At 41.7% G+C, this 72,089-nt stretch overlaps 1 protein-coding gene across 2 annotated transcripts; it reads left to right on the top strand.

The window, feature by feature from the left end:
- The first annotated feature begins 32,934 nt into the window (after window positions 1-32,934).
- LOC127230164 (TSC22 domain family protein 1) lies at window positions 32,935-59,247 on the top strand. Of its 2 annotated transcripts, XM_051195354.1 has the most exons (5): window positions 32,935-33,071; window positions 33,266-36,341; window positions 55,225-55,378; window positions 56,473-56,636; window positions 57,522-59,247. In XM_051195354.1, the coding sequence occupies exons 2-3, from the start codon at window positions 33,430-33,432 to the stop codon at window positions 55,283-55,285; spliced, it is 2,973 nt and encodes a 990-aa protein (XP_051051311.1). In that variant the 5' UTR covers window positions 32,935-33,071; window positions 33,266-33,429; the 3' UTR covers window positions 55,286-55,378; window positions 56,473-56,636; window positions 57,522-59,247. The 2 variants fall into 2 exon arrangements, with proteins under 2 accessions (XP_051051311.1, XP_051051312.1); XM_051195355.1 differs by lacking the exon at window positions 55,225-55,378 and having other exon boundaries at window positions 57,475-59,247.
- The last annotated feature ends 12,842 nt before the right edge of the window (window positions 59,248-72,089 follow it).

Genomic DNA, 72,089 nt, shown 5'->3' with positions numbered 1-72,089 from the left:
GCCAGAGGAACACTTCAAGCTGCTGTCAGGACAGTTAACTGCAAGAAGCAGGGTGCTCTAGTGTCCCTGAAACCTGAGGAACCCCAGGTTCAGCTCTGTCTTTTAAACACAGTCTACATTGACCCATATCTGTTGGATGGGTTTCAAGTTCAGCCCCTGACTCTGCCAGGGCACTCCCCGCCTCGCCTCACACTTCCCATCTCCTTTTAACTTGAGAGGCAAGCCAAGGGAGGGATTGTTTGCTGTCTCCTGGAAGAGAAACTCTAGAAGGCCAGTGGTGTGGGCCTCTTCTGCAGGCACAATGACTACTTGATGGCTCCCAGACTTCCTAACAGAGTCAGCTCAGTATGCGATGACACCGAAGTGTTTTAGACAAACCCCAGGTTTAGAGTATTTCCAGTTTAATTTTAGGACCCATCAAGGGACATGTAACAATTCTGTTCTAGGTAGTGTCAGATATTTTCCTCAGTGACCTCACTTGTAAAAGGTTAACAGCTCACTCACCATCTCCCCAGTCTCAACCTGTTCTGGATGTAGCAACAGTATTTCCCTTCATCCAGAGGTGATTTATTCTGCATTCTCTATTAGACAATGGCATGAGTCAACTGGACAAAGATGTGTGAAGTATGTTAAAGACTCCAAATGATGCCAGTGATAAGCTTTACCCTCACTCACACTGTGTAATTATAATTTTATTAGGGAATTCCATTTGAGTAGCACATAATGTATTACTGTTTTCTAGGAATGCTCCCTACCTCCAAGGAACCATTCCCTTGTCTTCCCCTTGACGATAGGGGTTGAGGGAACCACAAAAGGAAAAGAAAACTGAAGAGAAAGGTCTTTGATTGCTCAGGCAGATGACTGACTGCCTCTGCAGAGCAGCTCCGGGGGCCATGAAAGCTATGGCTCAATTTAAGACATTCCTGGGTTCTTCCTCTACTGCTGTAATTTCATCTTTGTTTTGTAGGCATACAGTGGTATCCTGGTAACTTTATTTGACTGCAGTTATTCCTTTATATTCAAGATCATATAAGCAGGTAGTATTTCCCGATGTCTCTCCAAGCTGGTGTTTTTTGTATATCAAGAAGGAGAGACACAATGGCTAAGGAGAGGCAAGCCGGATGCAGCATCTGGGAGCTGACGCAGTGGATGCCATCTTTTGTGGCCATTCATTTACTTTGGACTCACATAGATCACAGTACAAAGATAATTTCCTGGTAGACCAAATATAACTGATTTTTCTATAAACTGGGTTGTTTTCCTAATGATACATCTATAGGAATGTGTGTCCCAGAATAGCATGAATGTGACCTAACACTTTTGCAGTTGGCAACATCATGTCACAATGTCAAAAGATTGGAAAGTCTTATTAGAATCCTTATCAGTATCAAATATTGCATAAGTTAAATGAACATGGAAAAAATCAATGGTTTTTGAAATAACACTGTAGTCATTAAAGTAAGATTAATAAAATAACAAATGATGATTCTGAAAATAGCACACTTTTAGTTAGATCCATTCCAGAGGGCTCCCTGGTGGCAGAGACTGAGGAGGGATTTGTGCTACGCTGGACATTAAGATCAGAAAAGAGTTGAGCATCTTCGGTCCACCAACAGACTTTCAGGGGGATCTCTGAGCCTCACGGCAGGTCATGATTACATGGAGGTGAACGAACATCTTTTCTTCCCTTTCCCTCCTCACTTGATGTCTGAGGACAGGTACTACAGTTTGTAGAAGCACAACACTCTACTGGCTTTTGCCTTGATGTGCACTTCCTCTGAAATCTTTTCCAGAGTTGTCCTGAACCAAGCTGACACTTGTAAGAATCCAAGGAAAAGGGTAATAGCATCCACTGCCTGACTATTCCAGGACACTGGCATCCCATCTCAGCATGTCAGGTGATCAGAATCCAAACATCAAAGCCCATCTTTGCAGAGTAACTACTGTGTGACCTGTGGGGCATTTTCTGAACATCTGCCATTCTTCAAGGCTCAGTTTCTTCACCTGAATAATGGGAGGATGACAGGGTTGAGGCAGGGTTATGATGATGCTGTTAATAGGAAAAGCTTTTCATCCTCTGTGTCTGTGTTTGCAGGGAGGTTGGCACTGGATTTAACTGACAGTGGACAGAGTAACAGTAGAGACCAGTCTCATTTGTGTGGGTATGTGTGCCCAAGGACCTTTAGATGTAATAGCTCCCCATACAGCCAGGGAAAAGGGTTTGCAACTACATGGGGGAAGAAGAGAGTGGCAGAAAAGGCTTCTACAGGAGGATGGAAAGCTAGGAGTTTCAGATGGCTTAAGCAATTACTCATTGTGGTGCTCATGGTTCATCTCCATCAAGATGTAAAGCTACTGTAAAGAAGTTTATGATAATTGTAATTTTTGGAAGGTGCAACTTAAATCAGTAAAAGAAGTTTTCTTTTGTTTTGATTTTTGGATTTTTGTTGGTGGGTTGGTTGGTTGGTTGGTTTTTCAAGGCAAGGTTTTACTGTGTAGCCCTGGCTGCCCAGGAATTCACCATGTAGACCAGGCTGTCCTTAAACTCACAAGAGATCCTCCTGCCTCTGCCTCCGGAGTGCTTGGATTAAAGGCATGTACCACCACTGCCTGGCAGTAAAATAAGTTTAAATAAAGTATTTTTTAAGCTGTCGATTCTTTGGAATTTTTAGTTTAAAGTAACTATTGGGCTGCTAAGGTGTATTTCAGCTCAGATTTATCATGCAGTGCTACCTAGGGGTTACTGTGTAGCTGGCATTTCCCCCACTCTTGTTACAGACCAGGTAAATCTTTCATAGATTCAGAGGCATTACCTGTCCTGGCTAGTTTTATGTCAACTTGAGGAAAGCTAGAGTTATCTGAAAGGAGAGAGCCTCAATTTGAGAAAATGCCTCCATAAAATCTGGCTGTAAAGCATTTTCTTAATTCGTGATCAATGGAGGAGGAGACAGCTCATTGTAGACAGTGCCAACCCTGGGCTGGGGACCCTGAGTTCTATGAAAACAGCACGCGGAGCAAGCCATGGGGAGCAACTCAGTAAGCAGCACCCCTTCATGGCCTCTGCCTCCAGGATCCTGCCCTGTTGGAGTTCCTGTCCTGACTTCCTTCTGTGATGAACAGTGATACAGAAGTGTAAACCAAATAAACCCTTTCCTCCCTGATGTGCCTTGTAGCCATGGTGACCCATCATAGCAATAGGAACCCTAACTAAGGCATTACCAAACAGTAGCACCACCACCTTGAGGGACAACACTTCCCTTTCAGACATTGAGAAGTAGACTATGCCATGGAAATGACAGCCCCTTGTGCCCCTCTCTCTCCACTCTCTCTTGCCAAAAGTGCAAATAAATGGGTTTTGTCTTTTCCTGTCATCGCCCCTTTAACTCACAGTACAAAAAAAAAGTACATGGAGCTAAGGGCTGGGGCAATGGCTCCATGGGTAAAGTGCCTGCTGTGTATGAGGACTTCAGTTTTACCCCTGACATGCGTCCATATAAAGAGCAGGGTGCCTGAAGTCCCACTGCTGGGAGGGCAGAGACAGCAGGGTCCCTGCAACTTGCTGGCCATGCAACCTACATCAATTGATGTGCTCCAGGTTCAGCAGAAGACTCTGTCTCAAAAGAGGAGGAGGACCAAGGAAGGCCCCCAATGTTAACTCCACATGCATGCATATACAAATGCACCTGCACACAGTTGTGCTGGCACAGACAACCAGGCACATACCTATGCAAACAGACATATACACTTATGAACCACAGTAACACCCAACATGGCACAATAACCCCAAGAGCACAGTAGTGGCATGCATCCTCATGCAGTAATAAACAGCTTTCTAATTGGAGTTAAAGCCTGCTCAACAAGAGGGAAAACATGCCTGGTCTGGAAACCTAGCCAACTACAGGGATAGTGACATCATGGATCTTGGAGAACCTACAACCACTACTTTAATAAACCAGGATAATTCCTAACTACATTCTAATTATTTGTCCTTATAATGCAGATAAGTGTGGTACTCAGTGCTCATCAAGGAAGTTTCCCTTTGCTATAGATGGCCACCATTACAGACAACCACAACCAATCAAAATGTATTGTGGAGCCTATCCTCGGTGTAAATCATCTACAAAACATTCCCGAACCTGAGGCTCAGGGAACATTGCAGAAGAGGGGCAGAAAGATTGTAGTAGTCAAAGGATCAGAGAGTCTGCTGTGAGATTGTGACTCCTAGTAACATCAGAAACTATATCCATAAAGTCTCCACAACATGACTGCTTAAACATTGGTTGAACAAAGACAACATCAATAGACCTGTTAAGGTGGGCAGGCAAAAGCCCAAATAAGCTCAGCCCTACACAAAGAACTACAGGTGTGCTAGCTAGTTTTATGACAACCTGGCACAAGCTAGAGTCTTGTCCGGACTGCAGGCAGGCTTCAAGGCATTTTCTTAATTAGTGATGGATGTGGGAGGGGCCGGCCCATTGTAGGTTACCCCCCAGGGGGCTGGTGGTCCTGGGTGCTATAAGAAACAATGAGGAGCGAGCCAGTTAGCAGCACCCTCCATGGCTTCCTCGTCAGCACTTGCCTCCAGGTTCATGCCCTGCTTCAGTGTCTGCCTTGACTTCCCTCAGTGGACTGTGGTTCAGAATGTGCAAGCTGAATAAACCCTTTCCTCCCAAGTTACTTTTGGTTGTAGTTGTTTCATTACAGCAATGGTAACCCTAAGTAAGACAGCAGGTAACTCTGCAATGCTGAGATGGGGGAAAATGGACTTCCATAAGGAAGAGCACACTCTGCTTACCCGATACCAGCGTTATTGGTACTGAAACTCACATACAACATTATACAGACTGGGTAGATTGTATTGTGTATTGTATTTAGAAATATATATATATATATGTACATATATATATACAGTTATGCTTATGCGTGTAACAACAATTAATAAAAAATAGGCCGTGGATTTGTAAGAGAGCAAGGAGGAATATATGGGAGGGTTTAGAGGAGGAAAGGGAAAGGGGGAAATCATGCATTCATAATCTCAAAAAACAATAAAATTTTTATTTAAAAAAATAAAAAACCCAAATGCATATGCACTAAATATGAAACTGAATAAAAATCATTTGATTGGTGAAGGTTTCGCTCTGAGAGTCTATGGAGATGGAATGTGGCAGACAGATTCTAGAGTTCAGGAAACCATTACAGTCACCCAGCCTGGAGTATGATGACTCATGCCTAAAATCCCAGCACTTGGGTGGCTGAGGGAGAGGGACCATTGTCAATCTGAGGCTTGTCTGGGCTATGTGGTTAATTCAAGGCCAGTCTAGGTTGTGTTTAAAGACCCTGCCTCAAAAAGAAAGTCAGGAAAGAAGCGAGGAGGAGGCTGGGCGGTGGTGACGTAAGTATTTAATTGCAGCCCTTGGGAGGCAGAGGCAGATGGATCTCTAGGTTAGCAGCCAGCCTGGTCTACATAGTGAGTTCCATGATAGCCAGAACTACACAGAGAGACCCTGTTTCAAAACAAAGAAAAAAATAGGAAGGGGCCAGGGGGATGGAGAAGAAAGGAAGGGGAGAGGGAGGGAAAGCAAAAACATAATAAAGACACTCATGAAAACAAGGTGTATTTTATTTACTTATTTTGACATCTGGGGGCTGAACCCAGGGCCTTGAACATGCTTGGCAATGTCTCTATTACTGTTCACATTCCCAAGTTTTTCCTATTTTAAAAGTCCTGCCACAAAAAGAGACTCAAATGAATAGCTCTATGTAACAGGGTCATCTAGTTTGACGGTATTTTAAATTTAAAAGAAAAATCTTTAAGATATAAATCTTTATTTTGCTTATTATAGATAAAAATGACAGAACAAATGCACCACATTTCATGGATTTTTCTGTTTTATTATATTTGCCAGGAAATCACATTCCTCATTCTATTTGTGGTATAGTTTATAACCGGGGGTGAGGGCACATTGAAAAATACTGTATTATGTAATTGCATCTAGTAGAGTTATTGTACCAAAATAAACTGACTTTCAAATAAGAAATTTGATTTAATTTTGCTACTTATGATTTTGTTAAGCAGTGAAAAAGGCATTGATCCAGGTCTGTTATTTCATAGTCATGCAAATAAATACTTTTTGTACATGGAGAACTGTAAAATCATACTTTATTATTATTATTATTATAGCCATTGTTATATAATATATAATATAATAATATCATTACAGCCATTGTTATTAATATTACAATACTGGGGACTGAACCCAAAACATTTCATGTCCTAGGCATGTACTCATCCTCTGATCTATAACCCAGGTGTCACTTTTCTGGGAGTGATTTAGCTACTTATGTCCAAGATTCTCAGTCAATCCAGTAGCAGAATTGTATTTGAGGAGGTGAACACTCTTTGTGGAGTGGTGGTGGTTTTCTCAGTCCAAGAAACATCATAGGTTTATCTTCTCTTCCTCTAGCAGTTGCTTATGAGAAGTAATGAAAACTGCTAAACTGGTCTACTTCCTTTAAAGCATCCCTTTGCATACTGTCAGCATTTTCTCTATGTAATTAATTGTTTTGGATTATAAAATTCTTAAAGCAGTAGCTTTTAGCTCTAATTTCATGAGCCACAGGTGTGCTGTTACTTGTGTGAGAGGGGACACAGTCATTATTTGGGATGAATTAAGATCATGTCATTCTGGATGACTCTACCATCATGGAATACAACATGAGCATCTGATAAAGATGCCTGAAGCAGTGATGATGATGGTGAACATCACAATGATGATGAAGGTGGTGGTGATGGGAACGTACCTTTGCTCTTGGATAGCTCCTAATTTTCTCTGTTTAGCCTCCTATTATAGCTGGGATGTGTACTGAGTGCACCCCAAGAGTTCTAGTTTTGAAAGATGATTCCCCCATCCCTTATGAAAGGAATTTCTTTTTGTAGCAGAAGGAGACCATTACAGAAAGCCACCACCAGTCAAAATGCAGAGAACAACTGACCATGAGGGGCCCGTTTACAATGCAACCCCTACACTTAAGGCCCAAGGAAGGGGCTACAAGAGCTGGAGGACCAGAACATCTGCTGTGAGGTAGTGTCTTTTGTATACAACAGAGAACTTGCACCCGTGAAATCTCAACCATACAGTCCTAAAATAATCTGAAAAATAATGACACCAAATGACATGCCAGTGTGGATGGGAAAATCTTATAAGGCCACACCTCTAGATGAAGAGTTACAGGCAACCAGTTGCTGCTAAGAGAAGAATAAATCTTTCCAAGGTAAAGCCTCCTGATAGGTTATCTAATCCCAAGCTGTCAGCCCTAAACACACGCACATATAACCAATACTAAACAGACTCTACAGGGTGTATTTAAAAAATAATAAAGTTATATTAATCAGGGTTCTCTAGAGGAAAGAACTTATATAATAAGCAGAGAGGCTTGTGATTTATTAGAATGGCTTACAGGATGTGGTCCTACAATGGCTGACTACCAATGGAAGTTCCAAGAGTCCAGTAGTTGTTCAGTCCATGAGGTTATATGTCTAACCTAATCTTCAGTATACAACAGAATCCTGAAGAAGTAGGCTCTAATGCCAGTGAAGGAATGGACTTAGCACACACGCACACACACACACACATGCACGCACGCACACGCACACGCACACGCACACACACACACACACACACACACAGAGAGAGAGAGAGAGAGAGAGAGAGAGAGAGAGAGAGAGAGAGAGAGAGCAGGCAAAGAGAGCAAGCTTCCTTCTTCCATCTCCTTAAATAGGCTTCTAGTAGAAAGTGTGGCCCAGATTAAAGATGGATCTCAGGTTTTAGTTAATTCCAGATTTAGTCAAATTGACAACCAAGAATAGTCATCACATATATTTTCTTTCCTAAGAAAAAGAGATGTAATCTCCACTAAGAATTAAAAGCATGCCTATTTAAATATGGCAATAGTGTTTAGAGGCTGGACCTTTGAAAAGTGAACCCCCATGATTACATCCTGGTAACCTTGTAAGAGAGAAAGGGACTAGAAGACACCACACATACACTAACTTTCAATAAACTCACTCTCCATCTCTTGCCACGTGATACCCTATAGTCTTATGACTACCAGCAAGAAGGCCATCACTAAACATAATGTCTTGACCTTCGACCTCCAGGATGTTGAGCCAGCCTCAAGTATCTCAAGTATTTCAGTGCACTTTGAAAGGTGGGTGGTAAAAACCAAATATTACTTCCTCATAGGAAGACAAATTCAAGGTGGCATGACATATATAGGCCTTAGTAAAGGTAAAAACTATCTTCCCCTATTGGAAATTCTTTTCATGCTTATCAACATGAGATCTGAGTTCAGTACAGGAAGAAAAGAATACCAAGTCTTACTCTTTCCAGCAAGATGATGATGATAATGACTGGGGATCTTTTTAAGATGAACTTTTGAGCTTCCTGAATTCTGGAATTATGGGTATATACAACCACACCCTGCTCAGGCAAGATTACTCACTTCCTGCTGAAGAACGAGTCCCAACCTCAACCTCTCTGGATCCATGTACTCAGAAGAGACAGCCATCAGCAAAGGACAACACTGTAGTCTATTTTTTGGGGGGAGGGGGGCAGGGACAAGCTTAGTTATTGACACCCTGACCAAGTCCTAAAGGTACATTTTTGGAGGTCACTTCTGGGAAAGCTTTTTATTGTTAACTAAAAACAGAAAGATACATATAGGAACACATTTCTCTCTCTTCTTTGCCATCTTCATACTCACAGGTGGTACCTGCTGCAACCTCTGGAAGCTAGGAGAGGGGATATTGTTGACTGCACATATAGGATGTTGAGTTACAGAGCTAGACATAGGAAAGCACTTTGTTCTTGGCGGTAGGATACTTCAGCCAGGATTAGACCCCTGACATTGGTTTCCTCCATTTTCTTTGTTCTCTTTCTAGAAATCTCTCTGTCTGTCCATCCGCCCATCTGTCCCTCTGCCTTCCCTTCCCCCTCTTTTCCTCTTCCCCTGCATCCCTTCCACCCTCCTCCCTCTCTTTCCCCAGGCTCTTGTTTTGTAACCTAGGGGGCCTTGAACTCACCTAGATGGCTATAACAAAGATGATTTAACAGGTAAAAGTGTTTGCCTCTGGGCTGAAAATAATAATAGGGATAGACAGAGGACTATGCTTTGTATAATTGTTTGGCCTTTTGTACTAAATTTTGAGAAATATAAAAAACAAGAAAAACCAAAAGCAAATTCCCAAACTAGTAGGATAAAACCCAAACTCCTAGTTGCCTAGGGACTTAGTTTGTGGAGTCAGGATGACCTTATTCTAAGACTAGATTTACAATTTACAAGCTGTGTAGCCTTGGGCAGGTTAGCCAAGCTCTCCAAACTCTGAAAAGGGGATGATTCTCATAGACTCCTCAACAGCCCTGTTTGAGAAGAACAAATCAAACAATGCAAGTGTACTAAGTATTGCACCTGACACACAGTGTGGCTTCAACTTTCACCAGAGTTTGTTGTTGTTATCAGACTAACATTAAGGCTCTTTATAGTCTCTCTCCAATCTGTTCTAACCTCGTGTCTTATAATTCTACCAGACCAAGTCCATGCTTGGTCCATGCACGCCTGAGACTTTCTGAAACGTACTTGTGTCTCTCCAGAATTGTTTGCTCAATGGCTGGCTTTCCTACTGACAAAACTGTCCAATTGAAAATGGTAGTGGGAAAGAAAGGGGTTATATTAAGACAGTGTGGTTCTGGTTTGAGATGTTTTGTTGATGCTCTTGGGACTTAAGCTTTACACCTCCACATCTGAGCATATGGAGACAGGGAAGCAGGAAGGGTAGGATTCTTGCAAGACATATAGTGCTGGAACTAAAATATCAGCCAGGAGTTTTGCAATGGGGGCACAAACTACTCCTTGCTACCCTGCATAGCCCCATCTCACCGCCATCCCCACCCTTGATGACTGGGGAGCAATCTGTTTCATGAACCAGAGGAAGTTTCTTTATATTTCTGTTGTTAGCACAATTTAAATGGGGGAAGGGAGAGCAACCATCTCTTTGTAGTCTCTTGAAATAAAGGTTTTAATTTTGTCACTAAACTCTTAGGGTGCCGTTATTTCATTAGATAGGGAGTGATATCACTGAAATATGAAGTAATTTGACCCCTGGTAGGTGAGCCACACTTCCAAAAGTAACACAAACTGGACTGGATGGGAAGGGAGAATAAGGTTCAGAGTCACGTGGGTAGGGAGTCGAGGGTGGAGAGAATGGATATGGGGGAGTTGGGTGCATGTGTGAATATAATCAAAATACATTGTATGAAATTCTCAAAGATAAAGTGATTTTTATATGAAATAAAATATAAAAGTTACACTGGTAAAATTATGCTAATTTTCACAATGTATGCTGTCAATTTTATAATCTCTTTAATTCCATAATTATATATATAGATGTATTTTTAGGAAAAGTACTCATATGTCTTTTTTTTGCCTCAATCCTAAAATATTTTTGGGGCCTGCCAGGAAGTAGTGGTGCACGCCTTTAATCCCAGCACTCTGGAGGCAGAGGCAGGCGGATCTCTGATTTCAAGGCCAGCCTGGTCTACAAAGTGAGTTCCAGGACAGCCAGGTTACACAGAGAAATCCTGTCTCAAAAACAAACAAATGAACAACAACAAAAAAGGTTTGGTTTATTGTGTAATATAGTAAGTACATAGTAATTTTGGCTAGTGTTAATTATCCCTGATTGCTTTAAATAATGATAAGATGTCATCATTTTATGAATTTAATAGTTTGATTTTTTTCCAGACTTAAAGAAGATATTACTTTCTTTCTTCTGCCATCTTTAGCTGCATTCAGATAGACTCTCCAGGGTCTTGTACAAATTCACTATTGTGACTTCATTCATTATCCTTGCCATTGGCATTTGGTTGGTATTTGTTGAAGCTCTGAACAACCTTAAGCCGTTGTTGTAAGCTGTACATTTATAAGTTTGGAAAGTTTCCAAATAGGGTAAATAATTGATGAAGAGCTTTGCCATTTGAGCTCAACTGGTTTTTAAGATAGCAACAATAAAATGAGGGATGAGAATATTATAATACAAAATAGAAAATCTGGCACACCTCCAATGACAGGAAATTCATTTGACCCCCTTCTATGACTGAGTAAGAGAGATGTGAACCTCTTGGGCATACTTTGGTGCTCGCCTTTTCCCCCTTGACTTTAAAGATTGTTCAAGAAAAAGATATTTATATGGACAAACAGTCTCTAAAACTAAAGCTTTGGTCTCAACTGCTAGGTCTTGCTCCTGTGATCTCCTTACCGAGCCAAATCCTACTGCTCTAGCTTCATCTTTGGGAAAGATTCATCTTCAGGAAAAGCACATTCTCTATTTTACATTATTTCTTATAATCCACAACTGGCCTTTATTTCTAGCTACTTGTTTTGTTGTTTATTTTTCTCTTAGTTAATTTGAACCAGTTTGACTTCTTCAATCTCATGGTAAGAAGTCTTGGATGGTAGACAAGGACATGTTGCTAATGAAATATTGCCAACTTCAGGTTGGGACTGTTCTTAAAATAAGAAGGTCATATGCAAGTACAACCAATAGACCAAGTTCCCAGGACCCCTGGGCACACACAGGATACCACTGATTACAAATAGAAGTACCTTTGGTCTCCTCTCTGACTCGTGGCTTTTGTGCTTGTCTTTTCTCCTTGCTCTGTCAGGACCAAGAAACTTCTGGTTAAGAAACAGAAGCAAAACCATTCAGCTTTTTAATGAAAACATGATAAAAACAGGAATAGCAGGCCATGGTGGTACAAACCAGTATCCTAGCATCCAGGAGACGGAGGATGATCTGTAGTTTAAGGTCAGCCTGGACTATATGTCTAAAAAACAAAGCAAAGACACCTAAAACAAAATAAAAAACAGACAAAAGTCAGTTATAATTCGAATAAGTGAATGAGAACCAATTGTATGACAGGCACCCAGATTTGTGCCACATTAAGGTCATCATATAAAGCTGAAAATGCCACCTCTGAACATTGGTTGTGTTGAATTGGGAATCTTGTTTTTCTTATCTGTGATACTACAAGGTTGGCTCAGTAATAAATACATGAAAAATCTTTAAAAACCAAAAATAATAGCAATATTTAGAGTTCAGAAATTCTCCCTGATGATAGCACCTTCTGTGGGTTCAGGACCACAGTGACATCAAGCTGATGGCAGAGAGTTTGATGACATATTCCTCCCTGAGGGGTGGGGGGCATTGGGATGGGAGGGGTCAGGGGGCATGCGAGAGAGGAAGAGGGAACTGGGGTTGATATGTAAAATAAGAAAAAACAATAAATATATATAAAGAAACACTGAACAGTTCCCAAGCAGCAATCCCAGCAACAGTCTGTCTAATAAATTAATACTAAGCTCCTAAGTTATAAGGAGTGTGGAAAACAATCAGAAAATAAGAATAAATAAATAAAAGTCAGAAGATCTGAGAACAAGATACATCCTGTCCCATAAGTAGCCTTCAAACTCCTTCACAGAGGAGGGTGAGGAGAAACTGATGTGGGTGGAGACAGATGACTCCATCAGTTCACCTCTAGTGTCTGATTGGCACAGAACGCTGTCTTGCACTGAACCACATATACAACTTCAGCACCAAGCCTCTTGTTCATGAGAGAGAACGTCACTGTTCTCTATGGAAGACTTAATGAAAGATGATGACCACATTCCCCCTCCTCAGGCAGAGCCTACAGGACTTTCATTTGGATGTCTCAACATAACAGTGAGAGGACCATCAGGGACCTAAATTGTTTTCCCCCAAGAGGTAGCCAGGGACTACAATTCATACCAGGCCGGTAGGTTTAACATTTCCATACTTTCTTTTTTCTCGGTTTTTATTCTTATCCAACTACTGGTTTTATTAGTTGAGTGAACTGTTTTTCACTGACCCTCAACACTTTCTGGTTTAACATTCCTCAATTTCAATGTGCTTTTTTAAACCTAGTGTCCCTGCAGGTGAACAAGAGTGTTCCTCTGCTTTCAAGAAGGAAAAGACGAACATGGAACAACAAACACAGGTTGCAAAAGTGAAAGGGACAATAAGGAATTGTCACCGCATGAAGAGCTGAATTTGGAAGGTTTTCTACCTTTCCTCAGACCCAAATTCACGCCCCTGAGCCTTATAGAAAGGTCTATTATCTTAAGTAGGTAAACCGGAATTGTATTTCATCTGAAAATGCTAGAAAAGAAATGAATGAATTCCATGTAGGTACAACATTATATAGAGAGTAAAATACATAAAAAAAAATTACTTTCAGTTGATTTGCTCAGATAAAATTATTATCATTAAAGTGATCTCCATAAGCTTTCCTCTAAACATACATTTAAGTAATAACAATGTTTCAAAATAAGTCATTTACTTTTGAAAAAGTTATTACTATTATTATGTTTTTTAAGATAAGGTTTCTTTGTGTAGCCTTGGCTCTCCTGGAACTTGTTTTGTAGACCAGCCTGGCTTCAAACTCACAGAGATCCAACTGCCTCTGCCTCCTAAGTGCTGGGATTAAAGCATGTGCCGCTGCCACCCAGCTGATTCATGAACTCATAAAAGTATTAAAACTGGTTTATTAAGGGGTGCAATGAAAAAGGACAGACTCACAGATACAGAGTATAGACAGCTGAAGCCACCACTGATCCCGCACTGCCTCTCTGCCCCTTGGGTCTCCTACCACATTAAGCACAAACCAGAGCAAGAGAGAGAGGGCATGCGCTCTCATCCAACTTTTCTGTTCTCACACAGCACCAGGCCATGCCCTAAGGCCAGTACCCCAAAGCTATTGGAAGAAAGAATTCCCACGACATGCCCCCTTTTTGTAGGTTCTAAACCTAATACAAAACTATATACAATAAGAATATGGAGGGGGAATTTGTGGAAGCCCACAGTGACCCTTTTCCATCTTGACTCAAGGTCAGAGAGTTCAAACTTATTCTTGCTCCTCAAGGCTAAATAACAAGATGTTTGGCCAAAGACGTGGCTACTTGATGCCTTGCTCTTCAAGACCAAATAATGGGATGTTTGACTTAGGACATGGTTACGGTATGTTCTGAGAATTAAGGAGATAATTGTGCTTGTTTGTTCCTTGTATCATGGTAAGGAAGTCTTCTGCCTTCCCCTTCTATTTTGGTTATAAAAAGACTATGAGAAATAAATTCAAGGTATCTACAGTATTCACCGAGAGCCCTCCCGACTCTGTCTTCTCTCTTTTGTTTCTTCCTTTTCTCAATTCTCACATCCGACGGGTCAGCTGGTCCCGACATAACCAGCAACAAAAATTATTTGTATTAAATAATGCATTCCAATTTTTAAATCAAATCAATCATAATTAGATAAAAGCAATTATAATCTGACCATTTGGTTTTTAAGTCACATAATATGACGATCAAAGAATAATTTGTTGGGGCAATGTAAAGCATAGTTACTTTGTCATTAAGAATCCACATGTAAGTGGACATGAAAGAGTTAAAGGATGAAACCTCAGTGAGGCCACCCCTGGACAATATTAGCCAGATTAATAAAGGCCAAAGAGTTCGTTGACCCAAGGAAAACAATGTAACCACAAATACTTTTCAATATGCTAATAAAGCTGCTTCTTGAGATGGCGTTCATCTTTTCCTCAAAAAGTCACAGCAAGGCAAAAAGAATCTTACTTAAATAGAGTTTTGGGTTGCTAACTGGTTTTTGCTCTGTAGCCTGGGCTGGGCTTGAGCTTGCTTCTCTTGGCCTTTTGAGTACCCCCACTTGAAAGAATTTATGTGTGTGTAATCTTTCTTGCCTGGTTACAATGTACAATCCTCAGAAAAATTCTTTAAATATTTACATGATAATTACTTTATGTCACTTAATTTTGCTCTTTCCATATCTGTACATTTTGTTTCTTGGAAGCACTGTATTATCAGGTTTTGCTTTATTATCCATTCCTCAAAATCTCGAAAAGTTTACTTTTATTTTATGTGTACGCATGTTTTACCTATGTGCATGTATACTCACTACATGCATGTGTGGTCCTCCAACATCTCCAATGCACCCTCCCTTTCAAGTTTATGATCTTTTCCTCTAATTGTTATTATTACACACACACACACACACACACACACACACACACACACACACACAGAGAGATGCACAAATACTTAACTATAACCCGTGACTCCATTTTTGTGGTTTGTGTGATCATTTTATATTAGATATCCAGCAAAGGGGTTCATTCCTGGGATAAGCTGATTCTCCATCTCATCCAGTCATTAGTTGCTTAGTGTAATCCTTTGTCTAGGGATGGGATCCGGTGACATTCTTCCCCTTCTGCATTACCATGTCCATTGATACTGTCATTGCTCAGGTCTTGTTTAGGCAACCGTTTCTAATAAACAGTTTCACAGCTGACTTCCTATTCTTCTGGCTCAGAGAACCCTTTCTCCCTCCTCATCAGTGATCCTCCCTAAGCCTTAGGTACTGGATTTGGGGCTGTGCTTCCCATGGTCCGCTGATCTCTGTACTGTGTCCAGCTATGGTTTCCTGTATTGGTTTCCATTTTCCGTAAAGTAAGCTTTTCTGATGAGGGGTGTTTCCAAGTGTGGTTAGGAATTATATTGATCTAGTAAAGGGGCAGTGTTATGTTCTCTTTTAAGACCCATGACCTCACTATCCTGAGGTTATTGACTAGGTTTTTAAGGGGCCTTAAGTGGCTGCCAAAATATGAGTGCCACTGCTGTACCTTTAGGGATATCTTGCCATGTTGGTCATTGCTGGGGTTCATAGGCATCACAGCTGGACAAGACTACTGATTGCTTCCCTCCCTTAGCAGCTTGCAGGGTGAATTCTGGTACTAGGGAAGACTGCAGGAAGGAGGCTTTCAGGTCAGTCAGCTCAAGTTGTCCAAATCCTGTGTCCCAAGTGTGTAAGGTCATCAGCAATAGGGACTTAATGTTTAACCTCTGAGAGGCAACCATGGGACACAGCAATAGCCTTTATTATTTGGGGACTCATTACCTAGACCAACAACTTGAAAGGAGGTTTCTCATGCCTAACTGTATGTGAACTTTTCTGTCCCACTAGCGGCTCCCCAAAATAGCCATATAGGGTCTTAAGATTAATTATGAATGCTTGGCTGGTGCTTAGGCTTGTTTTTAGCTGACTCATAAATTAAATCAACCCATTTCTATTAATCAAAGTGCTGCCTCAGGCTGTTTTACCTCAGGTGCGCACTTCCCATACTGCTTGCTCGGAGACTCATGGCATCTCTCTGACTCTACCTTTCTTCTTCCCAGCATCCTCCTAGTCTGGCTCTCCCGCCAAATCTATTCCTGCCCAGCTATAGTCCAGTCCGCTCTTTATTAACCAATGAGAGTAATATATATTTACAGTGTACAAAGAGTGTCCCATACCTGATACTAGGATTTTTGTTAGTTTATGGCTCTTATGGGGAGCATTATTAGCCCAAGTGTCATAATTTAGTATGATCAGAATCTCAAATACTACTCACAGCACCTAAACCATTCACATGTATTATTTCAATCTGCCAAAGATCTTTCACGTAAAACTATATACAATTAAATCTTTCCACCAGACTCGTTAGATGGCTCAGTGGGTAAATGTGCTTATAATGCAACTTGACAATTTGAGCTCAGTCCTCAGAACCCATGTAAGTGTAGAGGGGGTACCTACTCCACAAAGTCGTACTCTGACTTCCATGCATGTGTGGTGACATGCATGCCTGCACACATACATCATACACACGTGTGTGCATGCACACACACAGTTGGTCACCAAGCAGAACCATGTTTCTTTTCCTTATACAAGCATAGAACCATGACCTCTTCAATAAAATCCTCTTCAGCTATGTGTCAGGTGCTGTCTTCTGGAGTCATTTGTATGGGGCTGCTGCTCTTGGACTCACCGTACGAGATAGAAATGAGTTGCCTCATCTCCTTTCCCAGTGTTGGTCCTTCATCTTCTCTTCAATCTCTTGCACTTCTTTCATTTGCCCAATAAGTGTCCTTGCTCAAGTTTACCAGCTATCACTGCTTACAACCTAAAAGTTAACTGATATATCTAAGGAAAATAACTTGGGATGAATACAAAATAAGGCTTGGGATGAGATCCATTGAGAATATATTTTCAGTTCCAAAGACAGTCACTGAGAACAAACAATTCCAGTTTAACCCTGAATCAAAATGCAAATTAGCAGTCAATCATCTCAGCACATATCTAGGAGTAAAAATAATCGTGCCATAAGGCAACAGAGGCCTTCCAAAGATAAGGGAAATATTCCTTTTCAAGAAGAACTTGCTGGAATTGGTAGTTCAAACCTGTAATCTCAGCACTAGAGTCTGAGGCAGAAAGGTTGCTAACAGTTCATGGCAAGGCTGGGTAATAGAGCAAGGCAGTCTCAGAAAAATAAAATAAAATAAAAGCTTTCTGCAGGATTTATATTACATATTTAGGTTGTGAGAAAAAAATCTGTTTCCTACAACGCAGAGCTTTTGCTCTGTTTTTACAACGTAAATGCCCCGTTTCTTAAATAATTATACATCTTTGGCATGGCTAAAGGACTTTCAGTTTGAATTAAATCCCTCCAACTTGTCTAGTTTCTCTCCCTTCCCTACTGATTTGACCCTTTGGGATTCTTTCTTTTCATTGCCAAGGATTAAATTCTCTTTGAAAGCCTTGAAGGCAATAGACATCTGTCCAGAAAATGAGATACAAAACTGTCCAAATGGAGAAAAGCAATGTCAAATCTTACATGAGAAAATAATTGAACTCTCATTCACACTGGGAAAAAGTCTGGTTTCAAACTGAGTTTCTTATTGACTTTTTTGGCCATAAAAAGAATCATCATTTATGTCTAACAAGAAACTGTTTCTCTTCCTTTGAGAGAAGATCCCAAAGTTTGGCATGTTTAAGTACCAAACAAACATCTCCATAGTGAATGGCTTTCTGCCAATATCTGGTACGTCCAGGAATCCTAAATGATGTCATATCCAAGGCTCAACCAAACATGCCAGACTTTCCATATATTTGAGCAATAAACATGATTTAATCAGTTGTCTAGATGTTTTTAAAAGGCAAAGCACCTGTGATTTCACCAAATTAAAATGTGGAATGGGATGGCTGTTGGTTCTTACATTCACTGCAAAGTCAAGATCTTTCCCTGTGAGCCTGCCCCCATCACAAACAAGAAATAGTCTGTATGGAATGACCCATCTGTAGGTGCTGCTGATTGGTTTGACAGTTGATGCTGGTAAGTGATTTCAGGCATTATTATTATTTCTGGTTAGAGTTCAGTCTTAATTCTGTCTGTGGTTTTGGTTTTGTTGACTTCTATCTTGAGTTAACTCCATGTTCTCTCCTCAAACCACACATCAGTGACACCACTGTTAGGGTTGTGAGAACACGAGATGTGTTGAGTTTAAAGAGGATCAGTCCACAGGGTAAGTTACCCTTACTCTGCAGACGTGAACTAGTTCTCAGATTTTATTTACTCACAGTTGGTGTGTGGCGTTGTAAGTTGTACCAGTGGAAACTGATGGCCCATTTAGGCTTCATGACAAAGAAGGTCATGCTGAGGTGCTCCAATTGTTTCATTTCTACTTTAATCAGCTGTTTGGTCCAAAAGCTTGTGAGAAGCCAGACACTGGATTTGGGGCAGAAGATGGTTTGATGGACAGGAACTGAACCCTGGCAGTTAGCTCTTGTAAAAATGGCTGCTTGAAGATATCCTTTATGTATATTCATTTGCCACATGAAATAACATCAGATTTTTCTGGTCAAGGAAATGTAGCTTGAGGGAAAATCATCTTGCGTCAAAGCTCCCTTCAGTGAGAAAACCTGAGGGACTTTTGCTTGGGCCTCCATTCTACAACCCAATTATAAACATCACTTTATGAAATGGCTCATTAATATTTGATGAATGACTCCATTTTATGAACCAATATGGTCACATCCATGTTTCTCAGCCATGACAGCTTGTATTCATAAAGAATAAGCATGAAACAAACTTTGAAAGATGATAGTTCATTTCTTCTGTCTTGCTTACAAGAAAGAATAGCAATAAATGCGTTCAGAGGAAAAGCTAAAACAAAAAGGCTATGTGAGACACACACACAAACATGCACACATGCATGCACGAATGCATGCACACATGCACACAGATTTAAGAAAGACAACATAACTTAAGTAAAAAAGCCACATTTAAATGGCAAAATGAGCAGCAGTCATATATTCTCAGTCCTCACATTTCCATGAGCCTGCGGAGAGCACTGTTATCAGGTCCTTAATACATAGTGAGCAAAGGGAAGCTGAAAAAAAAAATTGTACTAGCAGTCTAACTAAGCCAAAGATCTGAATTTAGCTGGGCAGTGGTGGTGGTGCACACCTCTAATTCCAGCCCTTGGGAGGCAGAGGCGGTGTGTGTAGTGGGGAGGTCTCTGAGTTTGAGGCCAACCTGTTCTAGAGACTGAGTTCTAGGACAGCCAGGACTACACAGAGAAACCCTGTCTGGAAAAACAAACAGATTGTAGAAATCAAACAGGAAGTCAAAAAAGGGAGGTAAGCCAGTCTAAACACTGAAGATGGAAGAATGGCAATCCCAGTTATCAATTTTCAAATCCTCATGGTCATGGGTATGAATGCACAAATGAAAAATTAAGTACTAGGCTGTAGGCAGTATTCTTCCTACTACCCAGCTTGCTAGTACAAGACCAAAGAGGTTACTTTGACACATTTGTGAAATGATGAAAACTGGCTGTCAGCGAGGGTGCAATATAAAATATTTAAATATTGTCATTGTACAGCACCAAACCATATTGGAAAGATTAACATAGTTTTATTAAATAATAGAAACCCCCAGCCTTTTCAATGATGCCTAGAGAAAACAGACACAGAGACACTCAGATATTGCATAACAGGGTTTTTTTGTTTGTTTGTTTTTATTTGTTATTTTTTTTCTTATTTTTACATATTGATCCCAGTTCCATCTTCCTCCCAACCTCCCATGCTCCCCATCCCCTCCCATCCCATTCCCCACCCACTCCACAGGGAGGGTGAGGCCTTCCAGGAGAGATCATCAAAAATCTGTCAAGTCATTTGGAGCAGGGTCTAGGCCCTCCCTCCTGCTTCTGGGCTTATTATCTCCCATAAGCAATGGCTTCCAGCATTTCAGGAACTGTCTGTCCTTGAGCAAGGGGCTTGCAGATCAGAGGCATCTTTGTTTCATGGATCTCTTAGGCATTGTAATTAAAACTTAAAAATGTAACTTTGGCTCTCATCCTTTCCTGCAGTGTCCCCATTTTCAGTGACACAATCATTTCTAATATTCCTATGCGCTTTCTCAGTTTAATCATGGGGTCACAGGTCGTTTTAGTCTGGTTATAGTTCCTCCTCCTTGCTCATTTCATTACTATCAGTAATCCATTTGTATTAAGAAAACAGATTCTTCCATCATAGGGTTTCTGTCTGATGGTTAATCAATTGCACTCTGTAGACATTCGTGAAACAAATTCCTTCAATTTATTTATTTTTGATACAGCACCTTGTCACATAGCCTTGGTATTCACTGTTTAATAGGCTGGCCTATAACTCGGTCTCCTGAGTGCTGGATTATGGGCATTTTCTACAATGGCTAATAATTGTTTTCACTTGAAAGACTAGTAGTGTTATGGAGTTTGTGGCTTCTGGGAGAAGGCCACAGACTCATTGGGACTTAACTTGTTAACTTTATTGATACTACTAGCAGGACACCCATCTCCGAACAAAGCTAGAGATTGCTGTGTGAAGTGGGGGAGGGGTTGAGAGATGTGAAAGCCTCAAGAAGACCTTGTGCCTCAACACTTCTGCTCTGACAAGATTAGGTAGTCAAGGTGACACCAATACCGTCCTTCAGTGTTGGTGTAAGCACTTTACAGAAGCCAAAAGGCAGTCAGTCATAGCATAACAAGCAGACAGTCATAGCTACACATTTCTGGGTGAGAGGTCACTGGGTCAGAGTTACTGGGAATTTATCTTCTAGGGACTAGAGTCAAAGACAAATGGCCAGTGGGTGCCAAGCTAAATGCCCAGCAGTATTTACCATCATAGTTTATGCTACATGCTAGAAGTGATATCTAGGAATTAATACGTCCTGATCCATAAGAAAGTCAAAGAGAACGTGTTTTTGGAATATTAGTTGAAGATGTGTTACATTTGTTTATGCTGTGGAACATTTGTTTTAATGATGCAAAGATGAGCTGCATTCTTTTATGTTGTTGCATTTTTTAAAAACTCCATAAAGCTCTGTTACTTTGCCTGGCTAAAACACTTAAGTGTTCTAGTAAAGAGCTGAACAGCCGATAGCTAGGCAGGGTAAGGTACAGGTGAGGCTGGCGGGCAGAGAGAACAAACAGGAGGAGAAATCTGGGGAGAGAAGATGGGGGAGTGAGAAAAGGAAAAGGAGAGGGGAATGCCAGGGACCAGCCAGGGACCAGACATGGGATAAGAAGGAAAGAAACATATACAGAAATAGGAAAAGATAAAAGACCAGAGGCAAAAGGTGGATGGGATCATTAAGAAAAGCTGTCTAGAAACAAGCCAAGTCAAGGCCAGGAATTCATAAGAAAGAATCAGCCTCTGTGTATTTATTTGGAGCTGGGGGGTAGGCCCCCTCAAAGAGTAAAGAGCGAAAACAACCAACTACAAGGAAGTTGTCCCAAGATACCCTGAGAAAGGCTTAGGAATGTTCAGTGGGTTGAAGACAATGGCAGCTGGACTTCAGAAGTCTCCACGTTAGGGAAAAGATATAAACTAAGCAAGAGGAACATCACAAGTGGAAGTGTAATTGGAAGAGTTTATATTTTCAAGTCATGTGTTATATACAAAATTTTGAGCAAGAATTTGGTTTCTTTACCTGTAAAATAGAACACTGGGTTCTCAAACCAACACAGAAAAACCTCATACAGATTTCACATACTCGAGAGAAAAATTGTAACAAAAATTATAAACTACTTTACTTGTGCATTATATAAAAACTTGTAGGTTTATAAGTGAGTGTGTGGGTGAGGCAGGAGGACTGCCACAAGTTTAAGTTTAGCGCAGGCTACATAGTGAGTTCTGGACCAGTCTGAGCTTCAAAATGGGACTCTATCTCAGGAAGCCAACAAAAGTCCCATAAAATATAACTAGTAGGCACTGTGTATGATGATGCACAAAAGCAGGAGAACCACTGTTTGAGGCCAGCCTGGGCAATAGTGAGTTCCAGGCAAGCCGAGACCCTGTCTCAAAAACAGAAGAAAACTAAGCAAACCCCACAACCAAGAAACAAAACTGATAGAAAAGGGAAATTATGGAATTTCTAGTGGGGATTAAGGAAACAGAAAGAAAAACATACTAGAAACATAGGTAATCAACAAACCCAAAGCAGGCTTTTGAAAACAATCCAGACATAGGAAATTCTAGAAAGAAGATTATGAACTAATTTTGATCATGGATTTTGAGATACGGTTTTAAGTTTAAGTTTAAGATACCATGTAGTTTGGCTACATCTGTCATTCAAATCACCCAATGGTACTTGAGGTCACAATTATAGGAAGACAGCTTGGGCCTCCATGGAAGACAACAAGATTGCATTTAGGAGTCCAAGTGTACCTAGGCTTTAGTTTTAGTTTATGAACACACAGTGTGTTTCCCTGAATTAAAACAACAACAACAACTAGTCAAACCAGAGACCTCTAACTATGAAGGGGTTTGTTTGACCAGAGGTAGGTCTTCTTCCATTTCCATAGACTTGAGGGCACTCTCCACCACCTGCAAGGGAGTGCGTGTGAGTTGTTTAATCTTCAATACTGTTCCTATGGCAGCATTTCCTGAACGTGGTACTCGGTCCACAACTGACCCTATTGGCTTAGTCTAGTTGTCTTCTGGTTACATAAGCAAAGCATGACATAATAAAGTGTATGGCTCTAGTCATTCTATAATGATCTCCAAGTATGCAGATACAAATAGTTTTCTGTTACACATCAAAAATGAACTATATTTCGTCAAGTCCTTAGTAAAAGTTTGATGGCAGAGAAGCCTAGGGACAATGGCAATCAATTCTTTGTTAACTTTACGTACGATTAGAATAAAATGCTCATGGAGTTTTACTAAAATGGGGTTAAACTATAACAGAATTTGAATTAAATTTAATGGATTTCTTCTTACTCAATGGGTTTTCTTGCCTAAACTCTTTTCTTGGAATGATTTCACCTTCTCTGTGTGCACACAGCATGTGACCGGGGTGGGGGATGGTGGGACCCTACTGGCACTGAGTGAGAGTTTCAACATGTTTGGTGTGAACTTCCCATGGGGAATTCATATTCAGAGAATGAGGTGGTGGTCTGTGCTGGTTAGTTTGTAAGTCAACACAAACTTAGACATATCTGGCAGGAAGGAATCTCAGTTGAACAATTGTCTTAATCAAATTATTTTGTGGGCAAGCCTGAGCACTTTGTTGGTTAATATTAATTAGGATGTGGGAGGGCTTGGCCCACCTTGAGTGGTGCCATGGTGGGCTGGTAGTCCTGAGTGTTATGAGAAAACAAGCTGAATAAGCCATGGAGAGTAAGGCAGTAAGCTGTGCTCCTCCTTGGCCTCTGCTTATTTGCAGGTTCTTACCTGCAGGTTCCTGTTTGAGCTGCTACCCTAAATTCCAGCGTGGATGGCTTATGATAGGGAAATCTAGTCAAACAAATCCGTTTTCCCTAAGTTGGTCTTGGTCAGTGCTTTATCACATCAGTAGAAAGCAAACTAGGAGGACATTGTTGTCTCCAAAATGCTGATGAAAATGCAGTTGAGTTTGTTCAAATGCTCTGATATCTTTGTTCTGGGCTGCCATGATGAGCCCAGTCAATGTCATGGGGCTTTATTTAAGAGGGCAAATAGCTCTGAACATCTCAGATGGTCCCTGTCCCTGTTGAGAATGGAAGAATACTTCAATACCGTACTTTAAAAGTACAGTTGATAACTTACAGTAACTTGTAAACGTATCACATTTTCTCCTTATGGAATAGTCTCTCATTACATAAACAATACTTTGTCATGGGATAAAATTGGTGACAGCCAATACAAAAAGGATATTATTTTATTCTCTGCACAGTTGTATGCTGTCATGACATTTAATAGCCTCAACAGTGTGTGTCCTTCAGTGTCTCAGTGACAGTTTCTTACTAAGTGTTGTGTACTTTCCTGGTGATACAATATTGTTAAATTTAGTTACATCACAAACAGAATCTTCCTTTGGGATTTTTCTCCTCCCAAGTCATCAACAAGCAAGAGTAAAAGTGGAACAGCACATTGAGACAGCTAGCAAACTCATCCACTTGCTCAGGATAGCTAGTTCTACTAGGATGTGTGGTAGATTTTCCATTTGTATCAGACTCTACTCATATGCTCACTCCCTAGCAGACCTATGGACCAATGAGGTTTCAGCATCATGGGCTTGGACAGTGTTGCGCTATTATTTCACATTAAAACTAACCTTATCTAATTTCCAAAGATCTGTATTGTACTTGTGAGCAATTAGCAACTTTAGGGTTTGTGGTGGCTTGATGGTCTCCGATCACTTGAAAGAGGAAAAATGTCTTTGGTGCAATTTGAACCAAATCGTTCTGTTGTTTTCTATTTGCCTTCTGTTTACAACAAGTTCATGCAGACTTTGGGGTGGACCAGGAAGGCTGCTTCCTCTTGTGCTTCCACTGTACATATATTAAGACAAAAAAAATCCAACAAACCACCAACACACACACTCCAAACCTGTCAGCAGATACTGAATTACTGACATAAAAATTCAATCCATGTTATCAGTCCCCTTCCTAAGATTCCGAATGCTACATTCCCATCTTCTAGTCCTTACTGATGTAGCAGCACACGGGTAACTATATATTCCTGGCTAGTTCAACTGACTTTGTGTTGGGGTGGGGGACATGCCTTAACCTAACGGAGTAGGGAAGGTCCTGCAATCTGATTCAGATGGGACCAGCCATGGCTGTCAACATGTGTTCGTGAGATGTTTAATGTTCTTTTCAATAACAGCTGTACTTTCGTTTTTTTTTCCTCCCCTATGCTTCTATAGGAGTAACCATTCATGAAATACAAGTGTCATTTATGGGGCACAACTTACCACACACCTGGGATGAGCAACCTGGCAAACAGTGTTAGCAGCTGACTGCTGTGGCACAATTACCATTACCACAAGGCAGAAAACAAAATATTACTGTTCTGCGGTTTTGTCAACATGAAAATTGTTGTAATTTCAAAATTGGAGCTAGAGTGAGGGAAATTACAGAGAAGCCAGTGGTGGGTACAGCAGTCAACGGGAAGGGAGGGGCCTGAACTGTTGTCTCTCCTAAGATCTTAAAAACTTAACATCCAGAGGACTACATCTAAGCCAGTGGTCCTCAACCTTCCTAATGCTGCAGCCCTTTAATATAGTTCCTTATGTTGCGATGACCCCCAACCGTACAATTATTTTGTTACTATTTCACAACCAATTTTGCTGATATGACTTGTAGTGTAAATATCTTATATGCAGGATATTCTGTATGTGACACCCACCCCCCAAAGGGGTCACAGCCCCTTTGAGAACAGCTGAATTCTAAGCTATTTGAAAGCATGCTAGCAGTTAGGTGTTAAATGAATTACTAATTCAGTGCAAGTAGTAAGGCAAATGCTGAATCAATGTGTTCCTAGAACAGAGTCCTGATAACAGGGCCAAAGGCTACCCTCTTTTGCTGTTCTAGTGATTTGGAGCAGGGCAGAAATAGTGACTTGCTTCCTCTGGATAGTCTACAGATCTAGGAGACAGTTTTTGTATTCTAACTTTAGTTATATGATAGAAAGTAGTTTAAAAGATTTTCTTTAAAATTTACATTTATGGTGTGTGTGTGTGTGTGTGTGTGTGTGTGCAGGGCAGAGGAGAACCTTTAGGGGACAGGTGTCTAATTCCATCATGTAGGTTTGGGAACTGAACTCAGGTCATCAGGCTTGGTGGCGAGTGCCTTCACCTGCTAAGCCACCCTGCTGGCCCCGAAGTGGTTTTTATTGCATTGTTCATAAATGAGATATAAAATAGTTCACCTGTGAAAATGAAAATAGCAGAAATTTCATTTGGCAATACCACCAAACGGGACTTTTGACCCGCAAACATGTTGTAAATGTTTTAGATGTACTGACTTCTTTAGTGAAGCCACCCACCTGTGATTACTGTTTCTTGTGGGCATCTTGTGAGAGGTACTAAGACACCAAGGAAGTGTCTTAGAAGACATGCTCAAGCTCATCTGGCCAGAAGATTCCATGGACTTCACATGCCCTCTGAAGTTTGGGATGTAAGGACAGCATTTCCTGAATTCACAAAGGCAGCGGCTCCTGGTTCCCAGACTCATACCAAATGCTACCCCTAAGCAGGCGCAGAGCCATCAGCAGACAGTCAGCTCCAGTACATGTCCATTCTCACCAAACTCTGCCTCTTAAAAGAATGCTTTCTGGGTGGTGTTCTGTAAAAAAGAGTAGCCAGCAGCTGTCGGGCATAAAGAATTTCACAGAGATCAAGTCCATCCAATAGCACTGGATAGCATGATCAAAAATTTGATAATGAGCTTGTTTTCTGATACTATCATTTCTAAAGCCAATCTTCTTCAGAGACACGAGAAAAGCATCTGTAAAGTTCAGATGATAAATTATATTGACAGTTGTTACATAATGTGAGATTTAAGAAATTCTCTGCTAGCATATACTAAGTTTTTATCCTATCCCTACTGAAAGAATAAAGAACAGTCAGCTCCTTTCTCAAGACACTTTGCATTAGAAGTGTTTAAAACCTTTGTTTTTATTTATCGGTCAGGATCAACACTGGGACAGCAGAGACTGTTGCCCCTTCTTCACCCAAAAGAAACACTGAGATCACTGTAACCTAGCCTTTCTATCTCAGTTCAAAGCAGTTGAAGACATGAGCATTATAACCCTGGGCTGGAATTAACACGTGGTATCAGACTTGTCTATTCTTAATGGGGGCAAGACACCTGGATTTTCCCCTCCAGTTTTTGATGGAAAGCTTTGCTGGCATCTTTGCAATTAACTTTATATTTAACTCAGTGAAGAGGCTGAGTCAGTCTTACATTTAATCTTCTTGCATTTGACAGGTATCTTTATGTTGCATATAATTTTGTTGAGCATTTCCTCCTAAATCTTGCAATTTCTTCAGACATTTCAGCATTTTGTTTAAGAATTCTAATTTATCATTCATATAGAAAGACTATAAATTGCCTGCATGTGAAATAGACATTTCCTCTAAATGTTAGTGATATTAACAGAATTTTGTTGTATGCTTCTGGAAATTTAGCTGCATATATTTAAGGTATTTTAAAACATTTATTTATTGGGGATCCAGCTGTGTGTGTGTGTGTGTGTGTGCGTGTATGTGTGCATGTATGTGTTTGTGTAAGTCAGAAGACAACTTGCAGGAGTCAGTTCTCTCTTTCCATCACATGAATTCTCGACATCAAACGCAGGTCCTCAGGCTTGCAGCAAGCCTGAACTATGTTGCTTAGCTGTTTTGCCCATCCTGTTTTTCTTTTTGAGACAGGGTCTTAACTCTGTTAGCTTGGTTGGCCTAGGCATTTTATAGCCAGGTCTTCAACTCTTAGTGATCATCCTGCCTCAGTTTCCAGAATAGTAGGGTTAAAGGTGTGAGTCATTATGCTTGGTGTAAGATTTTCTTTTCTTTTTAATGGTATTAAACAAAATATTTTGGCCCTTAAGACTACTTGATTCTCTATTTTTCTTTTACAACAAAAGTAAATGGAAATGATAATATTTTAATATGTTACTTAAAACCAACCTATTCTTTTTTTTTTTTTTTTCCTTGCAAGGTTAGAACAGAGGAGGAAATGAGTGATCAAAAGACAGTTCCTAAGAATATAACATCATAATCTTCTTCCTCCTACCCTAACTCCTTCTCCCATCCCCCTTCTGGAGACATCTCACTGTGTAGCCCTGACTGTCCTGGAACTCACTATATAGACCAGGCTGGCCTGGCAACAATTATTCTGGAGAGTTGAGATGGATGACGAACTTCAGTGTTTGAGAAGATGATTATGGTAATGGTTGCTTTGGATTATTTGTGGTACTTGGACCCAATTTTATTCATACTGGGCAGAATTCTATTAGTATCTGATACAAGCAAGTAGGTGCATGTCTTTCTGCAGTTAAAAAGACACATAAATATACATGGGTCCTTTAAAAGAACAGGTTAAGGACACAAGATTAAGGCTGCAGAGATGGCTCAGCTGTGACTGTTCTTCTAGAGGTCCTGAGTTCAATTCCCAGCACCCACAGCGTGTCTCACAGCCATCTATAATGAGATCTGGTGCCCTCTTTTGGCATTCAGGCATACAGACCAAAAAAAAAAAAAAAAAAAAAAAAAAAAAGATTATGCTTTTCTATACAAATGCTTATGAACATCAGAACACTAAGTGCTAAAATAGAAAGGCATTATATTGTCCTATGCAGAAAATATTTCTTCCTTGTGTATGATTAACATCTTTCTTCCATGTACTTGGCATCTATTTTGATCAGAAGAGGATCATTCAACTTAGTCAAATTACTGTTCTGCTCATTTATGCCCAATTCCTATGTCCCTATAGTATACACTCTTTCCTGGAATGCCTCTGCGGAAGGAGAAAACAGTGCTTAGAGATTCTTTGGAGAGGTCTAGTTGGAAAAACTCAAATGTGTCTCCAGTAGAAATTTAACTTGGGTACTTGAGTTGACAGGATCCTGAATTATGTGTTGCTGGTAGGTTATGACGGGGTGGTAGACTGCCAGGGTTTTCATCTTGGCCTGGCTACTAGCCAAGCTATAAGACCACAACTTTCTGAACCTGGCTTTCCTTGTTTATCAGATGGGGACAATTATAGCTCCCACTTTATACAGTTGTGTTGATTAAGTGAGCTAAAACTCAACACAGAGAACAATGGCATGGTTATAGTGAGCAATAAGCAGAAACTGTTATTAATGTTGAGATCCAGAAGGCTGTTTGATTAAAGCCTTTGTTCTTAATCTTTGTATTTCTGGTGTTGGGGCTTACTGTATAGTACAGAAGTACTCCATCAAGGAGCCACACCCCATCCGAGAATTAAAGCCTGGAAAAAAAAAAAACCCTAAATTATCTTTTTTGGGGGGTGTCACTATGTAGTCTACTTGGTTCTAGGATTACACTTGGGGATACCATCTCACTGGGCTTCACATTACTTCTTTTCTCCATGTTACTTAATAGATGTGTAACAGAAATAGGAATAACAAGGTCTTACTATATAGCAGTGGCTGTCCTAGAACTCCTTATGTAGACCAGGCTAGCCTTAAACTCAAGAGATCTGCCTGCCTCTGCCTCCTGAGTGTTGGGATTAAAGGGTGCCAACACACCTAGCTAAAGGTCTTCAATTTTTTTCTTTTAACTTTTCTTCTGAAAGGAATTCCCTTTCCCAAACCAATCAGAACCGAGCCCACTGCTGGATGATCAGAATGAGCTCTGCTCTGATACAAGGCCTCCGTTTCTGTCAACTTTTCATAAGACTTCCATGTATTTTATTTTACTTTTTAGTTCTATCATTAAAATAATAGACTTTATGGAAGACAAGGTGTGACAAACTGCCATTTACCTTTTAAAACTTTGACGTATGACAACATTTTGAGATATTAGGCAGAGTTTCTTTTTTACGACAATCCAAAGAAACATCTTTCTGTCAGTCTACATCCTCTTGCAGTTTCAATCCATTAGGATAGCTTCTATTTTCTATTTAAAAAAATGCTGAGAAAGCATATCCAATGTGCACTTCAGAAACTGGTGAGTCACTTGCAACAAAAGCTGCTGGGGGTTATGTCTACCAACACAGGTACATCCAAATAGTGCACTACAAAATAATCTTTTTTTTTTAAAGGACTCAATATCCCCATGTAGCTCAGGCTGCCCTGGAACTCAAGGCTCTCTTGCCTCTGCCTCCTCAGTGCTGGGGTTACAAGCTATACTACCATACCCAGTGGAATGATTATTTTTGTAAAATACTCAAATGGCCTTAGTTGTCTGAAAATACAGGCATTCACATACTAATTGTAAGACACAAAACAGTCTTATATTTTTCCAAATTGCCTTATCACTGAATATTACTTTAAGATTTTGTGAGCACATCTTTGTACCTAGCCCAGAACCCTTTACATTACCAAGTAGCTGTGATGGTGAAGGCTTCTAATTACAGCACTCAGGAAATTGAGGCAGAGATACAATTAGTTTAAGGTCACCCTAGGCTCCATGAGACATCATTTCACTTTAAAAAAAAAAAAAAAAAAAAAGTATGGGTTGGTAGTGGCCCTCAGGGAGGCAGAGGCAGGCAGATCTCTGTGAGTTCAAGGCCAGCCTGGTCTACAGAGTTGAGTTTCAGGACAATCACAGCTACACAGAGAAATTGTCTCAAATAAATAAATAAATAAATAAATAAATAAATAAATAAATGAAATTAGTAGCAATAATGTGAATTCTACTATTTTTTTTTTTTAATTTTATGGGGAGACCCACAATGTGTACAAGGTAAAGTGGCATGTGTGAGAATTTGTTACAGGCTAGACAAGGGGTGTTCAAGAGGCATTTCTATGCAACAGTATAGGTGACATTCAACCTTTGATGTATAGGCTGAAGAGAGCCAAGCTCAAAGAACACCTAAGATAACATACAGTTTTGTTTGTGTGAACTTCCCAAAATTAGACGGGTGATTTCCAAATAGTATGTATTTCCTAAACCTAAATTAGAACATTAACAAAAAGCCCTCAAGCGACCCTTTTCACCTTTACTTGCTTAAAAATAATTCCTGGGTAAGATTTACATTCTTGGTTAGAAGCAAAGCAATGTTTAGAGAGGTTTTGACATGTAATACTTAGAAGGCAGCTAACAAAAAAATTGCCTGCAAGCACACCTAAACCTAACTACATTCATGAAATGTGGTTTTAGTTAAAAAAAAAAAAAAAAAAAAAAAAAAAAAAAAGGGAATTTCAGCTGAACCTTCTGTTTTTCTAGCCCTAAAAGGCATTCTTCAGTAAATTCCTTTAAATTCCAGTTAAGACCAAGCCCTGGCCTTTTACCTCAGGGCCTCCACACTAAGGACACAAAGAAAAATGAATGGCTGGGGGGAGCTCCACCTGTTGGTTAGCTGGATGGCCTGGCGGCCTGCCCCCACCTCTGCCCCTAACCCCAGGTACCCAGAGGGACAGAAAGGACCACTCCTTCAAACAGCCGTACCCTTAAGGGGCTCGCACGATTCCCAGCAAACAGCTGTAACATCTGCTAGCAGCCTCGCCCCTGCCCGTCGAAAGGCTAGGGACCGCGTGGCACCGCCACCGCTCTGCACAAAAGGTAGCACTGGCGTGGGGTCACAGCCAGCTCTGGGGGATCCGGGCCTGGGCATCCCCGGAGACGGGGAAGGGCGATGCGGGTCGAGGGGGAGCCCAGGTGCGGCTAGAGGGATGATGCTGAGGAGGAGGATGAGGATAGGGCCCCGCCACACGCCGAGGAAGAAAGCCTGACTCATGTCGTGGCAGCAGCCGAGGGCTCCTGGGAACTGCAACTCGTGATGCTGTTGCCGAGGAGAAAAGCCTCATTAGCCATTCGGCAGGCCGGGGGATACCGCCCCGGGGCGCGCTCCCCACCAGCCTCGCCCTCCCGGGTCCGCGTGGGAGCCAGCGGCGGACACGCCCAGCCTGCGCGCGCGCCGCGTGGCCCCCACGCCCCACCCCAGGCTCCCCACGCGACCCGGATTCGCTCGCGCGCCCAAGTGCCCCACCCCCACCGCCCTCAGGCGTCGGCGGCTCCGCCGGCCTTCGGCAATTTCCGTAGAGACGGAGCCGCGAGCTCGGCGCAGCCCGAAGACAGGCCGCCTCCCCTAGTCAGACCCGGCTTTATGTCTGCAGCGCCGGCGCGCACGCGCAGACGCCATCTTCCCTCCTCTCCTCCGCGACCCCTCCCCCCCGCCGCCGCCGCCGCCTCCTCCTCCTCCTTCCACTCGGTCGGCGCTCGACCCTCCTCCTTTCGCGTTGGGGCGCTGGTCCCTCCTCTCTTGATGCCGCGAGAGACCCGGGGATCCAGAGCAGCCCGAGAAGAGCACTAGTAACAACCACCACAGCCCCCTCCTCGCCCGACGCCCTCCCACTCCCCCGCCCCGCGCCGCCACCGACCAACCCCACCTCTCATTTCTTTGAACGGCGTCGGCTGCAGTCGCTGCACCAGCCCCGTCTGGCCGCCACCGCCACCGCCACCGCGAAAGGAGCCGCCGCCGCCCGCGGCCCCCTCCCTCCCGGCCGCGGGAGCAGCACCGTGCCGAGGCAGCCGGCGGGCAGAGAAGAGGACGCGAGCTCGCCCCTCCGCTCCCGCGCACGTCCCGCCCGCCGCCCGCCGGAGCAGCCCCGGGCGCCGGCGCCCTCTTCCTCCCCGAGGACGTGTGCCGAGCCGAGCGCCTGCCCCGAGGGAGGAAAATGCTCGGGCTCCATGGCTGCCAGTGATGGAGCGGTCCCTGGGCTCCCGCCGCCGCCGCCACCACCGCCGCCGCCGCCGCGCCCCGGCCGCGCTCCGCGAGGACCCGGCGTCTCTGCGCGCCCGCCCGCGCCTCGTTGCTGGGCTCACCGTACCGGGCGCCCCTCCGCCGCCGCCGCCGCCGCCTCCCCGCTCGCAGCCGCGCCGCCCGGGTCCCAGCCGCGGCCAGTCTTTCCTCTCGGAGCAGCCGTCGCGAGCCCAGGGGGTTTGAGAGGGGCCGCGGGCCGCGGGGGGAGGCCCGAGCGGGGCCGGCCGCGCCGGCAGGGGAGGTTGGAGCGACGCTGAGCTCGGGGCTCGCCGGCGGCCGCGGCGCCGGGGGTGGCGAGGGCCGGGCGACCGCTCGCTCCGCGCTGCCTCGGTGCAGGGCGAGCGGCGGGGCTTTGCAGTGGCCGCCGCCGCGGGAGGAGGGGGCTGAGCTGGCTCCGGAGTTGGCCAAAGAAGGTGGGCATTTCTCGCTTCTCCTCGCCTCCCCGCCCCCTCCTGGGCTCCCCTCCCTCCCGCCCCGCACCCCACGTGAAGCGGAATATAAAGGGGGGTGTGTGACTGGAGGGGAAAGTGAATGGCGAAGGACTGAAGGGGTCCCCCTTCGGTTCCCCAGCCACCTGGTTCACCCGGTTCATCCTCCCTTCTCGAAGCTAGCCCTCGAAGGCAGGAGCAGCCGGTGCCTTCGGCAGAGGAGGAGGAGGAAGAATCGCGTCGGGCGGAGCTTCAGGTCCTGTTCTCTCCGGCTTCTCCATACAAAGATTACGGTGCAGAAGGAAATTGCACTCGCCTCCTCCGCCCCCCGGTACCCAGCACAATGCACCAGCCGCCGGACTCCGCTGCCGCGGCGGCCGCCGCTGCAGACATTAGTGCTAGGAAGATGGCGCACCCGGCAATGTTCCCTCGAAGGGGCAGTGGTGGTGGCAGCGCCTCTGCTCTCAATGCAGCAGGTACCGGCGTCAGTAGTGCTGCTCCATCTTCTGAGGATTTTCCTCCTCCTTCGCTGCTCCAGCCGCCGCCTCCTGCTGCATCTTCCACACAGGGACCACAGCCTCCGCCTCCACAAAGCCTGAACCTCCTCTCGCAGGCTCAGCTGCAGGCACAGCCTCTTGCGCCGGGCGGAACTCAGATGAAAAAGAAAAGTGGCTTCCAGATAACTAGCGTTACTCCTGCTCAGATCTCTGCCAGCATCAGCTCTAACAACAGCATTGCAGAGGACACCGAGAGCTACGATGATCTGGATGAGTCCCACACGGAAGACCTGTCTTCTTCCGAGATCCTTGATGTGTCACTTTCCAGGGCCACTGACTTGGGTGAGCCTGAACGCAGCTCCTCAGAAGAGACTCTGAATAACTTCCAGGAAGCTGAGACACCCGGGGCAGTCTCTCCTAACCAGCCCCATCTTCCTCAGTCTCATTTGCCTCACCTCCCACAACAGAACGTTGTGATCAATGGGAATGCTCATCCACACCACCTCCATCACCATCATCACCTTCAACATGGGCACCACCTTCACCATGGACACCACCATTCATCCCATGCTGCTGTGGCCAGTCCGCCCATCCCTGGAGGCCCACCCTCGAGCCCAGTGTCCAGAAAACTCTGTACAACTGGAAGTTCCGATGGTGGTTTGCCAGTTGCACCCACTTCTGCTGTATCATCGAGTGGCTTGCCTGCATCTGTGATGACTAACATCCGTGCTCCAAGTACTCCAGGCAGCATAGGTATAAATTCGGTTACTGGCGCGAATGCAACGAGTAATGTTAACATTGCTGCTGTGGGTAGTTTCAGTCCTAATGTGGCAAGCAGCGTGCATGGTAACGCTAATACAAGTGCAAGCAACATTCCTAATGCTGCTAGTGTAAGTGTTGGGCCCGGAGTTACCAGTGGTGTTAATGTGAATGTCTTGAGTGGCATGGGCAATGGTACGGTTTCTTCCTCTCCTGTTGCTAACAGTGTCCTTAATGCAGCTGCAGGTATCACTGTGGGAGTGGTTTCAAGTCAGCAGCCACAGCAGCAGCAGCAGCAACCAACAGTTAACACGTCCAGGTTCAGAGTTGTGAAGTTAGACTCTACTTCTGAGCCCTTTAAAAAAGGTAGATGGACTTGCACTGAGTTCTATGAGAAAGAAAGTGCCCTGCCGGCTACAGAAGGCGTGGCGATAAATAAAGTGGTGGAGAGTGTGAAACAGCCCCCCACGGAGGTGTCTTCGGAGAGGGAGAGCACTAGTGGGAGTTCAGTGAGCAGTAGCGTCAGCACACTGAGCCACTACACAGAGAGTGTGGGAAGTGGAGAGATGGGAGCCCCTGCTGTGGTGGTGCAGCAGCAGCCGCAGCCACCACCGCCACCACCAGCTCTTCAAGGTGTGACCCTCCAGCAGATAGATTTCAGTAGCCCTGGTCCACAGAGTATTGCAGCAGTTAGTATACCACAGAGTATTTCCCAGTCACAGATGTCACAAGTCCAAATACAGCCTCAAGAATTGAGCTTTCAGCAGAAGCCGGGTCTTCAACCTGTCCCTCTGCAGGCCACCATGGGCGCAGCCGCCAGCATCCAGCCTTCCCCCGTCAACGTGGTTGGTGTAACGTCAGCAGTAGGTCAACAGCCTTCCATTTCCAGTTTGGCTCAACCCCAGCTGCCGTATTCTCAGACAGCTCCTCCTGTGCAAACTCCTCTTCCAGGGGCACCACCCCAGCAGTTACAGTATGGGCAACAGCAGCCAGTGGTTTCTACACAGATAGCTCCAGGCCATGGCCAGTCGATGACTCAAAATCCTACTTCAGAGTATGTACAGCAGCAGCCAATTCTTCAAGCAGCAGCGATGCCCTCTGGACAGTCCAGTTCTGCAGGAGCAGGAACGTCAGTGATCCCCGTGGTCCAGCCGCAGGGGATCCAGCTGCCAGTGCAGCCCACAGCAGTACAAGCACAACCTGCAGCGGCGTCTGGGCAGCCCATTGGCCAGGCTCAAACAGCAGTGTCTGCTGTACCAACTGGCAGTCAAATTGCAAATATCGCTCAACAAGCAAACGTGCCCTCTGCAGTCCAGCAGCCATCTACCCAAGTTACACCTTCAGTTATCCAGCAAGGTGCTCCTCCATCTTCACAAGTAGTTCTACCTGCTCCAACTGGGATTATTCATCAGGGAGTTCAAACTAGTGCTTCAAGCCTTCCTCAACAATTGGTTATCGCACCCCAGAGTACCTTGTTAACTGTGCCTCCCCAGCCGCAGGGAGTAGAGACAGTGGTTCAAGGAGTTGTTTCCCAGCAGTTGCCCACAGGTAGTCCTTTGCCCTCTGCTAGTAGTATTTCTGTTACAAGTCAGGTTAGTTCAGCCGGTCCTTCTGGAATGCCTTCTGCCCCACCAAACTTAGTTCCACAACAGAATATAGCACAACCCCCGGCTACCCAAAATGGCAGTTTGGTTCAAAGTGTTAGTCAATCTCCCTTGCTAGCCACTAACATAAATTTGCCTTTGGCACAGCAGATACCACTAAGTTCTACTCAGTTCTCTACACAATCATTAGCTCAGGCAATTGGAAGCCAAATGGAAGACCCCAGGCGCCCAGCGGAGCCCTCCGTAGTCGGCTTACCTCAGACTATCAGTGGTGACAGTGGGGGAATGTCAGCGGTTTCAGATGGGAGTAGCAGCAGCCTAGCAGCCTCTGCTTCTCTCTTCCCGTTGAAGGTGCTACCGTTGACAACACCCCTGGTGGATGGCGAGGACGAGAGGTAAGATCGTGTGCTTCTGTGGACACTGAGCAGTCCAGGCAGTCACTTTAGTGGGCATGTGTGTGGGCACAGTTAAGTCTGAAGCATCCTAGCTTTTCGTTTGCATGTGAAAAGTGCATATTCATGGTAAGTTTTCCAGAGTAAGAGTGTTAATGACTTCGGAGTGGGTGGGAAGTAGAATAGGTTATAAAAATAATGTTCACGATAGTTCCAAAGTGCAAACATATATAACAGATAGGCTCTGGGCTGCCAGGTAGATTTTTCTCTTAAAATGCCTCTGAGAAGAAGGTAGATAATTTATGAAAAGCAGCTTATATTTTGTTACCCCACGAAATAGTTAAGCTATTCTTCTGAGCTACTAAAATCTTTGTAGATCATTTCTTGTCGGGGGTTGTGGTTCCCACGTTTGTTCCTGCCATACAGCCCTTTTCTGTTCTAGTAGGGCTTCATCTTAGGCTGTGGAAGATACTGTTACCTGCTTGTCCTCCCAGGGCACTGTGGGAAAGATGACCTAATCTGGTTGATATAGGTTGTCCTCACACTCTTAGTGACCAGCTTTTGTAAACTTAATTTAATGGTTACTTTACCCGAACAAAAGTCTTTTAAGGCATGTTTTTCAAGGTCAGAAATATCTAGATTTATCCTTGGTAGTGAGTGATGCTGTACAGTTTTTCTTTTGATAGTAGATGAAGGTGGTAGCCATTTTAAAGAGTGAAATCAGTCTTAAAGGGCTGATTTTAACAGGCTAATCTGCCCCACCTGTTTGTACTCTCACCCAAACACAGGTAAAAGTTATGTCAGTATTAAGCCAGCATTTTTCTTCCCACTTACAGTAATCACACTTAGTGAGTGAGGCTGCCTAGAAAAGCTGTGAACTCAGTGTTTCTACATTGCTTTAATATTAGTTTTTTTTTTTAAAGGAATATTCCTTTTTTTTGCAAGTTTGCAATGTTTACAGTGATAGAAGTGTAGTAGTTGTAAAAAGACTTCTTTTTCACTGTGGAATTTTGAAAAAGTAGTTAAAATAGTTAATTATTTTAGTATCTGTTGGAGATTTTTGACATTGAATTTTCACCATTCCAGTTGAAGCGTTTATATTCTATATGTGTATTTGTGGGTTTACTTTGGAAAAACTGAGAATGTTGCAAAATAATTTTATCGAAAGAAAAGAAGGCAAATGTTTCAGTGAAAATTTCATGATTTTATTCTAAGTCATTTAAAAAGATGTAAAGGTTATGATATTGAAACAGGTGAAAATACTTTCTCAGTTTATTTTTGGTAGTCATGTACTTAAATTTTGTTACTAAGCGTAGTTCTTATCCTTATACAAAACTATTTTACAAGATAGATTTCTAATTCAGCTTCTAATTTTATCTTTATCATTTTGTTCCTCACCTGTAATTTCAATTTAAGGAATTATTTACCCTAACTTCTGTTTCCTGATCAAAAGGGTATGAACCGAATGAAGTTCTGTCAAAATAGTATAATATAGATGCTAACTTAAGGGCAGTGTAAGACAGGTGACAGAGAGAAATGAAAACCACACACTGATTACAAACCTGTGAAGGTTTTCTTAATTACAGTTGAGGGCTCCTGGGAGGACTTTGTTTTCTTCTTCCTGGTAGGTAGGATGGCAGTCCTTTCAAAGACTAGCTGTCACACTAGTTTTTATGTGTAGCCTGAGTCCCAGTTTGAGATATTGCAGAACCACTTTCCATTTAGACAAGAGAGTAGCTGAGATAGAGGTAGGTTAGATGCCTGTGGTGGAGAGTTATGTTCTGGGAAAGCACAAGAATGAATACAGTAAATTTGTGTTCTTTGACATCACAGTTAAGTCATCAAAACTGGACACACCTTTCTCCTTCAAGTTCACTGAGGGCTAAGTCAGCCGATACGGCACATGCAAGACCAACCAGTGAGGTCTATTTCAATTGTGTTTTATGGCAGATTATATTATTATCTCAATGTAGTTTGGTTCAGGAAAACCATTGAGATTTGCCCTTGGGAGATAAATAGGGAAAAACCTATGAGAGAAAAGGATAAGCACCACTGTTTTACCCTTCCTCCATGCTAGTCTCTGTCGCTTTCGTCTTCCAGACTTTGTCACCATAGATCTGATCTCCTTTGGAAGAAAGGGTTGTGTCCTCATTTAATTTTATGACCCACGAAGTATGTTAGCAGAAATTTTTGGTGGCAGAAGATACCATAGTACAATAGGACTGTAGCTCTTTAGATGTAAATGCTTGCTTAGTATACATCAAAAGTGCTTTTAGTTGCCCACTTGTCACCTGTAAAACTTGGAGGCCATAAACATTACAAATAAGGATCAAGGTATTGAGATTATGTGACTTACAGTTTTAAAGATCATTTCATTATTAAGAAATCGATGTCTCAGCCTTTAATGTGAACTTGAACCTTTATAGGAATGGGACGATACAGTTATCTTACTCTAATGTTTTGTGCTTAGTAGCAAAGTATTACGTGAAATTCCATTCTCTTGTTTCTAGGCAAAGCTCAGATGTTCCCTCTGAAAGATTTTTCTTCCCCAGGGGGTGTTTCCTTAGCACATTTACTGTCCCTCTATTTGTACTGTGTATTTGGTGATAATTATGTTTACCAGTCTTTCCCACTAGGGGAGGAACTTAAGTTGTTTTTTGTTTTGTTTTTTTTTTTTTTTTAAACAAACTTATTGGACAGATCTTCTTGTTTTTCCTATCATGATACAATTCATTCTGTCATCTTAAGCACACTGTTAGAGATGCAGGTGCTAGAATTCATCTAACAAATTCAAATGAGCAGTGTGACTTTGCTAGCTTCCTTCTCCTTAAGGTGACATGGCATTAACCTTCTAATGAGTGTTTGTTCTGTGTTACACAGGAATGAGTGTGTTCTGTTTTCATGATTATTTTTGTGTGTTGCATGTGTGCATGTGAATATGGAAGTCAGGTCAGCTCCAGGTCTCTCCGCCTCAATTGTGTCCACCTCATTTTTCGTGACAGGGTCTCTCACTGAGCTGAAGCTCACTCTGTTGGCTGGACTGGCTAGCCAGTGAGCTTCAGGGCTACACCTGCTTCCACTTGCCCAGGCCTGAGAACGTAGAGCCTGTGCCTCTGCCCCAGGCTTTTATGTGGGTTCCGGGATCCATGCTCAGGTTCATGGGCTGTGTATCTGTAGCAAGCACCCCACAGAATGAGTCATCTCCCCAGCCTGGAAATGAGTGTCCTCCTACAAAAAAAGGGAACAATACTTGTTTTACTTATCTACTGACAATGGTAGGACGTATTGGTTAAAATAATGCAAGATACCAAATGCCCTTTAAAAGGTTTTTGTTTTGAGACAGGGTCTTGCTCTGTAGCCTTGACTGGCCTTGAACTCAACAGACTTCAGCCTGCTTCTGCCTTGTGAGTCCTGGGGCTAGAGGTGTGCACCATCACACCTAACCTAAAGTATTTATTTTTTACAGGATCAAAGAGTATACTTGGTGCCTTCTTCCTTCCCAGGCTTCCTTTCTTGAACCTCCTCTAATCTGTTGTAGGTGATTCCTCTTTGACACACCAGGCTTTCTACTGGACAGGCAACAACTCAGCCTGTCTTTTCTGTCCCCTCCTTTCATGTAACTTTGGGCTTTTTAATTTGCTTATGCCTCAACTTCCTCATTTGAAAACAGTGAAGGCAATAGCATTTCTCACAGAGTTGTTATATAAACTAAGTGAACTTAGAAAACTCCCAGAACTTAACTCACTGTGCACCTAAGTTTATTAATAAAACAATCCTCACTTTGTTTTTGCTTGTGTTTTTAAATTTCTTGGATGAACTGAATCTGCCCTGCTGGTCACTCTTTAATCATTGTAAAATAATATTCCTTTCTTCGTCCACCACAGTACCATACCCTTGCTCCCCTCTCAGTCCCCAGCTATTAATATATTGAAAGAGGTGGGTCCTGCTCTCAGAATTCCTTTATCTGCTCACTCTCTCTTCTCCAGGTTACCTCTGCTGGTCCCCACCTTGATGGAGTCCTTCCTCAGCTCTCTGGTGATTTCCAGGTTCTGCTTGTACTTCAGTGCAAGCAGACTAGAGAGCCACTTAGATCATTGGAGTTCCACTTAGTGGGGAACTTGGCTTGGGGTGAGGTGGCTGGAGTTTATTGTCCCCAGCACACCCTATATTATGGTTCCTCTTTTATCACTAATTTTCTGTATCACCTGCCTCTTAGCATCACCTCAGGATATTAATAAGATTAATTAATTTCTGAGGAAGCCTAGTATCACTCTGGCCTCTATTCTGGGCAGTCGCCTAGACTTGCTGCTCATCGGTTACTCTAGGACCCCCCTTCACTTCCCCTAGTGGTACATCTTCATTTTCCACAGCCAGTGTTGACTTCGTTCTTGATTTACTTGCTATGTTTAAATGGTGTCCGCTTACCTTTACACTCAGTTGATTCTTTGATAGGTTGTAAATTGGGTTCTCTTGCAACTCTACTGAGACACCACTTCCTAGCTTCCATATTGCCTTTGAGAATCCTGTAGATATTTGGGTTTCTTAAGCTGTATTGATTTGTATTTGCTTTCCTCCTCTCTCTGTCATTTTAAAAATCCATTAAAGCTTTTAAGACTTGCTTCTATTGTTTCAAATTTTACATGGATTTCATGTGTGTGTGGTTGGGAGAGAAATGGGGTGGAATCTGCTTTTATTCATGAGCTTTTGGTGTGTGTTGTTGCAGCTAGGAAAGTTTGTGATGGTGAGACTGAACTCAGGGCCTCATGTGGCCTTGGCAAACACTGTGCCAATGAGCTACATCCCAAACATTTTCCCCTCCTCCTCACACTTACTTGCATAATGGGCCTCCTTGACTGATCTGATTTCCTTGGTTTTCCTCTTTCTCCTTGTACTTTTTCTTACAATTTCCATGAGCTTTTTGTTGATCTTTGCTTCTTGTTAGCAGTGCATTGCCCCAGTTTAATAATAACAGTGCTTTCTCTTGGCTCTGCGAACACATTAGATTTGGGTGTTTTGTAAGACAGGGTTTCTCTTAACGTATTCCAGGCTGGCCTTGAACTTGCCATCCTCCAGCTCATGTGTCTTCATTTGTAGCTTTTTTTGAACAGTTTTCTTTCTGTGCATTTTTCCCTCCAGGTTTCATTTTCTTTTTTGCCTGGATTCTTTATCATTCATGTTATATTCCTTTACATAGTTGGCAGTTGTGTGGGAGAGTAAGCGATGGAAATACTGGTTACAGATTCTCATTAAAGCTTGTGAGCCATTGGCCTGACTGGGCTGGATGGCCGAGGTCTTGATGTCTTTGTATTGCCCTTTAGTTGATGAGCTCCTTGTAAGAAGGTTCTTCTGATTTGTGGCTAGATGTAAAGGCTTGTCAACAAGGGCGAGAGGGAGGGGAGAGGGAGGGGGAATGAGAAGTCTTGCAAGTCTTGGGATCCCCAAAACTGGTCTCCATTCATCCTGTTTTCATTCTCCTGTTGCCTTCTTCTGTGCTTCACTCCCTCAGTCTTGGGCTCTCCCAGCCCCTCCTCAGATGGCAGACTTGGGCTGGCTAGTCTCGGGTGAGGAGCCTGACTGGAGGGCTGGTGAAGCCTGTCTTCAGAGCCTCTGTCCTCACAGTGGCTGTGTGTGGTGCCGCCAGTTCCTGGGTCTTTGGGACTTTGTGAAGTTTAAATTGGGTTTGTTCTTGGCTTCTCTGCTGTTTGCCGAAGATTTGATTGTTTTTACTGTTTGCTAAGTCATTTGTCACTCAACCATCTGCTTTCTAGCTTCCAGATTTGTGTTACTATTGTCTTTTCATGGCCTGTATTTTATGGGCTTATGTCTTTATAACTTTCCTTTTACTTATTTGAGGTAGGGCCTTAACATTTTATTTTAATAGCAAAAGAGTGGATGTGATCTCTTATTTAGAAATTTAAATTTAAAATAGGAAACTGAAAAGATCTGGTCTATAGCTACAGTCACACCCTTCTGCTAGGTTTGATTGTCACTGTCAAGGCCTTGGTGTACTTGGTCTGATTGTCACTGTCAAGGCTGGATAGCATAGTAGAATATGTGCTTGCTTGGTTTTTGTTTTTGATTTTTGAGACACAGTTTCCTTATGTAGCAGAGGCTAACCTCTAACTTGTGGCAGTTCTCCTGCCTCAGCCTTCCAGATGCTGGGATTCCTGGTCAGGCCTACCACACATAGCTCCCACATATTTTGATGGCTCATTACAAGGAAGGTAGAGGAGAAGGAAAAAAGAAATAAAGCTTCTTGATGAATTTTGTAAAGTGATGGTTTATGATCTCACATACAGAAATACCTTTTCTTGCCAACATTTCTTCCTTTGACCTTTCCTTGACCAGAAAGCTGTCTTTGACCCCTTCTGCTGACTCTCTTAGCTTCCCCCTGAAGCACTCTAGCTATCTGAGACACCCTTCTGGTTGTTGTTGTGTTTTGTTTGGTTTCCCACTTTCCTCGTCATTCTGTGTTGTCTCTGAGATTCTTCTCTTGCGGTCTGTTAGTGTCAGCTCTGCCAGCCTTTCTAGTTCTGACCTGGCCTTCGTTTTGAGATCAGTTCCTGCTGTGTAGTACTGGCAGGCTTCAGGCTTGAGGAGAGACCATTGCCCTGCTTCAGCCTCCAGAATGCTTGGATCACAGGCATGAGCTGCTGTGTCTACTAACCCTGTCAGTCTCCCAGACCCCTCCAATTGTCCTCTGTAGTTGTCTTCATTTTGATGAATCACTTCTTCAGACACTAAGAACCACGTTCTTCCTATGTCCTTTTTTCCTCACAAAATTTTATGTTCTGCACGTAAGATTTCTCTTTATCTCCCATCCTTTCTCTGCTGGCACAATTCTAGTCCAAGGTTAAACAGCCTTCACTTAAAAAGTACTGCATGCAGTAGCTTTCTCCCGTGGTCTTCTGCACGCGGCCTGCCTTTCTCTGGTACTGTGTTGCTGTGAATGATGGTCCTAATGGGGCAATCAATTATGTAACTCTCTTGTTCAGATCCCCTTAAAGCCTCCCCACTTAGTGTAAGGTAATCCCTCCGTCTCCGCTCACTCCTGGCCTCCTATCAGGCTCCCATTCCCCTAGGAAAGGTTTCTTTTGGCTCCTGGTTTCAGAAGGTTTTGTCCTTGGTTGCTCAGCCCCATGTGCTTGGTGGTGGAAGCATGTGGCAAGGGCTCGCTGTTCTTGGCAGACGAGAAGCAGATACAAGGGGAAAGTAAACTCTCTCTTCTTTCAGTGCCGGGCACAGAGCCCAGAGCCTTCGGCATGCCCGGCAAGGGTTCCCACTGAGCCGGGCCGACAGACTTGCATTGTCCCCTACTTCCTGAAGTCCTAATGACACTTACCTCTCGGAAACTGTCTCACCTGTCGTCCATTCTTCCTTCTCTGGGCATTTGCATGCACTGTTCTTGAACATAAACATGCCCACGGTCATCTCCCTAACCATTCCTTAAACTTTAATTATCTTTTTTCTTTTTTCTTTTTTCTTGTTTTGAGACAAGGTCTTGCTGTGTAGCCTAGGCCAACTTTGAACCAGCTACGTAGCCCAAGCTGGCCTTGAATTTGTGGTTCTCCGCTTCAGCCTCTGGAGTCCTAGGATTACAGGTATGTACCACTACACCTGGCTTTTTGAGAGACCTCTGGCATACCAATTTAAATTTAGGTTGTTAAAACTGACTGAAAGCACCTTGTTGTTTTGTTTATAATGCTTGTTATAATTTGTTAGTTTCTGGGATTATGTGATGAATTTAACCTCTACAAATAGGGATGTTTCGAATTTACTAGTATCTGAAACCTATCACAGTGTTTACAGAAATGGTAAAAGTCTATTCAATGAAGAAAATCTATTACAGTGGCATAAGGACAAATGAAATGTATCCTTTAAGAGAATAGAATTTGTTTTTTATAGGTTATCATGTGACATCAGTTTCTCCCTTAATGGATATGATTGAGACTTGGTTTACTTTTTGCTGCTTGTGAGTTGGCTATTTATTTTCTAAACAAGCATTGGGTTTTATTTTGTATTCACTTAAGCTTATGCCATTAAGAATTCTCTAACTCCAATGAAATAACAATGTCTCCACTTATTTCCTAAATGGATGATGAGTATTTTTTTTTTCCTGCTTTTGAATGGAATAGCTATTTTCCATAAAATGGTTCTGAAATACCCAGGTATTATCTTGGACTCCTTTGATGCAGTCAGCTGTTCAGAACAGGCTTGTAGAGTGTCCCTCGATACCCTTGAGAGTTTTCTGTTAACCAGTTTAGTGACCATGTGTTTACAATTTCTGTGATCTGTTTCACTTGTGGTTATTATCAGCTTCCTGTTTACCCAAAATAGGAAAGCAGAAATAATGATAATATTAACAAACCACCACAGCTACCACCACCACCACCAGAAGGGAAAATGGCGTAGTATAGTAGTCACCAGAGGCTAGCTTCAAGTCTAGTGAAGGAATTTCCTATTATCTCTGTGAACCTGTCAGTGGTCAACCTGGTTGCCTGCCGTAGAACCATTTTGTGTTGACTGGGAGACTTACTGTACCTTTGTTTCATAAAGGATTCGAGTTAGGTCATATAGCAGGGCATGGCTTTGCTCATCCATGGAGCTACAGAGCATAGTAACTCAGAGCTTTATGTGCTTGAGGCAGATGAAGTGATGGCTTAAACTTTTTCCCAGGGCCCTCAGATTATTTTTGCAGAAATATCTGATGCCTGAGTAGAGTTTGATGAGTGACTTACAAATTGACATTGTTCATTGTTGATAAGACTTAATTCTCATAGCTCATTCTTTTTTGTCATTAAACTTCCTTAGTATGTAGATACATTCGCCTATTTAGGAGTGCTTTGACAGTGTACACATACAGTTAAATTGATATTTGCCTTTAAAATGATCACGGGATCACAGTATATCTTAGTACTGTTAGTAATAAGGTTATTTTCATATGAATTTTAATCTGAATTACACTATTGGGACTCAGTCCTGTCTTGTACTTGGTAGTTTTTCTGTTCAAGCTTCATGGAGATTTAACAGGCAGGTTCACTTATGTGGTCTAAAGTGAGACATGGTGTTTCTGCTATGTGATGGGTGCCGCTGGCTTGGCCAGACTCTGGTGTTAGAATAGTTGAGAGTCAGTACTGCTGGACCAAGTTGTTCTGAGCATTAAGGTGGTAACATAATTCTCAGAGCATGTTTCTTGTCAAGTACCATTATTATTCCCATTTTACAGTTGAGGAAACTGAGAACAGAGAGATGAAGCACTTTATTCAAGGTCACCTACCTGATAGGTGAGATTTGGGATTTAAATGTGGAATTCTGGTTTCAGAGGTTGGACTTTCACTTTCCTTTCTAAAGGCTGCAGCAAAATAACTGATAAACAGTTGAGGGTGTGTGGGTGGGTATGATTGGTGCTGCTCAGCTCACTTTCCTGGCTATTCTCCAAGATCCAAACTCTTTGAGTGGGCCTTCCCCTCTGTCTGTTCTAGAAACTCCTTTCTGCCTTAAGATTTCATTCCATGGTCATTCTAAACTTCAAGTGGAACCGTCACACTTCTGCAACATGTGATCCATCCTCCGCTATCACAGTAGAATTATTGACTAATAAAAATATTTTGATAAAGTAGGGGCTACTCAGGTTTTTCTCTTCTGTGATTTGCTATGTTGAAAAGACTGGCTAGTGAAAAATCTTTCAGATGCTGTCTCACGCTTTAATCTTAAAGACATGAAGACTCCAGTTACCTTTGTTATGAGGAAGTTTTCTGTTTAATGTTAGTTTCATTTTCTTCATTGTGCTGTCTGGATAATTTTTTTTTGATAGTTATAGTTTCTTTTTGTTGAATATAGTCCTATTTTAAAATTTACTGTAAAAAGATGGTATATGATGAAGGTTGCTTAGTAAATACAGTTTTTAAAATATGCTGCTAAGTGAATATTTTGCCTTGAATGTTGTTGCATGTTTCTTCACGTAGTGTCCTTTGGGCACAAAGATAGGGAAATATGTGAGGTGACACACTCCTTGGTATTGTTGTGGTAGTTCCACAGCCCAGGTGTGCTGAGCCACCGGTGACCCAAAGCTTTTCTCTAACACTTTTAATAGGTTTTCCCATGACACGCCACTCTGGCTGATGGTCACGCTGCTGTTTTTACTGTTACCTTCCTTCATACACTCATCAGTTACTCTCTGAAGTAGGGTGTGAACCTTTGTACAAACTGGGATATTTGTAACCAGGCTGGCTTTAAAGTCAGAGATATGTCTGCCTCTGCTGCCCAAGTGCGAGCATCAAAGGTGGGTGCCACCATGTCCAGTGAGAGTTTTATGCCACGGACAAGCTTAGTGATAAGCTTGTGGTATTTTCCTTAAGCTTGGCATTAGTTACATTAAAATATTTTAAACACAGGAACCTCGTTCTAATTAATTGAGTCATAACAGCATGTTATGTCTCAGGTCTTTAAATTTTGAGTTGTTGCAGCTTATATTCATATCAAGTGTTTGTTACTGGAATCTACAGAAGTGCTAATTTCTGCAAGTGATTAATACACAGTTGAAAAGTAGAATTTATCATTTTGCTCCTTTATGTTGAAAGGTGAATTTTATTTTTGTTGTTGGAGAGGTTGTATTTGGCATCTGTTACTTAAAAGTTTTGCATAAGTTACATTTGTTCATTTTCATGAATGAACATTGGAAAGTGACAGCTGGAGGTTTTGGGGTGGTTTGGTGAAGCCCTGATAGTGTCTTACCTTTGTCCCCAGTCCCCACTGCCACTAGTGGGAGGGCCACAGCAGCTACTCGGTTCACCTCTGCACGAGGACTGCGTTCAGACCGGCTGTCTCCACCAGCAGTTGCACCAGAATGTTTTAATGATTTAATTTTGTGGGAGCTATGGCCTATATCGGACTTTTTTTCTTAGTTGCACATGGAGTCTAAGCCCATGAGGCTTCACAGTGGCTTATTATAAATAGATCCAATATGTAAAAACAAAAGCTTTTAGGAGGTAGAGTCTGGCCTAACAGAGCCAAGTTGTGTTGTATTTGAGCTTTTGAATATGGAACTTGAACACCGTTAGTATTTAAATACCAGTCTGAGTTAGAGGTTCAGCATGTGACTAGGACATGAACAAACAACCATTGTAGAGGGTGGACGAGGAAGAAGCAGGTGTGATGATTGGTAATTGTGGAACAGCTTGGTGCAGTTCACTATCCGGGGGGACTTTCTTTCATCACCTCCATTTGGAGATCCACCCATGGGAAGTAAAAATGATGCCAGCTGGTTTAAGCAATTGTCCGTTCAGAAAGCTCTTTACAATACTCTCCATGGAAGTGTATTTGTTTGAGAAATACCGAATGCTTGATACGTGTCTAGCGTTGAGCAGAAATGCTAAGGATATGGGGAGGAGGGTAAGCTCATTAAGATCTTCATAGGCTTAGAGCATCATGGTCTTGGTGGCTTCCAGGTTGAGTGTATGTTCAGTTATTCCAGTTATAGTGTGCATGACAGCTTTTGTGTTCAAGTTAGTTGATGGAACAAAGCTGTTAGTGCTGTCAGCATATAATGAGGTAGAAGTTCCTGAGTAGCATCAGTTTTGACATTAGGCCCAGTGTCTGACCTTGCTGCTTCTACCTCTTAATTGCATGACTTTTGTAAATTAACCTTTCTTGCTTGTTTGCTTGCTTGCTTGCTTGCTTGCTTCCTTCCTTCCTTCCTTCCTTTCTTTCTTTCTTTTTTTTTTTTTTAATTATTTTTGTAAACTAAGCTTTCTAAGTCCCGTTTCGTTACCTGTTCTGTGGGGACTAGACCATTCACTAGTGCTGTTTGGGATGAGTAAGGGAGATAAATGCGTAATGCACCCAACTCGGTCCTTTGTAGCTGTGTACATGGTGGGTGCCCACATTGTGCCAAGTAAGGTTCCTTTGCAGAGTAGCATTGTAAGTTAAAAAAGACAGCCTACCTACTGGACTAAGACACCCCACAGCCTGTTGAGAAGATGATTTTTGGTCTTTGTGACATTTGGTATAGTCTGCACACCAGGATTTATTTGAAAGAACTTTTAATTTCCATGGTATATATTAAATGCCTCCTTTCTATTAAAAAATAAAGGTTAAAAAAAAAACCTCATTCTATTCAATGAGGCAATGAGTTGATATTTTTTTTTTTTTTTTTGAGTTCCATTCTGAGAGGACTATCCTATATCTGAATATTTGATAAGAGCTTGGGAAAAGTTTATAAATGCCAAACTTGTTACAAAACATACCTTCCATTTTTTTTCCTAATGGGAGTGAAGAGGACACAGAGAAACACAGTGTCGTGTAGCAGTTGAATACTCCAAAGTAGAATCCTTTTCCAGATGAAGCGATCTGAAACTTTGTGAAGATAGTTTTAGCTGGGCACAGTGCCCTGAAGCCCATCTGTTCCGTCCTCAGCCCCATATGGAATGGTCGACCATCTCATAGAATGAATGGGACTAATCAGTTTGGTTTAATAAGATAATGAGTCACTATCAGGCATTTGAAGGTTCACAGATTCATTGGACTGCATTTTGAAATTCTATATAAACTTTCAAAGTGAGTGTTTTTGTAATACTATTGAGAGAAGGAAAGTTCTAGAGCTCAGGGGTTTTGTTGAATGCTTTTTATATCTCTTTGAGCCCATTTCTGTCTACATTTATTGTCCCACCATAATAGTTGGCTTGTTCTAACCTGCTTTTTATAGGTATACAGTTATATTAGAAATAAAAGTGTGATTGCTGCTGCATGAGAGCGTACCAAAGGCATATTTGCCAGGTGCTTGGAAACATGCTTTGGAAAAGCACTGCGTGGACACACCCTCGGCTCATTCACCTGTCCCTGCCTTTGTAAACAGTTCACAGTTATTAGGAATGGAATCTGTATGTGCTAGTTTGTTCTTGAGGAAAACCCAAATTAGGTTACAAGGAGCAAGCTAATGTAAACATTTCCATTTTCACATAGATACAAGGCATTATTTTATTAACTTCATGTCCTGGCTCATTATGCTATAGGATGGTGGTGTGAACTAAACAAAGAGGCTATTAAATCTATCATTTCTTATGTGTTCATTTGAGAAGTGCAGTACAAGGGAGTGGTACAAGAAAGGTTGTCACATTCTTACTTTGACTATTTTTGTTGCTTGTTTTAAAACAGGCTTTTGGTCTATAGCCTGGCCATACTAGTTTATATAGCTCAGACTATAGCTGGTACTTGCTGTGTAGTCCAGGCTGGCCTCCCGCAGTGTTTCACCTGATGCAGCCTACAGACTTGAGCCTCCATGTATGGTTTAAGAATGCCAAATTTGGAAGTCCTTTGTGACCTTAGAGAGTTTAAAGTGATGTGAAGATGTTTGTGAAGATAATGCTAATATGAAGGGAAGCTTTGACTCCTCTGAGCTACCATAAAACTGAGTCAGTTTAAAGTATTAGCTGAACTCAAAATTTGAGGACAGAATGGATTTCTTTTTCTTATTAGAAATACCACCACTTCCTAATAATATGAAGTCAGTGACTTCCAAGAATGTGCAAATCATGCCAAATAACTTCATTTTTGAAAACACTTATTTTTAAAATTATGTGAATGTGTGTATTTGAGTGCAAGTACCTACCCAAGTTCACAAGAGTTTCAGTTCCCTGGGGCTGGAATTAAAGGGCATTGCAAACTCCTGATGGAGGTGCTGTGAGGCCCTCTGCAAGAAAACTACGTGCACTTCATAAGCACAGTCATTGCTCCAGCCCTACCCTCCTCCCTCCCTCCCTCCCCTTCTCCCTCTTCTTCTTCTCCCCCTCCTCCTTTTTACAGTTTGTTTATTTTATGTTTATGGGTTTGCCTGCATGCATGTCTGTGCGCAGTATGTGCGCCTGGTGCTAGGGGATGCTAGAAGAGTATTGGATCTTTTGGGACTAGAGTTACAGATGATTTTGAACCACCATGTATGTGGGTGCTGGGACCTCAACCCGGTAGGTCCTTTCTGAAGAGCAGGCAGTGCTGTTAACTGCTGAGCTGTCTTTCCAGCACCACACTTTTTTTCTTAGTGGAAGTCTAGATCTTTAGCTTGATAAATATAAAGAAAATGAGTTCTTGTATCACTGGCAGTTTGAAGGATTAGAATTTTTCTGGTAGTGGGCACAGTAAGAACTAAAGTTGGTTTTTCTGTCTTTGATTTTGCTTTGTCTTTCAGACAAGGTGTCATGTAGCTAAGACTGATGTTGCCTAACTTCACAAGGCTGGGGTTAATGTAAACACCTCAACCCCCCTCCTTTCCTATCCCCCCCTCTATTTTTTTTTTTTTTTTTTGTTTGTTTGTTTTTCAAGATGTTTTTTCTTTGTAACAGTCCTGGATGTTCTGGAACTCTCACTTTGTAGACTAGGCTGGTCTTGAACTCACAGAGAGATACACCTGCCTCACTATGTAGCCCTAGCTGGCTTTGAACTCACAGAGGTTGGCCTTCCTCTGCCTCCCGAGTGCTGGTATTAAAGATGTACTCCACCACCACGTCTGGCCTAAATCTTGTTTCTGGAGTTGTTAGTTTGATGGCAATAATGTCCTTTTTGCCATATTATGTTTGACAGTATTTTCCTTTTCAGACATTAATTGTTACCATCCAGATTTTATTTGCAAAGTGTTTGCAAAGTAGAAACTACTATGAAAGCTTTGAACACTTAGGCACTAGGATCTTCATCACAGTGTTACAGTAAATCAGTTGCACATGTTTAGTTTGTGGCAGTGTTGTATAGGAGCCCATCTTGAGTGGTAGGCAAACGAAGGCCTCCTTAGTTTCTTTCAGTTTGATAATGTGGACTTTTACTACGGTTCAGTGAGAATGACTCAGGACCTTTTTTTTTTTTTTTAGCCTTTTTTTGAAACAGGTGGGATGAGAAGTACACAGCCTTTTCATAATCTCCCATCCAGCTTTCCTTGCAGTTTCTGTCTTACACAGCCTTATGCAAATCTAGAAATTAGGAAATCAGAGCCAGTCTACAAGCTGGCCTTGAACTTTGACGTAATGTTTCTCTGATCTTTGTACCATGTTGTACTTGGTAGCCATGTCTCCAAGATGTGCTTCAGGCCGTGTTGGGACGCATGGACCGCGATGCACCCACTCACCTAGGTCTCACTTCCTCCCGCTGTCTTCTGGGGTCAGATGGGACAGGTTTTGGCAGCAGCACAGAAGTGCTGGTGTGTGGTTCCCAGTGCCACGGTCGGGAGCTGCCTGCTTGCTCTCCAGCTTCTCTACTGGAGTTGTCTTGATCATTCATCAAGGAGGGTTCTTTCTTTGTATTGTGGAAGCGATGACCTGAGACAGCATTAAGTATTTTGTTTCTTGTACTTCTGTGTTTTGGTTTTAGTTCCTTTGGCATCCTTGCTGTCAGGGCATTTTAATTTTAATCTTCATCTGTTGTTATTGATAACTAATAGGGTTTTTTGTTTGTTTTGTTTTTGTTTTTGCCATAAATGGATAAATATACTCATAAAGAGTTGATGTAAATTCTGCTGTCCTTTCATTTTTCTGAGTGTATAATTCAGGGTCCTAGGATAAAAAACATATTAGAAAAGGTGCTTTACCTCAAAGCCAATAATTTGTACTAAAAACAAGCAGACATAGGAGCTGTTGAAGAGGAAAAAGGTAGGCTAATGATAAAAATTGCAGTTGACTAACTTCAGACCTAAAATGGCTTTCCATTAACTTGGGTGAGTCAAATAGTCAGTTTTTATTGTTTTTGTTTGTTTGTTTGTTTGTTTTTGTTTTGTTTTTGATGCTGGTGGGGAAGTGAGTGCATTGAGACAGTGCTTCTTTGTGTAATAGCATTGGCTGGCCTGGAATACTCTATGTAGTCCATGCTGGCCTTGAACTCACAGAGATCCTCCTGCCCGTTCCTACCTAACACTGGGACCAGAGGCGTGCCCTGCCACCACCTAGAAACAATTCTTTTTCATTTATAAGAGTCTGACAAATGTAAGGATTTTGTGTTTTGTTTTTCCTTTGACATTGGTGGATAAAACTTAACATTTTATTATTGCTTTTTGCCTTTGATTCTGTAGCAAGTTAACTGCTTTAAATATCTTCTCTTATGGAAGTTCTTTCACCCATTTTACTTCATCCTATGCCTTAGTGGGTGTGAGAACACATTTGGTTAGTTATTTCTTGTTTTCCTTTTAACGAAACTTGATATTTATATCTAGTGGTGTGACTTTAGTCCTGGTAACACTTTGAATGGTAACTTTCAAAAGGGTGAGAAAATACATTTATAATGGGATTTTGTTAGACATTGAGGGAGTTTTGTTTGGTAGATGATTCCTTTTGAATAGGCGGTCTGACTATTTAACCACGACTGGCTTGGGGCTTGGTAGGTAGCCCAGTGTGGCCGTACTTCTGTTCTCAACTCTGATACTTTGGATAAAGTTGTTTCCTTTAGAATTCTAAAAGTTGAATTATGTATTGTCTACCTGTATGTTAGGAAGCCCAGTGCTTGCTTTCTTACTGTTTCTTGGCCATTGTGCTTCATTTGGAAAACATTTACTGAATTACCTATGCAGAATGCCTCTTCTAGGGGCCCGAGAGACGAAGATAATGATTTTGTTAAAATACACACGTATGTTCTGACGGCCAACCAGGAGACTGTCCAATGAACACAGGAATCTGTGGGAAGTTCATTTTCTAAATGAAGTTCTTTTGAACCAGCAAGAATCAGTGATAGAAAGTGGGTAAGGCAGGTTACCGCCTCATTTATAATGTCTTATTTTATAATTTGCACATTTGTAAGCAGGTTTAAGTTTAGGTCACTAGTGTGGCACAAATCTTTAAGGTAGCATCCCTCTCCTGGACTGGTGAGGACAGTGTGTGGTCCTAGCAGTAGGGAGGCAGAGGTAGGAAGATCAAAGCCAAGTGCTTAAAACTGATAATTATCTATGTATCCTCATTATTTAACAATTTAGTGCTGAGGGCAAATTTCACAAATATTCTCATTTGACAGATATTTCAATGGGATGTATAAATGCATATGATGCTCAGTATGTATAAAATAGTACTTAGCACTTCTTTTTGATTTGTATATGACTGGGTTTTGTCTTTAGAAATGTAGGCAGTTACTGAGAACACTGGTGACTTTTAACCTGTTGGTGGTGACATCACATCACAGCACTGCAGGTTTTGTTACCATTTATTCTCTAGTGATTTCATTTTATTCTTACAGAATACTTAGTTTTTTTCCCTTTGAAACATCACACAGAGCAGTGGTTCTCAATCTGTGGGTTGCTACCCCCTTGGGGTCGAACAACCCTTTCACTGGGGTCGCATATCAGATATCCTGCACATCAGATGTTTACATTATGGTTCACAATAGTAGCAAAATTACAGTTATGAAGTAGCAATGAAAATAATATGGTTGGGGGTCAGCACAACACGGGGAATGTATTAAAGAATCACAGCAGTAGAGAGCTGGAGAACCACTTTCCTAGAGGAACTCTGTTGGGGAAAGCAGGACGAGGCAGTGCTCTGGTCAGCTGTATCGTTGATGCTCTTCACTTAGAACCTCATTTTGAAATTGTTCATGTTTCTGTTTGAAATCAAGTCCAAACTTTTAACTTGGAGCACAGAGAATACCAGGGCCCTTGATGATTTCAAAATAATTTTTATTTAGCAAAGTCTGTGTGTTTACTCATTGCTGAGTAAGAATGTGCTGAAGTTCTGATGCTGCAGACAGAATAAAATATTCTGAATGAAATCTGACTTTGAGAAGTTTATAGATTTCCTGATTTCTTGAGCCAAGTTACACTGACCTTGCTTTGTGACCTAACGGAAAGGTTTTAGGGTTTTCTTTTCTGTGGTGGTGGTTGTTTTGAAGCTAAAGTGGTGAAGGTGCTTTTAACATGTATTCTGGAAGGTGCAGATTCCATCAAAGGTTTGGAGGTGGTTAGCTCACTATTCCTGTTGAAGATGTGAACTTAACCAAATGTTAAGCTGAACAAGTTGATTCTAAACTTAAAAAGATTGTCGTGTGTGTGTGTTCAAAATGGCCCTGCACCTTTCCCAGTTTTCACCCAGCTGTGTGTTAGGATTGGTTGTTATTGGACAATTGGTGGGAAGTTGGGAAATTTGGAAAAAATCTCAACCTTTGTTTATGATTGCCAAATAGATTTTTTAAAAAAAAACTACCTTGGTGATTGCAATTAAATTTTTCTTGGATTTCATTAGTGTATAATTCTGAAATAATCTTCAGTGATTTATATTGAAATACCATCACAAAGGAAGGGTTAGCCAATAACATGAGTTAGGAAGAATTAGAGGGTTATTGCCCCATGGTTTTGCAGCTTTTCTGTAGCACTTACTGCAGAGGTAGAGGCAGCTCTGATATGCTGTCCTAGTGGTGGTTACCCATAGAAACGGAGCTCCTTAGTTCTAAGAACCTAACCTAGAGCGCTCCTCTGAGATGGTCCACATACCTTAGTTCTAACTTGTACCCTTCTCCTATCATCTTTAATTACTGTTTCAGGTCTACTGCCCTGATACAGTAACAGTGGACAGCACCTTTTAGAACATACTGGTCTAAAAACCAGTCTTGTGGGAACTGTAAGTGAGGGCCAAGTGTTGCCCCTCGGCCCCCCGCAGCAGCCTGTGATTGCTTGTTCCATGTGTCTTTCCTCAGTGGCAATTCCATGTTCTCTGTTACTTTCAAGTTTTTTCATTTCTTTTGACATTTGGAAATTTTAGGTTGTATGGTTAAGTTCATCACAGGTTTTCTTTTCTTGGGCCAGATTGTTTTTATTTCCCATTTGTACAGAGTTGGATATATTCCTAAGTAGAGGGTTCAGCTTTCTCTTCATCTTCAGGTTTTTTAAAATTCATTCTAAATGTTGTTAGATAATGGAGTAACCATTCCTTTTCAGCTTTGTTATGTTTCCAAACTGGCTGCCAGAGCCAGAAGGAAGCGAAGGCAGTAGACACTAACTGTGTTGGTTACTACCTCCTTAATGCTGAGACTGTAACCCCTGTTGGTTTGGTAGAGAGCAGGAGAGAGCCCAGCCCTCGTTCCACTAACAGGTAAGGAACTCTTGTGATAACCAGTCGGTGTGAGAGGGAAATAACTTGGTAGAATTTTTCCCCCTCATTACCCAAGATATAATATGTCCCAGAAGTAGGACACTATGGCTGATTAATCAAAGAGCAGAGATACACGGCACTTTCATAGTTAGCGGGAAGTCTTCAGATTTAACTGGAACTTAGCACTCTGTACCACAAAGATAATTCATCATTTTCCCTGAGGCAATACTGTTAATCCCTGTGACTTTACATATACACCTGCCTCTCTGGTTCTCCTTTCAGCTTTCCCTTGCTCAGAGGCTGTGTGCTTTGAACCTCTGTCCTACATATAGTAAAGCTGTTTTCCAGGATCTTTAGTATCATCTATTGTTTGGTATACTTTGATGCTTTAATTTCTACATTGTGGCCACTAATGATTATTCCTGGCCCCTCTTGGCTCCAAACAAAATGATCATGCATTTAAAAAATTAAAATATCTTTTACCTATAAACATTATCCAGCCCTCCAATTTCAAACGTGAATGGTCAAAGAAGAAATCTTTTTCATTGACAGAACTTTGGTAAAACTCAAATTTTAACCTTTTTTTGGCCTTAGTATTGGCCTATAGTATGGATCATTTCTCTCCAAATTACTGGAATTAAATTGAGCTTTGTAGATATTCCTAAAGTGTAGTATTGTTATTATGGTTATTCTGTTTCTGCTTTCCAATCCATCTTCTTCTCTTTGATGGAAGAATTAACTGGCTCTTTCGATGTATCTGATGTTGAATGCCTTCTCCCTGTCCCTTTAAGACAACTATGATCTTGTTTCCCATCATAATATGTGATTTTTTTTTTTTTTTTTTTGCTTCGATCTTCAAGTTCAGTGGTTTGTCACAGAGTGTGTTATGGCTTAGATCAGTACAGGTCCCTTCTTAATAGCTACTAAGGAATTAATCATTTGTGGTAACAGACTTCTAAAACTCAAAGTAAGATGGTACTCAGGAAAGTTTGTCCCAAGATAGCTCCTTTTTGTCCTGAGGATAAGCTATTACAACTCAAATGACCGGAGTATGTAATTTTTTAATAAGAATTTTTTCTTAAATCTATATTCAGCTCTATTTCAGTGCTTCTCTCCTACCAGAGGTGCAAGGAGTGATCCTAGAGCCACAGATACAAGACCACGGAGAGCTATTGACGTCAGGGGTCCACTTTCTCCACTGAACCCTTGGAGACAGAATACCCAGCTTCTGGAGAGAGTGGGAGAGGATAATAAACAAGTGGGTGCTTTCCATTATTTACTTGGGTTTATTTATAGAGTGGAGTGTCCTTCTGTTGCCCATTTTATCCAGTTGGTAATCTCCTTGGCTTCTTACAAGAACCAGGTGGGACTGCGATCTCTGTTTTTTTTTTTTTTTTTTTTTTTTTTTTTTTTTTTCTGAGAGTACTATCTAGTGCCCATTCAAAAGACATAGTAAAATGTATTGAATTTTCTCTCCAGATAATTAAAGCAGTGACTGATCTGGGGCACACACGATTTGGTCCATGCCTGTGTATTTCACAGACATTTAAGAAAGGCAGTGATTTCCTACTTTGGCCTTCATTGTAACAGTGGACTAGATAGAGTTCTTTTTAGAGTCCAGAAACTGAAGTTCTGTGCTTCATCCTGGGGTGATCTGGACATCTGAGATCTCTTAATGTATGTAGTTGAATGTCCAGGTGTCACCCTGCCCTGTTAGTGAGGACGTTTTGGTCTTTTCCTACTGCAAATGTTAGGCCTTCACACTCAAGTCTCTTAGGAGATGGAATGATAGTACTGTTGTGGCTTTACTGTCAAATGTAGGCTTCATCCTTTAATAAAATAAATTTGAATGAGTGTTAATTTCAGGATTTAATGTCCCTGACAGTTATATTTAATGTACTCAAAAGTAGTTTTCTAGTCCCTAGTAATGACTAGATTTTTCCTAGGGCATTAAGATGGTTGTTTCTTAGTTTGTTTGATGCCAAGGGTAGGGTGTGAGTCCAGGCAATTCTCACCATCTACAGTGGGTAGAATGTGAAGTTGGTGCTTTGGCAAGTTTTCATTGTTTCCTTGGTGGCTTCCTTCTGTGACTCCAGGTATCTTGATAATGGGAGACCGGTTTATTTGTTCTCTAACTGCCCAGATTTCTTTCAACTGGTAAAACATCATACCTCTTCAGCAAAAGGAATCCTTCTAGCAGAGCCCTCATGGACGATATCTGTCACACATGCCAGCACCTGCAGTTTGGAAGGCAGTGGTGAATGGATCCATGCAATATGTCTAGAAGACAGAAGGATGAGCCAGCCACCTGATCTTGTTTCTTACAAACGTTTTAAGATTTACTCTGGTTTATTTTTGGTCTGAAATGGAAAGGCTCAAATAATGAAGTAAATTTTTCATATTGGAGTTTTATACGGCCTTGAAAATTTCGTATTCTGAAGATTGAAATAGAAGAAGCTTGAGAGTCTTGTCTTTCAAAGCAGCTCTCTCTGTATCTGTTCACTTAAAAGATTTGTGGGACTGAAAACCATTTTAATCAAGTAGGCAACCCCCCCACTTTAAAAAGTAGCATAAAAAATATAGAAAGCTTGATGAATCCCCTCTAGCCCCTCTTCTTTTGTTACCCAGTGCTAAAGGGGATTAGCAAGTAAAGGTGGACCCGACTCTTCAAGAGTCCATTAATGTTAGGATGTACTCTTAGCTGTCTCTTGCTGGTCCTGAGCCTCATTCTTATGGTAATTTGTCAAATCAGCAAAGTTGTAGAACTATCTCGGAGACCAGCAGAGTCCGGTCTGTGATCCTAAGTAGTAAATGCCTGTAGTAAATGCCTGTTAGGGTTTCCTCTGCACCAGGCATACTATTCTTGAATGACTCAGAGCAGTTGGTATGGAACAGTGGTAATCCAGAGTCACTGAACCTGCAGGGATGAATGAAATCTAGTTATCCAGATCACTGCTTGAAGGAGCTATCAGAACCTTTGCTTCTTTGGTTATCTAGTAACTCTCTAGAAACCAGTCACAGCTTTTCAGGAAAGCTAGCAGTAAGTCACCTGATGCTGCCAGTTCCTCTTAATTTATAATAAGCATTAAGGAGAGAAATTGTAGAATTAATAATATAAGAACAACTCTCAAAGTTGGCTCTCAAAGTGTAAAAGCTACATTTGCTAAAATATAATCTGCTTTTAGTCACTCTTGGCTGTAAGAACTATTTTTTCTTACAAATTATAAGTCGTTTTTCTAAAGTACAATGCTTAAAAATAAATGTGAAAGATAATTTTGAGCAGAAAATTTCCCCACAGAACTCTGAATTCCCATGAATGGTTACAGTTTTGTATTCCCTACTTAATAAGATACTGCATAAATACATATACAAGCAAAAACCAAATCCCCTAACATTTTAGTAAGAACTTGGGGAACTGAAAATTAGATTTGCCTAGAAATTTAACTTCATTCTTTAAACCACTGTAGAAACCATTTTATGGCTTGAGGCCACTAGCCTTCTGTCTCTGCACTGAAGACAGCAAGTGATTTAAACTCGGAATCTCAAGCTTTAATTAATTTCAGCTCTGTTCTTAAAGTATGCAAAAGACATGCCAGTGCATTTCCATTATCTCATGCACTGCAAGCTATTTCAAGTGAAACTTTTTGTATATTACTGTGTACTGATTTGTTTAAGCTTTTAATTTTGATGCATTTTCCTTTCAGAGTTTTAAAGAATAATTTCGTGTCACAATATGCAATCCTATATCATTTCCGTGTTTATTTTATGAACATTAATATAAGTTATTTTTCTAGAATGCTTAATTGTGTAATATTTGTATTATGTGATCATTTGAAAACTAATAAATATTTTCTCCATGGAAAAATGCACTTACTGATAAATGGCTGATTTTTGTTTCAGGAATAGAAAGTGAAAATTGCAACCATATTTTTAAGTGTAATTTTTAAATGTGTCTTTTTGCTAAGTATTTCTGGTTTATATTGTCTTCCGTCTTTTTTTTTTTTTTTTTTTTTTTTTTTTTTGAGAAAGCACTTTCTCTGATTGTTAAAATTCTTGAGTCTATATGGTAAATAACAGAAGTAATTTAGTCAAATATTTCTGAGATTAGATTGATTAAAATAATAACGCCTTGCAAAATAGCATACATAAATAGTTCCTCTGCTATCAAAGCAGAAAGCATTTGAAAATGAAGGCCTACTAGAGAACTACCCAAGTCATGAATCGTTCCCAAGAAAGGTGTTTCTGTTTTACGTTCACCTTGAACCAATAACAGACCCTGACTTCAGAGTCTATTGCTTTTAACCTTATCCAGACAATGTTGATGAACGGTTCTTGTCTTTAAACCATGTACATTCACTCACCTGAAGCTGGCTGCTAGAGCAATTGCTTCTTCTCGAGAGTGCAGGGTCTGTTAGAAGAACAAGATTGCCTTTTGGATTGGAAGTTCAGCAAGTAAACTCCAGTACTTTATAATAACATAAGATGGGGTCCCACACAAGAAATAAAGCTTGAGGCTTGACAGCCTGGTAATTTGATCTGGCCTCCTAGGGGATTGATACTCTGAACAAAATGAATGTTATAAATTTTAATTTGAAATAGCTACTACATTGGGGTAGGGGAAATGAGGCCAAGAGTTTTTGGTTTTGTTCATCTAGTAAGTTTGGAAAAGATGAGTTAAAATTTCTTCTGAAGTTCCTAATGTTAGAATTAAATTGTTGAAAGATTCACGGGCGTGTTTGAGTGGAAAGTTTTGTTTGCTCTACCCAAGCTTTTCTATAAGCATCAGAATTTTCAGAGCTATTGCAAAGACAGTGGTGAAACGAGAACTTTGCCAGCTTCTTTATCCTTGACTACCATTCGCCTTCAAATAAAACATTGCAAAGGGGAACGTGGTTGTTGAACCATTATCTTCAGGACTCAGCCACACTATGGCTTCACCACCACTGACAAGCTTAGCTGTAGTATGAACATGTTTTGATTACCCCCCTCTGGTGAAATAAAGGTTGTTTTGTTTTGTTTTTGGAGGGATTGGATCTTCAAGAGCTTCTTCCCTACGAAAAGTCACCAGCCAGTGACTGCGAATTACTGACCTTAAACTGCAGATTGCACACATCTCCATTTCCCTTTGTTTTGTTGAGCAGAGCATCCGTGCTCGGATGTCCCAAGCAAGGTCTTTTCTTCCATTCAGTTATTTTTGTTACTTGTGAAGAAGATTACGTATTAATTGGGTCCTGAGTGTGAAAAATTCATGTTTCAAAGTAATCACACAGGTGTCCTAGAGTTTTTTTCTGCTAGTATGTATGTCTGAGGCAAATTTGATTATTACAGTAAAAGTTTTCCAGACCTTTGAAGTGTGCATTGGAGTTTTCAGAAATTCTGATCAAAGGGATTCTCTGCACAAGAGGTAAGGCACGGTGCAGGTAGAGGAACGTTACGAATGCGGTTGGTGCGTGGCTGCTGGTTACATAAACCCTACAGGTTGGCTGCTCTGCAGACAGGTAAAGAAGTAGGAAAGCAATTTTCCTGGGAACATTTCCCGAGAATACAGAAGCAGACAAGCCCCAAATAGGGCTTTACATGTTTGGGGTTTATTTAGAAATATATACATAGACATTGTGTCTTTTTATGTACAGGTAACCTCTAATATTATAAGGTGCCAAGGCAACTCCTGCCTTTCCACTCTTAGTGTTGATGATTCATATTTCATGTAGTGGGTTTTATTTGGGACACAGTCTCTGTGTAACACAGGCTGTCCTCAGCTTGTGATCCTCCTGCCCTAGCCTCCTGGGTGTGTTACAGGTGTGTTTCACAGTGCCTGGCCTTTAATGTCTTGTTTTGCTTCCTGTGAGGACTGGGCATGGAAGTTTCAGTGGTCTTGGCTTCACTTTGCCTGTGTCTTCCTGCTTCTGTTGCTGCTTTCTTGGGATTCAAAAAAAATACTGAATCTTTATTTCAGTTTGGTAAATTAAGGAGTTTTTTTTACAGATATTCATTTAAATTAACTTGGGAATCTTTTATTTCCAAGATAAATAATACCTAGTATATAAAAGTAACTAAAAGGGGAAAGTTATGCTATTATATTCTTTGAGGACAGTAAAGTAGGTTCAAAAATTTGAATGTTAGTATAGCGCTTAATATATCTGAGAGAAACTAATTCTCCAATGGATGAGATGGGGAAACAGGTTGGGGGTTTTTCTTAAAGTCACTAGTGTCATTGACTCAGGAGGCTCTGAAGAAAACAACAGTCTTACCTCTCGTTTGAGCTGTTTTCATAAGAAACCCAGCTTATTGACATTTTGCCTCTACTTTAAAGGATTTTTAATTTATTCTACTTACTGTAAAAGAGAATAATAATTGCTGATGTAAATTGGTCACCATTTTATGAGATATAGCTGGTTCTGAGTTTAGAATCACTCTGGAAAGAACTTGACCCAGAATTTGCTCCTGTGTCCTTGTAAACTTGATCTTCAAATTAGCCAATTTATCACCACTTTACATGCATCTTGGTTGATGCAGATATAGTGTAGCATTTCTAATTCCACACTATTCATCAATAATAAATGTGTGGAAGACTCAGCTACAGCTGGGACATAGATATCATATTACCAGGTCTTTCTGGCCCTACTTGTGGATGACAAAACAAGTTTGACCCTTTTCATACATGACAGTCTTCAAGATGTCTGGGAGTTCCCCTGTCAGCCCGGAGCCCCCTTTCACAATATCAACCATCCTGTACTCCCTCCCCATTCATAAAGCTTGTATAGGTCTTCAGGACATGTTTCATTGTTTCTTAGTGTATAACATTATAGATATGTCCGACAGTTAAAACCTGACCTTGCTTGTCCACGGGATCCTCCTAACATTTTGCCTTGATGTGTTTATCCAGGACACTTAATTTCATTAGCCGAGATTGCCCTAAGCAGATAATGTATATAGTGATGCACAAAGAAATTATTTTTTTTTATAATAATCAGGTCAGTAGTCAAAGAGTATACAAGGCACATAATTTAGTGAAATTTAGTGAAAGAAGAAAGGTAATAGGTTAATGCCTTGGCAAATCAGATGAAGTATAATCTCCATTTAAGGTGTTTTTGGTTTGCTTGCTTAGTTCTGACATAAATAACTGAATTATGTATTAAGTGACCTGTATAATATAAAATGTTACTTTTCAGGGTGTCCTTGCAGATTTAAGAACCAAACTACTGTTGTATCACTGGCATTGAGAAGACGATGAACTTGGGTTTAGTTAGCAATGGGAAGCAATGCTTCATTGGAACCGTTTGGGAACGGCACCAGCCCAATGAAGATGGGGAAGAAGTAGGCATGGAAGCCGGGCTCTAATGCAGATACAGTCCTAGAGAATAGATAGATAACGCCACAGAGTAACAGCATTGCAGTTTAACAGTGTTTCGCCACAGAGTAACAGCGTTGCAGTTTAACAGTGTTTATAGTTGCCACTTCTTCACCAGAACACAAAAGTCCTCAGGAAGACATGAGGCACTTACTGGTCTCCAGGGTATGAGTGGATGCCTGAATCCACAGATGCTCAAGTGCCTTCTATTAATTGATGAAGTGTGTGTATCCACCCACATCTTCCCTTGTGTTAGAGATCATCTGTAGATTAGCTGATACACTGTTGATACTTAGCAACAAGACAAATAAGACAGTTTTGACCCCTGAAGCCTTGGGTCTTCCGGTGTGGAGGACCACTGACTACTAGCAGAACTAGAATTTTGCAGAAAGGAAGAATACTGTGTAGCTACAATGGATACCCTTTATTGGTCCTTCACTTACGCTTATCAAACAGTTCACCTAAACTGTTAGAAGGTTGGGACTGTCTCTATTTTAAATGGCAAGAAACTCAGATGTTACACAATCTGCCCAAGATCATACTGTCAGCGGGTAAAGGAGATGATGGTGTCTGAAAGCAGTCTGTTAACCTAAAGAATTTTAGGCTGTCTTTGTTACCATTTTTTTTTGTTTGTTTGTTTGTTTTTCTTTCTGCCAAAAGAAGGCTGACTCTCAGGACACTTTTTATCTAGAACTGTAGCATCAAGTCTACAAAAGGATCAGTTTACTTAGCACTTACAGCCTTTCATGGGATTATAGAAAAATGTACCTGACAACAGAGTGGCACTCTTCCTGTCTTATATTAGTGTTGCACACCTAAGATAGATGAACAAAGTGGTACCCTGTTAACAGTCTACATTACTGGTCCCTCTGTGTCCAGTGCCATATGCACAATGTCACAGATTGAGGAGCAGCATCAGAACTTCACTGCCTAAGGCTCTCCTGGGCTGCTCTCCTGCTCACCTTGTAGCTGGGTCCTATGGTAAGCCTTGCTCAGCTCTGTGCTACACAAATTGCTGGACTGTTCCAAAAGCAGGTGTTTTACTGACTGAGCTAGCCCCCAACCCTGAAGAGAATTTTACTTTTCTCTGTACCAGTCATTTGCAAAGTGTCCCTTGGAACCAGTTGCTCCTGGGGGCATCTTGAAATGCAGATTCTTTGGCCATTTCATTTTGCATCCCCACCGGCAGGGACTGAGTCCTGGAGCCCCACATCCTCCCCAGCATTAACTGGTGTCTTTTTCCGGCTGTGCTAACGGATGCAGTGGTATCTCATTCAGCTCACAGCTTAGTGATATTCTGTAAGGTTTTCTAAGGAGTTTCCTTCTTTGCTAGCTTCTTTGGTGTTAGGTATCCTACCAAAGAGTTTTTGCCTGCTTGGAAGTTAGCTAATTGATTTTCACAAGTTAACAGTGTGTTTGGATACCAATCCTTTATTAGATGTATGTTTGGCAAAATTATCCCCCATTCTTTGGCTTGTCACACTGAATGTTCTTTTCAGAACAGTTTTCATTTTTAAGTAAAGTCCATCTTGACACTTTCCCTTTGTAAAAATCTATTGCAAATCTGTTCGTGTAGATTTTTTAACCCCTTTGTTATCTAGTACACCCCCAAGTTTGACATTTTACAAATATAAATGAGCCACCCTTGTTGCTTTTTGGAGATGTCTTGACTCTTCTTGGTTTCTTCTCTTATCATTCTGTTTTGTCTTGATGCTTTGGTACCATTTTCCTCTCAATACTGGAGCTTTGGGGAAGATTTGAAACCATGGTAGTGCTAGTCTTCGGCTTGTCTGCAGCGTTGTTTTTTTTTTTTTTTTTTTTTTTTTTTTTTTTTTGTTTTGTTTTGTTTTGTTTTTCCAGGCTGCATAAACTTTCGAATCTCTTAGTCTCCATCCACAATATAACCTGCTGAGGAATTTGATTGGCTGCATCGACTCTAAGTCAGTTTGGAATGAGCTTGCATCCTATAAAAAGTGTCGCTCTTACCATCCGTGAAGATGGGACCTGTTTCCTTTTCAGTTTTCATCAGCTCTTTTAGTCTTTTGCCCAGATAGATCTTATGTGAGATAATATGTTAGAAGATTTAATTCCCATCCTTTAAAAATTGAGACAGGGTCTTGTTATGTAGCCCAGGATAGCCCCAAATTCAGCCTTCTGCTTTAGCCTCTTGAGTACCTTGATAGGTATACACCACCCATTTTTACTTTGTTTTAATGAAAAAGCGAAGTAGTTTGTTTTGTTAATTTCAGGTTACACTGATGCATTACTTAAGCAGCTGGCTTTATTGCCATGTGTTAACCGCTTGTCCTGCAGTCTTCCTGTAATGACTTACAGAGCTGAGATTCCCCACCCCCTTGTCAGGCATTTTCAACATGTGGGGTAGTATCTGGGGACAAATTATGATTTCTTCCTCTTGAATTTACCTTTCATTCCCTTTGCTTATTGCACTAGCTAGGATTTACCCATCTGGGGTTGGATAAGAGAGATGAGAGACATATCCTTGTCTTACATCAGTAATAGGAAAGGCATCTCGAGGTTAGCTGGAGGCATTCTTCATGAGATGGAAGTTCCTCACCATTCTAGTTTCACTTGGTGCTTTGAATTGATGTTGAGTCTTGACAAATGCATAACAATCATTTATCGAAGGGGCTGGAGAGATGACTCAGTGGTTGTGAGCACCTCAGAGGACTCTGTGTTTTAGTTAATTGTGTCATTTGATCTATTTCCTCTGAGTTGTCACGGGGATGGCTTAACAGCGCTTTCTGCCCTCTTTTTGTCTGTGGGGTCTCGTGGTCTCTCAGCTGTGATATTAGTGTGTTGTCATCTTTTACTGGTTATTATCGACAGTAGTCAGTACATTGATCAAAGAGCTAGATTTTGATTTTGTTGATTTTCTTGGTTTTTGGGTTACCTGCCTTTTTGCTTTAACTCTACCTTGCTTTTCCATATCTAGTTTTTGTAAGCTGGAAGTTTAGATTATGAGTCTTCTTCTTTTTCTTTTTTTTTTTTTTTTTTTTTTTTTTTTTTTTTTGACATGAACATTCAGCACCATAAGCTTCCCTCTGGGTATGATTTTTGTGCACTGATCACCAGATCTTGAAGAATTATGTTTTCATTTCCTAGTTTGGAATATCTGTTTGCTTTTTAAGGATTTATTTATCATGTATAGTGTTCTGCCTGCATGTAGGCCCTCATGCCATAAGAGGGCACCAGATCTCATTATAGATGGTTGTTGTTAGGAATTGAACTCAGGACCTCTGCAGGGACAGCCAGTGCTCTTAACCTCTGAGCCGCCTCTCCAACCCAGTTTGAAATATTTTTGAAAAGTTTTGTTTATACTGGTGTGTGTTCAGAGGATGACTTTTTGGAGTTGGTTTTCTCTGCCCACCTTGGTGTTGGTTCTGGGGACCAAGCAGATCACCAGGTTTGTCCAGTCGGAGACTTGGCACGCAGAGTCATCCTGCCAGCACAGAACACTTCTTTCACATTTAAAACCACCCATGTGGATTTAAAAGTATGTTGATTTGCCAAGGATTTGAGGGGCTTCAGCTGACTGGAAGTAATTGAGAAGTGTTTCTCAGTTCTGGTTTAGTTTCACTGTCTGGAAACATTTGAATTCTTTTGCATTTGTTGCATTTTTTATTGCTCAGGATGTATTGTGTCTGGGTGAGCATGTCGTGTGAGCTTCAGAAGAACGTGAATTCTTACTCTGTTGGGTGTGGTAGCCTGTAACTCATTTAGTTTGTTGGCAATGCTGTTAGGTTGTGCCTTTACTCTCTCCTGATAAGTCTATTCGTAATTTATAAGTCTTTAACTGTAGTAGAGGATTTGCTTGTTTTAATATTTCTATCAGCTTTTCCTCAGATATTCTCATATTTTTAGTTAGGCACATATATACTACAGATGTTTGCATCTTAGAATGTGACCTTTTTAACTATTAATACTTATGAATATCTTTGCTATTTTTTCTGTTCTCAAACCTACCTTGTCTGGTGTGAATACAATTACTTCCACATTTTTAGATCTTCTCTTTCAAAAAAGATGTTTGATAATGTGTATTTGAGAGTCTGTGTGGTTTGGGTGTGTGAATGCAGGTGCCTGTGGAGGGCATTGTGTGCCCCGGAGTTGGATCCCCAGGGCAGGTGTGAAACACCTGACCTGGGTGCCAGGAATCAAACTAGGGTTTTCTGGACAAGCAGTAAGTTTTAAACCACCGAGCCAACTCTAGCCCTTCAAGTTTCTTTTGTGTGAGAATGGCTGCAGTGGTTTTCCCTTCCCTAGAAGCCTGTATTTTGTGTGTTCTTCAACACTAGAACCTGGATGTGTTCCTGCCATTAATGGTCATTTAGGTGTAAGGACAGGAGTTTGTCCTGTCCTAGTCCTCGGTAGCTACTCATTCCCTGGCCTCTGCACCAGCTCTGAAGTTAGGCAGCTGTTGCCGATTCTGCATCAGCATTTCCTTTTGTTGAGCTGGCAACCTGGAGTCAGCATCCTGGTTGAACTTGACTGTATTGGAGTCCCAGCATGTAAGAGAGTTGCCCCCCCCCCAGGAGCTCTGCAAGCCACCACTGTCCCTTGGATTTATTTACTCTTTCCTGAGCACCCACCCTTTATCCCACATGCCTTTCCAAGCCCTAAATAGGTGGGCTTGCCTTCTGCTCCATAGTCTTTCCAGAGCTTTGTATCCCTGTTGCTGGAGCTCGGCTCTGACTCTTGAATGTTGTTATGGAATTTTTTTTTGGTTTTGATGGTTTCTCTCTCTTCTGTTATCTGGTTGTTCTCTCTGATAGGTCCTTGGTATGAGTATCTTTTTTAAAACTGTATTTAAAAAATTTTTAACACCCTTCATGGTGTGTGTGTGTGTGTGTGTGTGTGTGTGTGTGTGTGTGTGTACACATGAATGGAGGGTCCCATGGAGGCTTGAAGGGGTCCTGGAGCTGGAGTTCCAGGTACCAGCCATCTTCTGTGGGTGCTATGTATTGCTCTGCTAAAGCAATATGTACTCCTCGACACGGAGCCATCTCCAGCCCCACCATAGGGTCTTAGTTATGCTTTCATTCATCAGTTTTTAGCAAGGAAGGCTTACTTAGTGTAAGAGACTTAAAAAATGAGTGAAAACTGCCCAGTGCTAACTCTTGACAGTGCCCTTTGGAGAAGACTTTCCATATTGAATTGTTGAGTCTGGCTGGCTGGTTTCATCTGTGATTGGGACCCCATGGGGGTGCCGAGTTGCTCACCTCATAGTGGAATTGCAGCAGTATCATCTTAAGAAAAGGACATCGACATGACCTTCTTTCTGTACACCAACATCTCCAGTCTCTCCCCTGCAGACACCCAGAACTATCTGTTTGTATTGCTACAGTTTTTCAGATTTTGTTTCCTCTTGAGTGTTCCATTCTGCCTGTTGCTTCCTGCACCACTGTGACTGCTGTTGTCAAGGTTATCGAGGTTCTGTGGCCCCTACCCTACCCCACCCCACGTCAAACCCAGGAGAAAATGACCCCCTGCCCTCTGTTTAACCTTGTAGTGGCATAGCCTCATGCTGAACTCTTCCACTTTCTGAAGTGTACTTTCTTGGCTTCCATAACTTGGTTTTCTCTCTAACTCTTAGCAGTGTCTTTCTTGTTACCAGTTATCCCACCCAGCCCGGAATGGACCTCAGAGCTCATACTGTGTATTTCTTTGTTCTCTCTGTACTTAAAATGGTCTTACCCAATCCAGTGGTTTCCTTTTGCCACCCATCCGCCAGTTTTGAATCTCCTGCCCTTCTCAAACCTTAACTCAGGAAAAGATAACATAAACAAAGGGAGAAAGAAAGGGAACATCTACCTAACCCTTGGCTTTTTCTGGAAGTCTGCCTCATCTCAGAATAGCTGCTAAGCCCCCTTCTCCGCTGTTGTTCTGCTACTGGCTTGAATGAGGTGGTATGTTCGTTACAGTTGGTGAAGCAGCCTTGTGCGCGGACTGTGATACACAAGTTTGTTTTGTAACAAAGTTGAAAATACCTGGTCTTCTCAGTCACCCCACTGTGCCTCTGGCTCCTACTGGTCTTATTTTACCTGGCTTGGTGTCATAGAGGGCCAGACTGGCTTTTTTCTTTACCTCCAGGCAGCTGACTGGTTTTTGTTTGTGGCAGATCAGCCCCCTTTCTACACCATGATTTGTTTTATGTATTGAATGGCATCTTGGTGGTTCCCAGTTTGGGGCTGATAAGAGGAAAAACCTACATGAATATTCATGCTCTGCTGGCTTTATGTGTGGGGAAGTACCCATTCTTAGCTCTGGCTCTATGGCACACGCTACTGCTGTCTTGTAAAGTGACCATTTCATTTTGCATCCTTGCCAGTTGTGGCCTCCAGAGCCGTCACTTGACATCATCACCATCATCTGGCGGTGCCAGGGCTCGATTCTGTCTGCTCACACTGTCCTGTAGTGGCCTTTCATTGTTTTAGTCTGCAGCTCCCTAGTCCATATTGGAATCTCTGTCAAAGTCTTGTCTCCCTCTCTTTGCTACTCATTTAAAAAGTTGTTTTCTTAGCGACTTGGAAGAGTCCTGTCTCAGTGCTGATTCTTTAGCAGATACTTCCTCCATTCAACCAACAGTGCCTGGTAGAAGAGAGTTGTTTAATTTTAATGAGCTTTGCCTCATCATTTTTTTTTCTTTAACGCACCATGAGTTTGTTAGTTTTTATTAAAAAAAAAAAAAAAAAAAAAAAAAAAAAAAGCAACAAAACTAGTTTCCAGATTCAAGGGTCCTAGTGTTGCCATCAGCAAGGTTTAACAGTTGAGTTTCACGTTGACGTCTGTGATCTGCTTTGTACTGACTGTGAAAAGTGAGGTCAGGAACCAGGTTTCTCCTCACAGTTCCTAGTTTTCTGCTGTGTCCCATCCTGGTATTCCAGCACCAGTTAAAGGCAGTTTTGTCCTCTGGTAATTGGTCCGAGACCACGGAGCTTAATGAGACCTCTTCATACCCGTTCTCTGAATGTCTTCTTCTATCGACCTTATGGAATGGACATCAGCCTGTCTCAGCTATCATATAGTCTTAACTAGTGCCTGCCTCCTGCATAAATCCGTGTTTTGTTCTCTCTCCCTCTTCCTCTCCCCCCACCTCACCCACACTCCCTTCTTCCCCTCCTTTCTCTCTCTCCTTTCCTTTCTGTACAAGCAGTAACAAGCTCCATGATTTGTCCTCCCAGCTGCCTTTAGACTAAAGACCAAATATCTTACTCCCTGCTGTCATGGGGGATTTCTGATGGCTGAGACAGCCCTACTTCCCCCTTTAGAACAAAGCTGAAATTCTTTACTTTAAAAATACCTTTATCTTGTCATCACTGAGTATCCGGTTCCTCTTAACCCTTATTCTTTGTGGATTGACTCCCCCTTGGCGATACTTCTCACTTTAAAAGTACATATTATTTCATTCTGTGTATTGCCTGACTTCCTGAGGCCCAGGGTATTGTCAGTCTTATCTTTGCCTTTCATTTACTAATACACATAGTTTGCAGATTATACATACATATACATTTGTGTATTTGTGTATATTCCTGCCTGTCCGTATGTGCACCGAGTATATGTAGTTACTAGTTGAGTCCAGAAGTGGCCTTCAGATTCCCTGGACCTGGAGTTAGAGGCGGTTGTGAGCTGTCCCATGTGGGTGCTGGGAACTGAACTTGGGTTCTCTGTCCCTAAGTACCTTTTCTCTAGTTAGTGGTGCGTGCACACACGCAGATGTCACATCTGTGTACATACACTTATGTGTATGTATACATCTATGTATACACACATGTATTTAATACGATGTGTAACATGCATCTGTATGTGTTTAATGTGGGTGTTTTCTTTTTTGAGACCTCACTCCTTAAGAAAGTGACTGTCATTCTTTTCCCTTTTCTATTTTCCTTGTTCTCTAAAACTGAAAATGTAGACTTGTTGCTTACAGGAAGGAAAGTATCCAAACTAGGTTCATGGGTTTGGCTGTATAGTGTGTGAGCCCTAAGACGCACTGCTAAGACATTTTTGATTTCTATTTACATTGCTGTGCCCTAGCCGTAGGGGTGAGAGAGGCCTTAAGATTGTACCTACAGAAGAGGGGCTAAGAGTAGAGAATCACGCTGTCACAGCTGTAGAGTGCTCCTCCTTTTGTTTGTTTGTTTGTTTGTTTGTTTTGTTTTTTTTGAGACAGGGTTTCTCTGTATTGCTTGGGATCCTGTCCTAGAACTAGCTCTGTAGACCAGGCTGGTCTTGAACTCACAGAGATCCACCTGCCTCTGTTTCCCAAGTGCTGGGATTAAAGGAGTATACCACCTACACCCAGCAGCTGTAGAGTTCTTAAAGAAACTTGATACTCTGTGGGGCCTTCAGGATGACCTCTTTTGCTAGGAAACTGTGATAAATCCTCTTGGTAGTGTTGCATTTAGTCTTTGGAATAAATGTCACTTCAACCTTTTGCAATCACTTAAAATACTCATTAGGAGTGAGTCCCAGTTTTGAAGTCATCCACATTGTAGTTCTTTTGTTTTCTTGCTTGTCTTACTGTGGAGCAGATTTGTGACAATTGTGAGTTTACTATGCTAGCTCCCCCCACACACACACACACAACTGACTAATGCCCAAATACATTTCCAGAGCATAAGCTATTCTAAGGAATAACATTGCCTGCAAGGTGCCCTAGCGGGGCACAGCATAAGTTGACGTCTAGTACTTTTCCCATGTTCAGGCATGGACAAGTTTATTTCAGGAAAAAAAAAAAATCTATAAAAGTAGGACCCTGATCCTCTCCAGGTTGTTTGAAAACTTAAGTATTTTTTTTTCTTGCTAAAGTTAGAGAGAGGTGCATTTATTTTTACACAGGAAACTTTCTGTGCAAAATAGCTTATTACATGTTTCCTAAAATTTCTAATCAAAAGGCAGTAACTTTTCCCTACGTACTTGTTATGGAAGTGTGTATGTCCCCAAATTTGACAGCTACCAACTTAGCATTCCATCAGTGTTTCTCTGTTGCCTGGCATTTTCCTCCCCCTGTGGAAAATGTGACTGTGATAATAATGGACTTGTTTTTCATCAGGTTTTTCTTTGATTTTTTTTTTTTTTCCTTCCTATTTTGCTTTTTCAAGACAGAGTTTCTCTGTGTAGCCTTGGCTGTCCTAGAGCTTGCTCTGTAGATCAGGCTGGCCTGGAACTCTGAAATCCCTGCCTACCTCTGCCTCCTAAATGCTGGGATTGAAGGCATGGGACACCATACCAGGCCTTTCATCAATATTGCTTTGTTTTCATGACAGGATTTCTCTGTGTAGCAGCTCCTGCTGTCCTAGAACTTGATTTGCAGACCAGCCTGCCCTCTAAGTTACAGAGATCTGC

The sequence above is a fragment of the Phodopus roborovskii genome, unplaced genomic scaffold (genome assembly GCF_943737965.1).
Source record: "Phodopus roborovskii unplaced genomic scaffold, PHOROB, whole genome shotgun sequence".
Classification (NCBI taxonomy): domain Eukaryota; kingdom Metazoa; phylum Chordata; class Mammalia; order Rodentia; family Cricetidae; genus Phodopus; species Phodopus roborovskii.
Note: the sequence above shows the minus strand (reverse complement) of the source record. Positions and strands in the feature narration are given on the sequence as shown.

Excerpts from the sequence above, each read along its gene's own strand:
- LOC127230164 (XM_051195354.1), top strand. The coding sequence starts at position 33,430 with ATGCACCAGCCGCCGGACTCCGCTGCCGCGGCGGCCGCCGCTGCAGAC. Across the intron at positions 36,342-55,224 it reads GTGGATGGCGAGGACGAGAG|CTTTGTTATGTTTCCAAACT; the intron begins GTAAGATCGTGT and ends ATTCCTTTTCAG.